Genomic DNA, 72089 nt, shown 5'->3' with positions numbered 1-72089 from the left:
GGTAGGTTAGGAAACCCTATACGCAAACCGTATTTTACTACACAAAATATAGATTGATATAAAATGATAACCTAAGCATAATGTTCACCTAAAATTTAGTTGATTATTTTTTAAATTGATAATAAGATAAACCTCTTTATTACTACCTCGCTTAGTAAACATATAAACATGAAGGAGTCATTTCAAGTGCAAAATTATCAAACTTCATACATGTCTCGCAAAACAAAGAAGACATGTTATTTCATGTTTATCCGCACCCAAGCAGATAGAAATAAGTATGGGAGGAGAAATTCTTTGCTAAGACTTAAACTAGGATTTATGAAACAAATATTTACTGTCATTATAGTTCTTTCTACAATCATTTTTCATGGTTTACTCCAGAGGCTTCACTTAGAAATACTATCTTCTCTCGATGCTGTTCTCTGTTTGATAGTTAACTATATTTGATCGATAATAATTTTAAAAAATACCCATTCCCCTAAAGACAAACAAACAAACACAAATGCACTTAAAAAGTATTTTTATCATTAATGTCTTTTGACTCTTTTTAATGGTAAGTTGTAAAAATACAAATTTTAGAACCAAAGTGTCGAAAACTTTCACTCCAATATGATGCAACATCTGTATGTTGCATTATTCATAGACTTACTTAGACTGGTCCTCTGTCTCTATCGTACGTGTATATCGCGCATATCAGACAGGCATTGCCAGTCTAAGACTTACTAGCATATCTGACTGACATTCACATGCGCGCTTGTTGTAATAACACCTTTGTTTTAGACTCAAAACTATGTGAAAAAATGTATAATTTCGTTATATCTTTTTCAAAAAAGACCTTTTTCTTTTCAAAAAACAACAAATGAAATCCTCCATTTACAAAAGTCGTTATATCATCTATCGACTATGGTCTATAAGAAACGCATGGGTATTTTATGGAACGTAAGTCTTAAGCGGATAACAATTTAAAGCCACCTTAGCACTGGCATTAATATTCATTTTGATGGTAATTACTGAAAAAATCTTTTGAGCTGTTACATCCTTTGCTTTCTGTACACGACTCTGATCCTTTTGAAATAACATTTTGTTAACTTCAGAACAAATATAACACTACGTGATTAAATATTCAACATCTGGTACGTTATTCCAATTGATGAAAACATTCATAAAGATTATGTTCTGTTAATATTACGGCAGGCTTATTACTTATAAAGACAGTATGAGTATGGCATCGAATTGCCAAAAAAGACTTGAAAAAAACAAGTTAGTTACAAATTCAAGGATATTGTGGTAAAATTTAAGTTACGTCAAAGATGGGAGATAATAATAAAAAATGACAGTCTTCTTTGGTGTACTATTAATTAATCAGAAGAAAAAAACCACAGAAATTCCATATTTATAAAACCAACCCATAAAATCATTAAAATAATTGAAAAGTTATTTTTATCTAGAACACTCGTTCAGGTTCCACATTAAGTTAGTCGATGTTTAACAGGCACACCTGGTCAGACAGTGCTCTGATTAAATAACAGTAACGCCAAATCTTTCGAAAAAGGAATTTGACCTTTGGTGTATTCAGTGAAAAGAAGATCACAGACATTTCATAAAAAAAACAAGACCCCCCACCAACCCCCTAACCCCCCCCCCCCCCCCCAAAAAAAAAAACAACAAAAAACAAAAACAAAATCAGTTTAGTGGTCTTTTTATTCTCAACTGGCGTCTCATGTCCGACATTATAGTTACTAAGTTGACTATCAACAAGCACAACCGGTCAGACGTACATTGTCGATAGCGATGTCTCCGGCCCAGCCGTTTCCTACAACACCTTCAACAAGGATCTGTTTAAAATTAAAATATGATGTCATTATTCAGAACTAAAAAATGTTCTTTATTGGTCATGTTGTTACTTTTCATTCAGCCTACCGTTCTATAATGGGATAAAATTGCTTTTCAGCCATAACGGACAAAGATTCACTTGATGTAGATAAAGTATTTGTATATCTTGGTTAAATTTTAACTTTTTACTTGTCATTGTTTAAGAGATCCTTGGGATATCTAAAAATATATTAAATCCTCCGTTTTTTGAAACTTGCATGGCGCCAACATATATTATTGTATAAATAGTTAACTAGAAATGAATAGTCTTTTGCCTATAAAACATGTTAAAAAACCAAAAGCTACAAAAATTTAGAGAATAAGATATAAGATAGAAAAAGATACCTTTGTTTTAGAGTCCAGCTTTAGACTGATTTGCATACTCCTCCAGAATAATCCTTGATTTCCGGAAACTTCCCATTGCGTCACTGGCCTTCTGGTTCCGGTCTTTGTCATGATACGCAAACTTCCCATATGATTGACATATCCAGAGTACATGTGATATTTCATTTTAAAGCAATAGACTTGATCTAAAACAGAAAATCAAAAATTCAAAATGTAAATATATTTAATGCTATCAATTATTCAAATTAGTCAATAATGCTCAAGAGTGGATATTAAAAAAAATGTACTAGTTAAAGAAGATATAAGGTAAAATCCAAGTTTTGATAATAGATAAGACCAGTCTCTCCAGATTACAAAATATGCTGAAAGCTTGCGTACAAAAAATCATTGTAAAAGTTTTTATAAAAGATTCCCTCTTTCAATATAACTTTTCCATAAAAACTGTCAGGTCCTTATATAAATTTACTTTAAACACTGTTACTCTTTCTTTTCGAAATAACCATATTGGGAGTATCTTTTTTCATAACATAGAGACATATGTTTTGCGTCAGTTAGACTAACCTTGGAATATCTGGTTGCTCCGCAGAATAGCCCTATCACCGGAAACACGTGGAGCAGACGCCTCAATGTACGCATAATACGATCCCTGATAGGCACCGTTTGGTCCAGTGTTGTATGAGCTTGTAATGCCCTAATAAGTAAAAATATAAAGTAAATATATTATAAAATGAAACTTTACCAAAGTTTGTTTGTTTTTTCAGGTAAAGGTGAAGAATAAGAGAGAACAATATAAGTGATGCTCTATCAGGGGAAAATAAACAGTCCTAATCGATATACTAAAAAATAAAATATTTAAATCTTTCTTAAATTCCAGTAAATCTGGTTGTCAACAAACATGAGTATTTTGATTTAATCAAGGAATATCTCTCATCTCCATCTCTTAAAGATATTTAGTGTTTCTACATGCATCTCTCTATCTTTCCTATAAATTTATTCCCAGTTAATACACCTATATCTGCCAACGATGCTAATAGCATAGTTTATATGCACGTATTTTTTAAAATCAATTATGTATCTTTTTAAAAGTGTAATATATATAATAAATACTTTTGTAACCATAGCGACATACTTGTTGAACTCTCCAATTAAATTCGTCATATCGTACGTCATCAAGAAAACAATTTGAATTTTCAAACGTACAGGAAAAAGCTAGATCTGCAAAAGAAATGTTTACATTGAATACACTACAATTATTATATTTTAAATTATAATGAATCAGTGAATGTCGAAATGTACAGTGTTAATCAGATAATGAGAAAATTGAATGAAATGAAAAGACAATTGAAGCAAAAACGTTGCAATAACTCTCAAATTGACATATACTTGCATATTGTGAAGGAAATAAATATACGTAAGGCACAGGGAAATTCACTATATTGGAGCTACATGTACACCTCCAACCCAGCCGTGGCTTGAACTCACGACCTCTGGAACCTATTCTCCTAGCAATGAGCGGTTACCACTAACCACTCTGCTATGTTTGTCAATTTGAGAGTTATTTCAATGTTTGTTGCAATGTGTTTATTATTTAAGAAATAAACAACGTTATTTAGTGAACATGGCGTTATGAATAGCAATCGCTCTGTTGGCATATTTCATGATGCGCGCTAGCGCATCGTGGGAAATATGCAAGCAGAGCAGTTGCTATTCATAAAGCCATGTCCACTAAATAATCGTTGTTTATTACTTATATTTGCATTTTACCACTTGCAAATACCCTGTATTAGCCTAACGTTAGACTTTCACTGTTAGCTATTGCATCAAAAATTAACATTCAGACTTTAATGTATCTTTTTAATTCATATAGATTTGTTAACAGAATCAATGATATGTTATAACAGTAATTCCTTTAAATGTTAGAGTAAGACATGTTTTAACATTAAATACATCAATTTTGTGGAGTTGGAGAAAACACATGATGTATCGTATAATGGTTTAAATCTATAACGTCATGGAAAAGTATATGACGTCACACCTTTATGACGTCATAGTATTACGTTTATAGAAAAATAATTGCAGTTCCTCCGTATGGACTTACAGTGGGAAAGAACAATGGATATGCAAATGTATGTATATATCTATGCAATGTGTATCGTTTAGATCATCTCAAATTGTCGTTTAACTGTATTCCACCTGTATCTCAAACGACCATGTAGTGAGCGACCACCGCGCTAGGTTCCGTTCGTCATCGAAAGCAAGATTCTTGTCTTACCGAAATGGCCGGATGGTTAGATATATGTCTGATATACAATCAATCCCTGTATGTTTTTGTTTTTGAAATGAACATTTTCTTATCTCTTTATTAGTTCATAAATATAAAACTCGTAAGCATATGAATTGTTCATTACTTTTTTCGTGATCAGATCATAAGTTTATGAATCGAATATTACCTATCTCACAATACATTCCTCCGAATCGACAGGAGTTACAGCTACACGTCGCTAATGACCCAGATGGTACACACTGGGCACCATTCTTACAGGGGTTAAAATCAACACAGGGGACTGACTCGCCTGTAAACAATAGAGAATTTGCATCATTTAAAAGTAGATGAATAATGAGGTAAATTTGAACAACGAAATTATAAATTTAACACTGAAATACGTTTAGACATTTAAAACCTTGTCTTATTAATCTCGCAATATTAATAAATAAGATATATTTTTAGAACAAAAATGATATTTGTGGTAAAAATTTACAAAAGGTCGTGACAACTTGATTATTTTGTCCCAGGACTAAAATATTTAAAAAAAAATGATTGCATTTACATCGACTAGAATGATTGCTCTTAAAGAGGTTGGATGATCTTCCAATCAACTTTAATAATGACTAAATCGTGTCAATCATTTCGTTATTGGTCAAATTGTATATACTCACCACAACCCCTTGGTTTGATGGCGATATCATCCAAAACAACCTTTTGTCTCCCAATCGTGCCCTCAATGGTCAACTATTGATATCAATACTAATTATAATCAAAGTACTGAAGTACTGTTGGGAGTTGATTTTATGATTATTATCAATTTTAAAATTAACGATATGTTATTTTGCCTGCGAGTAGTTTCTAATCTGTATTTGAATTTCGCACATTTTTATAATATGAATTCTCGAACTTTTCCGACAAGAATTTCGAGAAAACCCCGTATGAATCATGTTGTGTAATATTTAAAGATATAATTAATTCCATCTAACTGTTTATCAGTAATCGAAATGTTTCTAAAAATTGTACACGTCTGGATCCAAGCAATATTAAACTCTAGTCTCGTTCAACCAGACACTCGGCTGTCTCCGTTAATATCCGACAACCAAGAGAGACTCTTTGCTTGTCGGAGATTTACGGAGACAGCCGATCGAGCGTCTGGTTGAACGAGACTATATTTAACTCTGGCGTAGGAATACATGCAACTACAAAAAAACAATTAAATTGTTCGTACTATAAAAAATCTGACTATTTTCAAGGTATTTATAAATACGTTTCCTTTGAGGAACAATGGTACAGCATACAGTACACCGAATTTATCTATTATTTTCAAGATCTACGTCTTGTCAGCGGTGATGATTTGTGCTTAGGTCCAAACACTATTTCACTTTCGGTTTGCCAGAGTGACTGCATAGGAGAGTTGATTAAAATCAACTCCCAAAAAGCCGTATTTTTAAGCAAAGGCTCAGCTTAATACAAATTTTAACACATTGCTATTTTATCAGTTTTTTAAATTTTTTTATACATGTATGGTCATATTTTAGAAAAAAAAAAGTTTAGTACAAATCTTTTAACATCTTGTTACATCAATTTATTGATTTTTTTTAAATTTCGACTTAAGAAACCCCAACCTTGTATATGCAATAAGTTTTATAACAACAATAAAAAGTTTGCATACTTTAAGACAAATCTTTATGCACAATTATATATCCTTAAAGCAGTTCCCCATTCACTACAAACGATGCATGTATTTAATATTATTTCAGAAGCAAACTGGACAAGTAAGAAATCTTTTATTATGGAGTTCATTTTAGTTAGTACAAAACTAAATAGTCCTACGACGTTTCTATCTCATCTGCAAAATACTCAATCGTAAACATTGCTTTATATTGATTTTAAAGTCATTAATTGCTGGGTGAATTAAAAAAAAAAATACAAACTTAATTGATATCTGAAACAGAAAAAATTACAGGCAGTAAAATACTATTCAAAATTTATTAAAGACCAAAATCGCAATTTTAGAATAACGCATTGAGTCAATTTCTTACTTATTCGTTGCAAACGACATCTATGTTTACTACTTCACAACAATGTAGAAAAATGGCTTAGATAAATAATTAAATTTTAACGTAATGATATATGTATCAAATATATAGATAGAATGGTACGTATTCTAGTAGTTACATAACATACCTTCAGATTGTTGACAGATGGAATGGTTACTTCTTTGTCTACCCACGCTTCTGTAGCATTCTCCTTGGTAAGCATTAAGGCGTTTGTTTTAGCTAGCCCGTCCCCTTCGTAAAATATGGAGACCGACGAGGGAAAATTCCCCGTTATTGCATTGGTCGGAAAAATGTACCTGAATGACAGGCACCTCTTATTTGCTGTCAAAGAGAAAATAAAACTCTAGTAAGTGACCATGATTGGAGTTTATCTTTGTTTATTTAGTGGAGTTTAGTCGAACTCTTCAAACCAATATTCATGACCACTCATGTTTAAACTCAAACTATTTTCTCTTGAAGAGCGTTTAATAAACAAGTTTAAAATATTGTATTAGCGTATCTTATTTGCAGAAATGTCGGCGAGAGGTGGAATATTGCTGTTGGAGAATCACGAGGTGCCCTGATGGAGACCACGTGACCAGGCGGGCGACCACCATACCCTCTTGCAATCATACAGGAGGTAACTTGGGTCGAATCGTAAAAGACCAGCGTGTTAATTAACCAATTTTCTTGTAATTTCTTTTAGATTTACCTTCAAATGTAGCCGAAGTTGTTAGCATTGACTTCCATCCGTAGAAAAATGAACCATACTCCAGTGGGAATAGAATCAAAGCTTGGTTGTTATTAGTGCTGGCAGAAAATTTCTGAAAGAGATAGTTAATAGTGTTAGTATTTTAAAAGGAAATCCATGTTTTATTGATAACAAACTGTTTAAGAAGAGCCACCGGATTTTTAAAAACTTTAAAGCAGTTTTGATAAGTAAAATCTGTAGAATTTCCCTGTTATCTTACATCTATAGATATATAGAACAATAAAATCTAACTATTGCCTCCATTAATTATATTAATTTTCAAAAAAAAAATTCTTTAAATTGTTTTAGAATACTATTAATATACATAAACAGGATCTTACTGATGATATTGCCCACTGAAACTGGGATTCGGTTCTGTCCTGCTTAAAAGCACATGTGTACAAGTCGTTATCTAGTGTGCAAACGTTGGTTGAATCAGCTGAAAATATAGTTTGAACAAAACATGTTTTAATGAATGACATTTGTAACATTGTTTTTAAAACACATCTAAACCTTTCAAATACAAGGTAATTCTATGTGCTTAATGTGCCCTGAGGTAGAAGTATCGACAATATAATCACGAAGACAATATTGATTGTGATTTTTTTAATTTTACCTCCTAAAAATTCACACGTTGAACCAGACCAGCCTTCAGTGCATGTACAAACAAAACCAGCATTTTCAGTTTCTGTGCATTTTCCTCCGTTTTTGCAGGGAAACCCAATGCAACCTTCAATGAAATAAAATGAATATATAAGATAAACATAGGGTTCTACCAGAATGTCAGTTTATTCTAAAAACATATCAGGATAAGAATATATTGCATCGTTTTGTACTTTTGACATCATCAAATTTTGCTATTTTTCATTAAAAAAAACCAAATGTTCCAATTCAATTGAGGGAAACATAATGAGAAAAAAATCAAAATCATTGTTCAATATTTTGTATAAATTTTGTCATTTGGGATCATCACATGATTATTTCAGTCATTGTCATTCGCCCTGTCTTCAATTCGGTAGTTTACAGCGAAGAAGAAAGGGGCGAAAGTAAACTAGGCGAATATTGCCCTGTATACAGCAGTTCTTTGTGTATACCTGAGCGATATGCTTCCACTGTGACATAAAAGCCTAGTCCTGGTGTCTTGTCACTGTGCTTGGCACTATTGAATCGTATCATCATCATGGACGGGTCTCCATAAAGACTCTTCACAAACTCGGCGCCACCGACGTCCCCACATTTTCTTTAAAATCGAAAAATTTAGTGTGAACATTTATTTGTGATTGTTTTGGTATTTTATCAAATAGAAATGATAAGTTATTGGCTTCATCCTTTGTAAGTGTAAGTAGTTATTGGAGGTTCTACATATTATTATCTAAAAAAGAAATGCTTCGTAGTTTGTCAAATAGTACATTGTTGCAATGCAGTATTAAGATAAGCTTACTCCTTTCCGGATTGTCCAATCAGATTGTCTTTAAACTCGATCCAATGATAACAGTCAAACTGTGAACTGTAAGGCAGGCCCATTGTTAAAACTTTCGCTTTTATTCTTGTTCCAGGTGTACCCTATCAGAAATGGTGTAAAGCATATGATCAAGTTCGTGTACAATTTAATCAAGAATATTTTAATATATTGGCACCTAACATCGAAGCGCAAAGGGTTAGAGAGTTAACGCTGGGGCTTTTTTTAACCTAATCACCATTTTTTACTAACATATGTTTTATATATGATAGCAATGGAACTCACATAAAAAGGAAACTAGCATTTCTTTTAAAGGAATGATTGACATATATTAGATAGTAATATCATTTGTGAGCTGTTCATGTAAGGCGAAAACATTGCATATATACGGTATATGATATTAAACACCGTTCTGCTGATTTCCGGAATATCGAGGAATGAAAAAAACTTTACTCTTTGTTGGCAAAGTGTAATTCCGATTCAAATGAAAAAGCTTGTAAAGAAAAACGTAATATGAATCAATATGTATCTGTACAAATTTTATTGTAACGCACTGAAAATACGTTTGTTCGTAATCTACATGTTATTATGGATTCACATGAATTACATGAACCAGTCACTGCATAGTCAACACAGTAGAGCGAGGCTCAATGCGTGAGCAAATTATAAAATTTTCCAGATGCCTCATGCGGACACAGTTGGTATCAGCCTAAGTCGATTACAAAATTTCCATTTGCCATAGGAACAAAACAATTGAAAAAGGGACCCATTCTTTTACGAAATAAACAATTGTCACATAGCACTGTCGAATATATTAAGATAATGATTAATACAATCATACCTTCACCAACCACGTACAGGAAAGACCAGTGACGTAGTTAATTTGACTTAGTGCTGAAATTTGTCCCTCCGACAGATTAATAAATCCACCACAACCTGTAAACAGATGAATCATGGCGGTAAAATAAGCTATTATCTCTATTTTGAAAGAAAACATTGAGATAAATATATTTTAATCAGAGGTCTTCTTCTTTAGGAGATAAAAATAGCCTAAGCATGGACACAATCATTGAGCCCTCTTAAGGTGGGAAGTCGACCGCATTGATATCGATCCAAATCTAGTGTTTTGATTTATCATTCTTATTTTGTTTTTGTATAACTAACCTGGACTAGTGTCTAACTGGGAGCAGTCTGACCCTTTGAGCCCGGGGGGACAAGTGCAGCTACAGACTGAGTTGGACTTCTTAACAACACCACCATTTTTACAGACATTCGTGCAACTTGCTGAAATATTGAAAATTAATAATAAAACAATTTTTTTAAATCAGCACTTCTTTTAATTATAATAAAAATTCTAATACTTCAAATTTAGAATTTGAACACTTTTTCATATCTTTATACAAAGCTCTTCTTCTTAAAGAGATTAATTAAATTGCTTTCATACATTTCTGTCTTTTTATTTTAAAAAAATGTAGCTTAGTGTGGTAAAATGTCTTATCTTTCTTACCATTTTGCAATTATGAAATCTTTCGTCAATTATTTTTTTTTATTAAAAAATCCTAATATTATTAGTTCAAAATTTTAATATTTTTCCACATTTTTATGGAAAACAAAGCTCTTTTTCTTAAAAAGAATAATGAAATTGATCACGACTATTTAGCCTTCTGAACGATGTTTTATCAATTACAACTATATTACCTGTGCATTGATAGGCGTCGTTTATTTCTGCTATATCGTAAATAGTCAGGGTCTTTCCACTCTCTGTTAAAAGGTACTCCAGATCGGGTTTGATCAATTCCATGGTCTTTTTATTGTTTTTACTGAAGTCCTTCAAGATTCATGACAAAATGAAATAAAAAAGTACACACTCTATTACGGAAGCTTGTAATATCAAGAACAGCTCAAGTTCAGATACTTATTTATTTTAAACCAACAATATTTCTATAAAATAGACAAATGTCATATCGTGTGGTATGTAGGGTGAGTTAACCATGCATCAGACACATACCTTGGATCGGACAACTTTGGTTTTAAATATACAAATAAATGTGCATGCGCTAATGTGTTGTTTCGTATATATTCCTGGATTAAATCTAATGAACTTTATCATTATTAAGAATTTGACAGTCCCATTGTCAAAGAAATAGCAATATAGGCATCGTAACTTTTAAAACAAGTTTTATTTATATTTGGACGATATTTGATGCATGAAATTAGGAAAAAACCCAAAGGTGCCCGATTCATGGTGAAATCACCCTTATACGATTTTATTTTTCATTTAATCTTACAAATTTTTACTCTTAATAGAAATTAAAGTCTATGATTAATCTTTTTTTTTGTGTTGAAAGTTTTTGTATATAAAATTTAAAAAAATGATTATGCAATTTATGAACATCTGTTGATTGATTCTTAAAACATTACCCATAAAATTTACCTAAAGAATTTTTTTCAGCTATATACTGTACAATATGTATTTTTTCAAGAGAAGTGTTAGATTTATAGATTTTAATAGCGTTCTAATAAGTTATACAGAACTCTCGTCTCAAGGAAGTCGATATACACGCGGTCGCAAAATGGACACGTCTTAACAAAGGCATAAAAGAAATTAAATGAATCTAAACTTCAAATTACGTAAAAGAGAATCAAAACATTACCAGGGCTTCCACTTTGATGCGTTCAAGCAGTTAAAGAAAGACTTATACCTAACGTCAGTTTTAATTTTCTTTCTTTGCAATTGACACATTATGGCCTAAAAAATTACATGTAAGCCTTTCTGGAAACGTATCTACATAATTGAAGATTTGTCTACAGCAATTATCACTAATAATACGCATTTTTTCACCGACTACAGGGCATTAAAAATAAATCACTGTTGATGTTACCATTTTTCATAAACACATATTAATTTATCAATCTTAATTGATAATTAAGAACATATCCTCACCTTCAGTCCGTATTGCATAATCGATGAGAGGTCATAAGGGGCATCATTCTTTGTCGGCCTTAATATATTATTATGAACAGCATTTTCTTCTATATTTTCCCAGTTAAATTTCAAATGTCTATTCCTATCTCCTCTAGTCTGTTCATGCTCACCGCCCATAGCATGTAACATTTCGTGAATAACGGTCTCTAGCTGAAAATGTACGATGACTTATCCTTTATATCATGATAATAACAAAAAAAAAGAAAAAAAGCCATTTCCATAAAATCTAGATTCCAATGAGTTCACCAGAATGAACACAATGGCTATTCAGAACCTAAATGGTATGTTTTTATTTTTTATGCCTTAACTCGATGTCTTATTGTATTATGTAAATACAATAATCGACTGTTTAAAGACTACCCTATATTTTTGATATATTTTTTTCATATATTTTTACAGGAATATCACTTACAAACAAACAGTTTGCGCTGTTCAGAGACAACTTTTGCCCGGACGTAGATCCGCTTACTTTTCCAATTATTGAAGAACAGCTGAAAAAAGGTATCAAAACAACTTATGAATGGCTTTAAAATTTAAGCGGGGCATGGTATAGAATAATAAATTAGGGGCGAAAATATATATTAAGGACGACGAGGCTCTCAGGATACCCGTGAAAATATATCGCACGGGAATAAAAGTTGGTTTACAATCATGCTTTTATACAATATATTTAAGGTAAATTTCACACTGTACCAAAAAAGAAAAAAAAACTTTCAGAACTGATACAACATCCCCATTTGTTTGCATCTAAACAATTTTGTACGTGCCCGTTTTTATTAAAAACTTCAGTAGAGAGAGTGTCTAGCTTTTCCCAAACTTATTACGTGTATCTGAAAAATAAACTTTTGCTTGAATCATAAATAAATACTATTACTCTTCTCCATTGAAAATCCTGACATATTCTTGTTCGTTCTCTCTCAGCTTCCACGTGACACACGATGAATTGTGAATGATCTCTACAGCCCAGTTGATTAAATTAGACAGTCTGCTTGCATCAGAGGAATCTACAGGTATACAAATATTATGTTTTAAAACACGTTTTTAAACCCCTATATTTAAGACCGATATTGAAGTACTTGTGTGTACATATTACATACTAAACAACTTGTAAAACTTTATTTCTTTTGAGTTTTATGTTTTAACAGCATATTTGGTCGGACTTTGGCATAAGGAAGTCAGATTACAATGAATGTTAACAATATTTGGTCCACATATGCTTGAACATTCAATGGAACGTCTACCATTAAATTGTCATAAAAAACTGTCACCTTGTTTTACTGAATACGAACCGAAAGAAGCGTAGTCTACTACGTATGGAATAACACCGTTTGGCCACAAAAATGGAAAATCTTCCGCAAAATTCCTCTTAGAGATAGTGTTGTTATTCTTTTCTTCCGGGGGTGGCTGAATCGATAGAATACACGTAGAAGAGCTGCATATACATGCTATCAATAATCAAATTGTATTGTCTAATGTAGACTGTATACCCTTATACACTTGCAAACAGTTTGGCGCGTCTTAAATTCGCTCAGACATCAAATAATAAAATAAATAACTGTATACATTTAAGAAGTGATCGTAGAAATCTAAAAATGCTCTGAATTCACCTACTAGTCTTAAATTAGTGTATGGCAACGAGGGCAAAGGGACAAAGTAAAACGGGGGCATATATTTTACTTTGTAAACAGTAACTTTATCATTGAGGTTAATACGAGGTTATGACTATTACCCGGCCTTTTTGGAAGTTCCAAATATGGTTGTCGTATTTCTGATTCAGTAGATATTTCTTCAACTCAGGATGAATGTTCTTCGGCTGTTAGTAGAAGGCATATGATATTACTTAGAAAATAATTATGACCCACAGTATCTGTAAGAATGTTGATTTGTATTCATGAGTCTATATGTTCAACATAAATCTTTAAAAAAATGAAGATTCGTAATTGGCAACGTTACAAATATTGTAAACAATAGAATAATTCCATCAATTTTTTTTTATGATTGAGTTAAACAAATTACTATTTTTTTTAGTTTTGAATTTTAAGTTTGCTTTTAGTTTGCTTTGAATTTTTATTTCGTTTTATGGATTTTTCAGATGGTTCACGGTTTGTTATTGTCATTTTGTTCATTTTAAACTATTATCAGTGAAGAAAAATGTCTGGTATATAACTATAAAATTTGTAATTTGTCCTATATATTTATACAGAACCCTTTTTCTAAAAAAAAAATTAATTACTTAAGATGGGCACGACCTACATTCTGTTTCATTTTCGCAAAACCCAGCTTACTCTGAATGTTCCATTCCTTGTATCTACGCTCTGCTTCTCGGCATCGTTTTCAAAATCTGAATTGGGATCAAGGTCCTAAAAATATACATTTAATATTTCAAAAAAGATGTTCTTATATAAAAGCATATATTTTACAAAAACTCTAAAAATAAAGTAGCTTTACATAGAATCTGGAATTTATTTCATTTTGTCAATATGTTAATCATTTTTTTTATAATACTATTAATTTTACTTTGCAATATATCATGATATTCATTTTTTTTTTACATAATCAGCTGTTATCCCCTTTTTTTAAACAATAAAATAAAAAAAAGTGATATAATAAAAATAAGTAATAAAATACCTTTTCCAGAGGGTCATCATTGCTGGGGTTTTCGTTTGTTTGCAGAATACTTTCAAACAGATCTTCTTTTTATGATATAAACAACAAACAAATTTATTAATATATGAAATACAATAACAGCATTTCATAATCGTTGCCACTGGAAGCAACAGATATAAATATAAAAAGTTATTTACACTTAAAACATTTTATTCAACAATAAAGTCGCACACCTTTCTCGGCAGTCTATCTTTTTGCTTTTACTTTTTAGCCAGATTATGAAAATAATACTGTTGTACATGTATGTGAGAAGAAAAGCTAAGGCAGAAATTCATATTGACTTCTTTTCTTCACAAATTTACGTGGTTTATTTCATAGCACGGTCCATCTGAACGGTCATAACCAAGATATAAAAAACATTTACAATCATACGTTGTCAAAATTGATTGAACAACTATTAATCAATTTTGAATAATTCTGAATCCTTTTTTCATAAAGTTTTGATTTCGTAATTTATCATTATAGTATTCAATTATTTCGTTAATTTCGTTTTTTCTTCTTTTCAGACCAGTTTTAAGATTTAAATGAATATTAAATGCCCTAACTTAGAAAGGTACATGTACCAAGCTTAAGACCAAACTACATAAAAACTACATTTAAATGCATTAATGTTATACCTAAGTAAAAAGTTACATGTACCTACGCTGGCAAAATATTTCAATGCAACAAGAGCATGTTGTACTCAAATATCTACAGCTAAGTGTATTATGGCCGCCTTTTCTGATACATGTAAAAATAACATATTGTCATTCGAGTTTAGCATTGTATCTGTCGATATTTGTTCTGCTTGTATTGATATAATGCTACAAAACTGGCCACTCTTTCTGTGCATTTACGATTTTTCAAACTAATTTTTAAATACAGTATTCCAGTATAACAATTTTAATTGCATTTCAACAGCAACTGCATTAGACTCTAAGAAAATGACAGTCATTGCATAAAAATACGCTCATTTGATGAAGCAATTTTTTTCAGACAGACAAATTTTATGGGAAAATTAGAATCATAATTTAACAAATATATTTTAATAGATATATCTAATATATACCAATCATACATTAGAAAATTTAACAATATAAAAATATGAATCTAAATCAATAAACTGACGGTTAAAGTTTGAAATCGTATTTTAACAGCCATCGTCTAAACGTCTTACCTCTTTCATCAAATTTATGGAAGCTCTCACCGAGTCCTACCATTGTAGAGACAATGCAAAATAAGAGTACCAACTTCATTGTTGCAAGGTGTCAAAACACTGAGGATTAAGGAAAGGACTAGTGTTGATTATATACTTGTCTGTCAGTCCATCAAAAAAGTGGCAACCCCCTGGAGATTTCACGATTGTACTTTAATCAGAGTTTAATCTTTAGAATCTAAATGACAATACACGTAATAACTTTTTACGTATTTTCTTACATCCGTCTGCAGATATACATATTTTTCAAATTAAAAAAAATCAACAAAAACCTCATGACTTTTGAACTTTTGTCAAAAATGTAGCAGGATTGTCTTCTATTATGAAACAAATTTTTTTTGTACTTTAATCTAGTTTTCTGGAATGTTAAAAAATCAATTTAAATTTGTTCAATTCATTCTGTTGTACCCTGTCCTCTTCCGTATATCCTAAGAAATGAGGCAGTGTCTATAGAAATTTGTTTTTAGAAAATTTAATTGTTGCTCTGCTTTGAATTTGTATTTCGTTTATTGGATTTTTGGATTTTTTAACGGTTGACAGTTTGTTATTGTATTTTTTTCAATATCTAAAATTAGTAAATTAGTAATATATGTCATTTATCATAAATACCAAATTAAGATGAACGTTCATTTGAATAAAATATTTATCAACGATTATAATTCTATAAAGATTACCAAGACAAGTGTAAATTTGTGCTTATTTGAGTTTTTGTGAATTTTTAACATTTACTAGTTATCTGTACTTAGCAACTAAATATTATTTGACAGAAAATTTATTAGAAACAAATCATTTGAAGATGAACTCCTGGGTGATATTTATATATTATAAACTTTAAGAGATAGACAATACAAACTTGAGCTTATTTTTACTCTAGTTTATATATCAAATAATATTACTCAAGTTATCTGCAACGAGTAAATTAGTAATAGTTTACATTTATCAGGAAATTAAGCCAATTTAAGACTCGTTCGGATAAAAAAAATTCATACGTTTTTGATATAAAAAAAGGTTTTAATGCTTGAACAATTTGTGCTTATTTTCAAACATACTTGGTTTTTAGATTTATATTAATTATAACTTTTTCAAATACGCTACAATTGATTAATTACAAATTCCAATGTCATTTCTTTTAGAAATATTATTCATCAGGTGCCAAAAAATAAAGAAACATGTTATTCAGCATTTTGTTTTTTACATGTATCCACCATCGAGAGCAATGAATCTGATACGAGAGTTATTGACGTCACCGTAATGGTTATAAAATTTATACTACGTAAGATAAAAGTGCAATCATAATTATAATATTATTTACTATCATGTATCACACATTTTAATTTAATAAATGAATTTTGAAATTGTGTCAATTGCAACCATTTCAATTTTATTGACCAAACGGTTGGAATCGAGACACTTAAAAAAACATTTATTATATTTAAGTTCATGAATTTAATGTGTGGTTTTGAAATGCTACTATTGTGACTTTTTTTTAACTTTACACTTAAGTTTTTGAATTCTTTGAATTTTTTTTTGTTTTCTAATAACATGAACCACCCCCCCCCCCTCCCCCCACTTTTTAAATGTACAAGCTATACATGCAATTTTGTACTCTCTACTGCATCAGATTTTATATCCGTAAGACATTACTTTAAATTCAGATAGAGACAACCTTTACTATAAATAAGAAAACAATGTTTTCCTGGTCAATAAATAAGAACATGATAACATGTACGTTATCTACTTAAAATGCAAATTAATAATACCTTTTTTTATTTATTACAATGCGCTTTGGGTCACATTCTTCAAAAATTAAATGATCAAACTTTGCCAGAGTAAAATAAGATTTCATATTTTTTTTTCATATTTTGATGAAAGGAGACAATATAAAACAGCTGTCAACCATCTCAAAAATCCATAAAGCGAAATATAAATTCAAAGCGGAGCAACATGAACCTCTAAAAAGATAGAGGTTGGATTGTGTGCCTAGGAGAAGTAAGCATCCCATGTTGTCCGGACGCACCCGCAGTGTGTTCCTTGTCACAATTGGGCATGTCATGATGACTTAACTTAAAATGGTTGCAAAATTCCTGATTTGAAAAAATATTTTTTTTGATGTATGGTATACATGATGTTTTTAAAATGGAATGATTCAATAGATTACATGATATTCTTACCGTGATTTTTACTGAAAGTGTAAAACAATATTTTACTTTTAAGTACCTTGAACTTATTATACTTATAGTATTATAGAGTAATTTAACTTAACTAAAATTGAGTTTCATTTTTCTACTTTATTGTAAAAATAATTATCAGTCGGTAATAATATCTAGTTAAGACAAAACTCGTTAGGATACAATAGTTTATGCTTTGTTTTCGCTGATCAATATTATAGATTAATATTGATTATAACAGCACACTTTTAAACAGGTAATGTAAAAAATAAATTTGATTTCACCTAAAAATAATTTTGAGTTGGGACAAGAGGTTCAACATTTGCTTGTTAACTATAATGCCACAAATAAATTATCTGGTTAATTTTTGAAAGCACTTAATTTGTAAAACGCTAGCGCTTTGAAACATTTTCCTATCATCAAATGACCAGTACCTTTGCTTTCCTATAAATTATTAAAATTAAGATTTTGTATACGTCACCTCTTCAATACGTATAATTTGGAGAAAGTTTTACATGAGAAGATTTGAAAAAAATTAACAAACTATTTCCAAGATCTCTGTTATGAAAGAAAAACTTCTCCGTCTTTTAATGAATCCTTCTGGTATTCTTCTAAATCATTAATATAAAAAAAAACATTTAAAAAGGAAACCAGGCGGCTTCTTTTCATTTTGAGTATCATGTAAGTTCCATTTCTAAACTAAATATATTTTTTTAGAATAACCGTTTGAGAAAATTGTATCATGCAATTGAAATTGCGTTATTTGCTTGCACCTACTTTCGCTATGAATTTTCTAGCTTTTGATCAAAACTAACGAACTTTTGTAAAATAGATAACAAATTGTATTGCACTGTACTTTAACACCCTTCATAAGGCTTGGAAGAAAATGATTTTAGTATACGTTTCTTAATCTAATATTATTAACATTTAGTTGCTTTTTTATGCATTGATACACCAAGAGGCAGCTATTCCACTTAACACCATCTTTAAAATAGGTGACGTGGAACGAACCTCTTAAATGTTTATATTCACTCCATTAGTTTTTTGTAAAGGTACACGTGACTAAACATTAAAATATTCGCCATCCGTTAAATAGGTTGCGATTTCAATCCAGGATGTTATGATATCAGCACTTAACTGACGTACATGTAAAATAGCTACGACAATACTTTCGTTCATTAGCATAAGGTTAGTAAATAAAGGTGTCAATATCATTCAGGCATAATATATTTTGTGATTATAAGTTTGAAATTCGGTAATTGACATCATATATGACTAGGTTTGTTTTAATTGGGACTTGCATGTACTTCTAAGTTTCATGTACTTATTATCCCAACTTCTAGGGTGATAGATTCCTGATCCTAAGAAACATCGAATACCTTTCTTGAAGGATTGGTGATTTCGTCGAAAAGATTTATAATGATTTTATTTTCTATCATAAATTGACCAGACAACCTGATTAAGACCCCTTGTATGAATAAAACTTGAAAGAAACAGTTTTTGTCTTTACTTGAAGTGTTTCGCTTACAATATGTTTACTAATCGCAAATTTATCTTCGTCTTATTTTTTTTTCAAAAAAGTATTTAAAAGGCAAATAATAATAATAGCCTTCTTTTTAAATGTCAAAAATGAAATGATTATTTTTTTTTTTAAGGAATGAATTCAATATTTTTTTTATACGATATAAAATGGTTTGGGGCAGTTTACGCTTTATAAACCACGAAGCGGTTTTAAAAAAGCGTAAACTGTTTCAAACCATTTAATATCGTATTAAACTGATAAATATTCAATTTATTGCTTATAGTTAAATTTTTTTTACCCTTAATTGTAGATTAAAACGGTCATTTGACCTTTAAAATGACGTAATATTGTACAAAATTTAAATGTAACGTCAGGCGTATTGCTACGTTTTTGACGTTAGTCTTACTATGACTTAAGCAATATTCTTTATAAGATACAAAATAGTTTTTTAGCAAATCAGAAAGCGCGCTACAACCAGAATTAAATTATTAGATCTTATGTTTGTATCTTGGGAACAATAATTTAAGACATTCCCAGCAGCTTACTAAAATAGGAGTATCTTCAAAGTTCCTAATCAATGTACTAAAATTTCAAATTTCGTATTATAAAGAAGTAGAAGTGAAATGATGTGGGTGTGTAAAATGTATTAACTGTTCAAAAGAATGTGGGCGCTTAAGATGTAGATTCGGCAGGAATCTGGGCGCACAAGGAGAGTGAAAATTTCATCAATTAATTTTGAATATTTTTCGAATTATAACCGTTATTTGGTTTCTGTTGGATGTGGAATGAGTGGAAAAATATTTGAAATGCTAAAGGTTTTATTATAATATGGGTCTAAATATAGCAACACGATGCAATTCATGCAAAATCCTACTTATTTACAACTGTTTTTAAATGATGTTGTTGTCTCTGGGTCTTCTCTCCACAAATTTGAAACGTGTAAAGGTAACATATTTCAACATTAAAAATGTCACATTTTAAAAAAAGATGGAGAGATGACCCAGAGATGACTAATTATGTACTTTTCAAATTATTTTTTGAAGGATAAAAAACAAAGTCCATTGATATGACAGTGGTGTTTCAAACAGTACTTTATAGAGCATATATTGACAAGTCTCCGTGGCTCAGTGGTTTCGTCCTGGATTTAGTGAATACATACATTCAGTGTTTTGGGTTCAAATCCAACTGGTGGTCTTTTTAAAAAAATTAAACTTTTTTGTTTTAAATGTATGTTATTATAACATGATGTTGAATTATAATATACCGGTATATTTTAATTTGTTTTTATTGATTTCTAGATCTGCTGTATGAACACTATAAAAAAAATTCTTTTCTTATTACTAGTTTTTTAGGATAACACAATATAACTTCATTAAATAATGTTTTCATTAACATGTCCAACTAGTTATTGGTTTACCTCTCATTGCCATTTTTTGAAAGCTTTGTGAGTTTTTTAATAACCGGAATAGCCATGTACTTCGACTCTCACCATAATATATTTTTGTTGAAACCTGTACATAGCCTTTCGAGGTTATAGACATTTAAATCCCAATTGATTCGTGTCGAGGATTCCTGCAAACTTACAATCTTGTGCGCTCACTTTCTTTATATCATTATAATTAAAAATGACAATAACAAACCGCACACCATTTTAGTAATCCATAAAGCAAAATACAAATTCAAAGCAGAGCAACACGGACCTCTAAAAAGATAGAGATGCGATTAAGTGCAAAAAAGGAGTTGGCATCTCCAGCCGACCGGTCACACCCGCCGTGTGCTCATTTTCAAGGTCATGAAAACGGGGGGGGGGGGGTAACGTAGTCAGTCCGGTGTATAAATGGTCAAACAAGTAAAAACGTCAGTCAGCATGTCACTTTATGACACATTATACGTGCAGACAACGGCATTATATTGTTCATAGAGCTTACATTAAGATGATTTAAATCGAAGTTTTTGATTTTCTTGGTCAAACAACTTGTTTGTAAGTAGCATGTCTTGTTTAAGGAATTATTTGTATGTAAAGTACGCTCTCGCATAAGGATTGAATATAATTGAATTAATTCTGCTTCATATGGATATAAAAATAAGCCAGCCAATAGGGAAGCACAATTTCTGCCAATGGGAATTCCTTTCGATTTTTGGAAGACCTGGTCTTCAAAAACTACACAGGTGGATTATTCACGTCTACTCACGAGCAAAGTGATTTTGTTTAAAGGATAATAAACTGTTAAACCTTTTATTCTCAAAGAAAATGGAAGTTATGAGAAATAATACCCACACGTTTTCTTTCAACTACTAATTATTGTGCGCAAAAATATAATCATTTATAAAACAGATGGAAACACCATTTGTCTAAGTTGACAGCATTTTTATTTAAATGTACAATCAATTTTATGAAAAATATCATGCAATCTTTTACATGTTAATAAACAAAGAAAATTTGTTTAACGGAGTACAAAATTTACACAAAACAATCTACTCATTTGTAATTTTACATATTTGATTTTTACAACCTATTGCTTCTTTGTTTCAAATTCAGGTAATTTAAAAAAAAAACTTAATTGTGAAATAAAAGAATTACATATAAATACATGTATTTTAATTAAGTTATTGTCATTGTATAAAAAGGCAAAATAACATAATTTATAATCTGTTTTTCATATTGAGTGTGTACAATGCTCAAATAAGGAACTTCTAATAGTCACTCAAAATTTTTGGTGTCCGACGTCAAGTTATAAGCGAGGGCTCATTATGCCTTTTTATGTGATCAAATCTGAGATAATATTTTTATTTACATTTTTTACAGTCTTGACCTAAAATGAATGCGCAAGAAGCTGTTATCATATTAAAAACAAATCAGCAAATATCAAAATTGGCTTAAAAAGAATTTTGACTAATAATTAAACAAATGGAAACAAAAACATGGTACAAACCCTAATACATACCAAAGAATTGTGAGCTCTGTATCTTGCTTTTAGCTCAAGCATTAACACTCAAATTCTGGTTGATGATTAGAAATTCATTACTAAAGCATCGCGATTACGCCCCTTTAACAAATCTCTTATACATGAAGCTAGGGAAGATTTTTGACAAAATTCAAATTTTATCAAATAGATATTTTTTTTATTTAAAGCTTTATAATTAAAATGTAAGAAATTATTTTCATTACAATAATATATAGTGTATAATGTGACAGAAAGCTGATACGGATATGACTATTAGGCTGGTTATACTAAATGACACTTCGTGCAAGTGTCTGAAGAAAGTTCATTTAAAGTTCAAATTGAGGCAATCAAAACATATAATGGTGTATGTGGGATAAAAATGGGAAAATATCCGTCACGTGATACTGCAACATACACATGCATTTTGAACAGAACTTCTACCCGATTTCGGATTATGCAGCGAGGTTGACAAAAGTATAACATAACATTTTCAAAACAATATACAGATATCAATCTGCAATATGGCATTGCAACAACATAAATGTATTTTCAAAATATTTTCTCCTCTAATTTTCATAGCACATAAAAATGGAATGAAGGTACTAGAACGACATGTAACTGAGAGCAGAGAAAGTTCAATCTACAGGCTTCCGAAGCAACATTTCATATGGCAACAGAAACTAGCATGAAAACTGTTCTGTAGCATCTGAACTATGTTGATGTCAACGCGCAGGTAATTGTTCATCCAGGAAGTTGTCAATTGATGACGGTAAGGTAACAATGTTGTTCTCGTTTAGTTGATTCCTATATGCATATGAATATCGATGTTAATTAAACAAAGCTTTTGGTTACAAATTTACATCACCAATAAAGGAACATCGAGTCTTTGGTTTCTTTTACATCTCTTCAATGGTTTGTTAAAAGTGTTATTAAACCAGTCATTGTTGATATATGACTTAACATAGGAATCCTCGAAAAACTTACATATCATTTATTACTATTTGAAATATCATGTTGTAAATTGTTCGTCATCCATTTCATCAAATTTTTTGGTGAGTCTTTCCTCCTCAGGTACTCGGGAACGAACCGACCCGGTACCGGTTTTACCACTACGAACCGACGCCATTCGGCTTTTTCTCATGCTGTATCTACTCTTCCTTTTAAAATCTTCAACTTGTTTTCTCTTCTCTCGCTTAAAGAAGCCACACTGTTGGAAAAAAATATGAACCATTATATTCGCTTCACTGTTTTCCTATATTCCTTACAGATATTTTCGAAAGTATAATGGTAGAATGTTACGATACACAGGATCTTAGTAATAATTTTGTATATAGTTACCAATTGCACGACTTTATTCAGTCACTGATATGCATTATAAAATGCATTAATTTTTATGATTTATAACGAAAAATAGAAGTTCCACGCTAATTTCAAACATTTTTATTGTTTAAAGAAATGATAAATAATATGAATTTGATTAGATATATTGTAATGGAATTCCTTTGATACATTTTTGCCAGACCGTTATCTTCTGTAAAATCTTACCTTCCAGAGAATAACTCCCAACAACAAGAACAATAGCAATCCCCCAACGGATCCTAGAATAATTATCATCAAATCTACTTCTTCCACATCTTGTGTGAAAGAATCGGGGAGCAGAATGGATACATACGCCTGAAAAAATTAATCTCAGTTTAATTTCTAATGAAAAACTCTTTATGGCTTATAAGTTGTTTTCCGCTGCATATTCTTACTCAAAGTGACGTCATACTTAAACATGACATAGGTTTAGGCGATTAATTGACATAAAAAAACCAAAAAAGTTTTTAAAAAATATCAGTTGAAGTTTGTGAAGCTGTACACGTACATGTGAAGTATTTTATTTTGTTTGATTTTTTTCTCATGAATGGATGAAAATATGTTCGAAAAATGTAATTTTTGTTAGTTATTATTCAAGAAAGTTTTTCTATGCGTAAAGATGTTGATGTCTTGTCGTTAATGTGTTGTACGGCACATGGTTATGTTTTTCTACAGAAAAGATTGAATTTTAACAAAAGACTTGATTAAACATGTGATAAAAAGAATGTCTCGTAATTTGCGATGGTATATGCTTTTTATCCAACGAGTTGTGTATTTTCTATCCCCTCGCCAAGGCTCAATTGAGTTTTTTGATATTTTTTTTTACATTATACTAACAAATAAATATTACCTTATACATGTACTTGAATTTGTGATCTAAAAAATTCAATGTACAATGCATTTAGATTGTATAAAACAAAAACGTCAAATACTGCACATTCCCAATGAAATGCGATGAACTTATGTCCGTGTAAAGTGGCGAGAAGCACCTTTCGTAGGATTATAAATCTCGCTTTTATTTTATATTGAAATCTATAAGGGACTGGGATAAATGTTCCATATTCGCGAATTTATATCCTCTCGTTTTTATACAAAACAGTATGATCGCGGAATTAAGTACTCGCGTAAAATAATAAATCTACAGTATATAACACAATTTATGAATTTACCAATACATCTTCAGAGATTTTATGTGCTTGTAAATTTAACCAAAAACTAAAAAAAGGAGGGATTACCTCTTGTAACACATTGCTCTTCAAAACGAGGGGGACTTGGGACCTCTGAGAAGGCAAAACCTGACCACGTGTTACGAAGGTCAAAATAGATTTTCCCTGTAAAGAATATATAATTGATTAAACATTGAATCAATATGTGTTGCAATTTTCATGTTCGGAACTTTTTATCATAGAATTTAATCATTCACTGATACTACCAGCAAAATAATTGTTTACAAACTTCTGTAAATTTTTTTCGTGAAAAAGGCAATTTAAATGCTCATAGTTAGGCACATTAATATTAGTGTTAAATATGGTTTGTTAAATATTCTAACGTACAGAAATCTCTATTATTGATATTACATTTTAACGATTTGTTTTCATTTCATTTCGGGAGGGGGTAAGGCTGCAGTTTCAAACGGCTATTGATAATGCAGCACGTTTAAATATAAAATAAAATTATTACGGTTCATATTGCTTTGAATTTACATAACATTTAAAAAATTCTGATTTTAGAGTTCACAAATAAGAATGTTTTAAACAACAAATGCTGTTTATTTATCTTAGAATCTGCATTAACATGCATTATAATTAGAATACAAACTTTAAAAAACACCCATAATGCACATGGAGCACAAAAATGAAACACTCAAAATGAAAGTGCAAAACAAATTACCCGTTTGTCTGAAAGTATGTCTGACATATATATCTAGCTATTTAGCTAGAAGTTAAAAACTTTTATTAGTTTTTGGTAAGATTTTTTGGAGGGAATAAGCTGTCTTAATAACTTACCTTCTCTAATTTAGGTAAGTCATTAATTAACATGTCAAAAGAGAGAACAAATGCTCTGCTATCGATGTCCGTGGGCTTGACCATGTTAACAGAACACTCTACTGTTGCACACTTATATAAATCGGTTCCATCATCACAAAACTGAAATTAGATTATTAAACAAATGGTAAAAAAAACTAAAAACAAAAATCATGATAGAGAAACAAGCCACCCCCAACGAAAGAAAATATAAAAAAAAATAAAGAAGTTTGTAATAAATTTTTCAAAAATAAGGACACATGGTTAACAAATAACCAAAAATATCTTTAATTTTTGAATAATTGTATTTTTTAGCCGTACACTATTATATGAAAAGAAAATTCATATAATTGAGCTTTAATTTTCAATAATTGCAATATCTTAATAAATTCTTTAGCCCTTCTTCCCAGTCTCAAAATGCTTCCCCATCCCGCCCTTTCTTACGGTTTTTTATTCAATGTTTTACAATAGCCGACACATCACTTACAATATACTGTAAGCTTCCAGTATCATCACGTTGCGGTTGAAAGTAAGAATTTTCACTGTTCTGTCCATCCACTAGAATCACATTTGTGTCGGAATCGTTGTACTTCAAAGTAGTGCTACCCGGAAGTGGATTCGGTGTTGTAGACTTCAACTCGGCACTGGGATAGTAAGTCAGTTTACACGAATCCGTTTTGATTTTGCTCGATACCTTCAACAAAACATTACTGAAAGAGTTGCTGTTTGAACTAACTTTTCGAAAAAGCAAAAAAAAAAAATCGCATTAATTTTGAAACTTATTCACTAATCTGATAAAGATATTTCAACTGACTGGTAAGTTTCCATTTTTTTTTATATCCGTTACGTAATTCAAAATTATGAAAATCACTTTCAAATCCTAATTGAACATCATTTGTAATTGTGTGTAAAGAAAATCAGACAACCCGGCGATGATATGAACGTTTCAGTAAATTACCTTTAGATCTTCTTGTTTTAAGAAAACTTTGTCTTTAGACCTGACCGGTATGTAGAGGAGAAGATTTGCTGTCTCTATTCCACATGGACCTTCATTGATGAAACCGTATGTATTCGAGAACTGAATACTCTTGTTGGAAGCGGTGATTTGTTCGCTGGACGTAGTTCTACAGTTGAATTCATTTCAGTATTTAAAAACTTTAAGCATAAATGTAACTTGTTAAGGTTTGCTTATTTTCATAAGACATAATATAAGATGCCTTCATTCTGCAAATTACATAACTGAAAAATAATCATTGTGCAAAGATATGAAAATAATGACAAATACGTAAACACAATAAAAATACCCTTTTGTGAAACAATGTTTAACAATAGCAAAGTAATGAAATACATGGTACTATAACATGCCAATTATCAAAACCAATAAGCATTAGAAGGAGGCTTCCCACATGAAAAAATTTAAAAAAGTATGTGAACTATAGAAGAAGTAACTCCTTTTTTGCCTTTCCAAGAAAATTAATATATGTAACACACTCTTCTCGCACATAGAGTCAAACTTAACCACAGTAAACTTTTAAGTCATTTCATGGCAACTTATTATTTAAATGACATTAAATTTGAACAGAATCGATACATCAAGAGCAATATATATATATATATATATATATATATATATATATATATATATATATATATATATATATATATATATATATATATATATCCACCACAGATTTTTTTTCTGAATTAGTCTATATTCATTTAGAATTCTGTGGTGTTCTGCATAGTTTAAAAAAGCAGCAACTATATTAAATAATGAAGTTTTACAAGTATATTAAATAATGACGTTTACACTTTAGAACCTATGTTTACTCACACTTGCAGTGTAACACGAGAATATACAGCGACGTCCACCTTTTTTATCACTGTATTATCCACAGGGTATGTGTCATTTCGTGTCGTAGCGGTCACATTTATATCAATGCTCGACTTCGATACGAACCCGGATCCCTTTTCGAACGCGTCCTTGGACACTTCAAAAATAATATCCACTTCTCCTACCATGCGCTGGTAAAATGGATTCAAGACTTCGCAGAATCTAGTATTTAAACCTGATTCCTTGCAAATCATTCGTTCTGAAGTTGGCCCATACTTTAAGGTGTTAACTATTATCTCATCGGGGTAGTGTATAATTAGTGAAGTGTTGAACGAAGGCTCGCCGAGATTTCGTAAGGAAGTCTTCATTCGCAGAAAAGTATCATTTCCAACAAGTATTCTAGGCCTGTCGACCGTTACATTAAGATTCAGGTTTGAGAGACAAGTTCCATCTTCTGCTTTGCAGCCTGTGTCAAAACGAACCTGTTCAAAACGTCAAACAAGATGACATAAAGATATTTATAGAACAACAAAGTAATTAACTTGTCAATTTTTAGCTACTTGATATACAGTTAAAGCCTTTTCCTTTCGTATTCCAGCAAATTCAATGATTGAAATTAGCAGTGAAATTTGCTTTGTTACAAATTTTTTTCTCAGTAAAACATATGAACTCCATGGATATGAAAGAATGTTAAAAAGGCTACATTTATCTGACCCAAGTGTTGTTATTTTTGAATTTACTGTCATGTTGTAAATTGTGCATTTACACCCACCCAGTAAATTCAAAAGTTACAACATGACACAAGACTACCTTAACATATCATATATAAAATATATTTCAGGGTCTTTTTGGAAGTATTGTTTATAACACATATTTTTGGGGTCTCTGGAGGTACCGTATATCCGGTTTTTTGGCGTGTCAAAAACAAAGCGAAAATGGGGAAAATGTGTAGCATTTTTAATTTGCGCCAGTTATTTTTGCGATTTAACTTGTTTCTTATGGAATATAATACAGAATAAAATTTCTGCGTATTAAAAAATTTGCGATTTAAAAGACATCGCGAAAAAAGCGAAAATTAGATAATCGCGAAAATTACCGATTATACGTATATATAATACGGTATTGTCTTTATTTCTGTATTGATGATTGGATAAAATCAAATAAAACAAGGAAATAAAAGTTATTAAATACCTCTCCAGAAAATGTAGGAACTGTTTCTCTGTTGAGAATGGCCCGGACTTTCCCTGGCTCCGACATGTTGCTTATTTTGTAATCAACCAATAAGACAATGGGTATCTCCATTGTTTGGAAGAAGTTTCTATCGATTACCTGTTATAGAGATTAAGATTTTACTTTTTCGGGATAATATATAATTATATGGGTTTTTTTTTTTTTATATTAAATGAATTCAGTTTTCAGTTTTAAAAGTTAAATTTGAATGCTTGTAAATTTTTATGATGTATTATATGTTTAAATAAATTCTTTTCTCGTGCCTTTAATATTTCACCAAACTTAGTTTAAAAAATAATGAATTTTTAATCATAAAAATCAACAAAAGGACGACTCAACGATATTTATCGATCGCAGCTATTCAAGTTATTCCTACAGAACTAGAAATGCACTTAAATTGCATTTACACTATATGTTATAGCAGTACAATCTCAATGTCCAGACTAATTCATATGACATTCTTTTTTTCTGTTATACTTTATCGTTGGTTTACTGAAGTTTATGTTTATTATCAACAGAAAATTAATAATTTTATGCTTATCTAAATAAATATAGTTATATTGACAGTCAAGTCACATAAGTTACTTGTAAATATGAAATATACAAACCGGGACTCGGAGTTCCGCTATGTAGCAGTGATTAGTGTTTGGGAAGATGATGAATTCTTTGACCTCTATCATATCCCGTGATCCTTCAGTCCCGACAACCTCTACTCGCTGTTTTGTTTCGTTGGCATCAAGTGTTATCGTAAAATCAATATCTTTGAATAAAGATAAAGCCCAGTAAAACATAAATGAACAAGAAATGTTTGTGAAACACTTATGCCCCCTCCCTTGGAAACATCCACAAAGAAAATGAACGTAAAATGCAAATATTTGGAATTTTCCTAAGTCCAAGGGCCATAACTCTGTCGGAAATTGCTCTATCATATCCAAAATCGAACTTGACCTAAATATTAATTAGATAAACCTGCATACAAAATTCCATATTAATATGTGCACCCTTTGCGACGAAAATGGGCAGAAACTGCAAATAACTCAAATTTTTCTAAGTCCAAGGGCCATAACTCTGTCGAAAATTGCTCGATTGGACCCAATATCGAACTTGATCTAGATATTATCATGATAAACTTGTTTACCAAATTTCATTTCAATATGTTCATCCTCTGCGAAGAAAATGAGCAGAAACTGCAAAAAACTCGAATTTTTCTAAGTCCAATGGCCATAACTCTTTCGAAAATTGCTCGATTGTACCCAATATCCAACTTGATCTAGATATTATCATGATAAACCTGTATGCCAAATTTCATTTCAATATGTTTATTCTGTGCAAAGAAAATGAACGAAAACTGTTGGTGGACCGACCGAGTGACCGACAGATAGACAGACAGCAGCAAAGCAATATGCCCTCCCCTCTTCGAAGGGGGGCATAATAAAGATGATACATATTTATATTTTTAAATAATTACTTAAGCCTTTCTTGATAAAACTTGGTTTTGAATTGTCCCAACCTTCAATTATCCAAAAATGAAAACAGATCGAAACAAATCATGTATGAAAAAGCATAGTTGTGTGTGTTTTTCTCACTGAAGTTAGATGTCTTAAAATCAATAATCTTGAATAAATAATTACAAACGGCAAACTGAACCACAAAACAAATGGATGTTTTACAAATTATCTTACACAGGAAGGAACCATATTTTTTAATAATTAATTAGACCAAGTACTGTTACTCAAATTGTCATTTAAAAATGAATATTAAAATGTTACCTGTATTATTAATTCCCTCCCCTGTAAAATTGAAACAAAAAGAAACAGTGAAGCAAGGATTGGAATTTCGTCCATCACTACATGGCATTCCACTGGCATTTAATGGGATCGGGCTCGGGGATGAAGTTATTTCACAATGGATGTCGACGATATTCCTAGTCCTTAGAATCAGTGCTTTGTCGGATCTGTATGCACCAACAGCGAAATCTGGAATGTTAAACAACTCATTTTAAATGAACAGTACTGAAGATGCATATATTGAGACTGAATAATATCAACAATCACAAATAATTAACAAGGTTGGGACCCATCGGCCAAATTGGATGTATTAGCCCGTGTAAGATATAATACCCCTTGTGGTAAATACATTTGAATGGCCATGGAAAACAATTTGATTCAGTTATTTTATTGTATAAATCCACCAAAATGTATATCAAATAAAACAACGTTAACTTTTGCTTAGCAAGTTTTCTTTCTGTAAGCCTTTCGTTTGTAAGATTGATCCCCAAGAACTTTTAGATATACTGAGGAATCAATCTCAGTGTTAGTGGGATTAGAGAGTAAGTTGTTTACCAAAATTTGTTACATTTAATTTATTCAAACGCAGATTTACCATATTTTTACCAAGATAGAATTTTTCCAGATTTTGCACTTCAAATTTTTATCCCGACCCACTTGTGATATCCCAGACAGGCTAATATATTCCATTCAGGCGATTGGTCCGAACTTGTAAAATGCAAATATTTAGTCGTTGCTTTTGACTACATTTGTATTAAAAAGTTATAATATGAGCGAAGGATGCGGCAAAAACTAGACCTTGCTGTAGAAACCTTCATTGAATTTCTCTAAACACAGCGAAGCAACAGACTTTCATATACATGTAACTGTACAAAATAAATTTATTTAACCAACCGGATGCATCATCGTTTTATTGTTCGGCAAATGAACATGAACATTGAAATGTAAACAAGAAAGGAAGTCCTAATAAAACATTGAGAAAAATTTATAACGGTGAAGAAAAAACAAAAGGCTAAAAAGAAAATACAAGAACCTAGAATTATATACATTTACAGTCAGGTAACAATTGACTAATCCATAATCCCATTCCACCTATAAAGACAATCGCGAACATTAAAAAATCACGCAAATAAAGAGTATCTAGGTATTTACAGCAGGTATGCCTGAGGGTTATTCGTTGAATGAACATATAACGTATAAATGCTGAAACAGATAAATACCACTGAATGTGTTGTCATCCAAATCTTTTGCTGTCCTCGAAATATAGAAACCGAATCCTTGAAGACCATATTCTAACTGAGAACCTAGGATTTTCTGTGAGTACATGGACTCCATTCTCGTTTGTTTGCCATTGAATATGTAAACGGCTCCTTCGTTGTTTTCAAAGGGCGCACCAATTGCAACATCTATTATAAAACAATTTTAAAAATGTAAATATGTATCGTAAAATGCGAATATACCAATACAAACCAATATTCATAAAAAAAAAATCTATTTTTTTTGCAGAGAATTACTGAATACCAAAGCTTGCTGTATTGCAGAATATGTATATACAACTTGTTCTGCCAAATATAGTACATGGATTAGTTGAACATTATGTCTGAATCTAGGTAATGTGGTTAATGAGGTGTATTCAACCAATTTATTACACGAAGAAAACCTATTGGACACTCTCTTCTATTGTTCTATTCTATTCATAGCCTTTAGAAAAGAAAATATCCTAGATTCTAGAGCATCTGGTAAAACTTAAATCAGATGTATTTTAAAATCTCATATTAAACGACTGAGAGGCCAAAGGATAATCATCTAACCTTCTGTTTTCAATAAAGCATAAATGAGAAAAGAACTGCATGATCGGTATATACTGTTTTCTGCTGATAAGACAGGTAAGAACATTGTCTTTATTTGTTAGGCACATTATATCAATTGCATTTTTAAAGAACTAGGTTTCAATTCTACATATGACAGTCCTACTTACACCCATAGCATCTTTCCAAGGAGGAAGTAAGAATTTATGTGGATTCCAAAGCTTCACAAAAGTTCTTACAAAAGGAGATATATAGAAGGTTCCAGTAAATGTTCTACCAAACCTCTTTCTTTACTAAAATTCTTACAGTAGTGAAGGAGAAACTTCAAGAGTACTGTACAACAATATACTACAGAAGTGGTGTGAATCAGTCATGGATACTAAAAAAAGAATTATTAAAACCTTTTAGGTCAAAAAATCTTACCTAAATCAATAACAAACATACAATTTTTCAACGCTTTATACAACCATTACCCATGACAAAATAAAATCTAGGCTTTTTGATATCATTGACGGTTGTTTCTTCAATAAAATTGAAATTCGTAAAAATGCTAACCTTGTTATTGGAAATCTTAAAAATAATTTTGTTTAAATTTTTCTGACTGCACACACAATTTTTCTGTAGTTGACATTAAAATGATGCTTCAATTTCCGATGGACAACATCTATGTAGTTTTTGGAATCAAGTCTTCCAACAATCTGTTGGAATTCCAATAGGTACCATTTGTGCCCCATTGTTAGCAGACCTATTTTTGTATTCTTATGAAACAGAATTTATTCAAAAACTTGTACGTGAAATAATAAATCACTTAGTGAGGCCTTCAACTCAACATATCAACGAACGTATTATCAATTAACAAGTGTTATTTCCATACTTACGTCGTCTCGAAATATCCGGTAATATATATATGAAATAAAAGATACCATAGAGTCTGCGTCATCTGTTTCATATTTGGATAATTAACTGGAAATGGACATTGATGTTAACCTAACAACAAAACTTTATGATAAAAGTAATGACTTCAATTTTTCTATAGTCAACTTTCCTTACTTATGTAGCAATATACCTTTACCACCTGCATATGGTTTTTGTCTCTCAGTTATTTCGATACGCAAGGGCATGCTCTCGTATGAACAGTTTCTAAGGCGAGGCAAGCTACTGGCAAACAAGTTCATTAAACAGAACTACCAACAGTCTTGTTTGAAGTCATCTTTTCATAAGTTCTATGGTCGATACAACGACCTTGTCAGCAAATGCAATCTTGCACTGGGTCGCATGCTGACTGACTTTTTTCATACTAATTGTTAGATCATAATAAATCACCTATACTCTGTCCCGAGATTTTGCTTCCACCACTTTTTGCTTGATATTGCAATAATCATAAATACCTTTGTGTTCAAACTACGTTTATTTACTAATATGAAAAATGTCCAGATTATCTGTTTTGAAACGCCCTTCTACCGCTTCAGGTTTTAATACACATCCAAAAATAGAAAGTCTACGGGGATTTTGCATTGCATCAGCCATTAATGAGCCCGGATGATAACGTTGAAAAATTGCGCAAGGTTTCCCGAGTACTTTCGAATGGAGAAAAGATGTAAACATTTCCCATTATAAATCTCTGTGAGAAATTTGTTTTCGTTCCTGTGAACTTTTATGAGTGAAAAATGATAATTGTTCAATGAAGATTTCTTGGATATTTTCCCTTTCATCAATTTCAACTGTATTTCTTTCACAGGTATGTGTATTTTTCTTAAACATCATAAAAATTGATGGAAGCAATAACTTGGGACAGACTACGACAAAGATCACACGTTGGGTGTGACCGGTCAGCAGAGGATGCTTACTCCTCCTAGGCATCTGATCCTACCTCTATCTTTTTAAATGTCCGTGTTGCTCTGCTTTGAATTGGCGTTTCCTCGTATGGTTTTTTTTAGATGGTTGGCAGTTTGTTATTGTCATTTTTCATTACAGCACTAATTAAAGAGTGTAGTACTATGACTGTTTAATAATCCAAGCCAAGAAAATAATATTGTAAAAAATTGAAATAATTATTCTCGAACACTGCAAAATCAGATATTTACTGAATATAGATCACATAATTGCCACACCTAGTAAGTGACTTCATGACCAAAAGGTTCAGACCAAATGTGAAACATGCACCCTACTTGGCAGAACAAATCGTATTTCCTATTGAGAAATCCAGTAGGCTACTAGTATTGTAAACTTTGACAGTACACTGTAATTTGCTGTAAAATTTGAAGAAATAGTATATCTAGCACACCATTAAATCCGTCTTTGTTAATGTCCCCAATGCCAGCAATAGCCGTTCCAAATCGTGCAAATGAAACGAGAGTTCCTTTTAGTTCTTGTGGAGGTTCATCAATTATCTACGAAGAGAATAACTTTTGATTTAACGTCTTTAATTCTTAAAATTATATTTTGAGGATTAAATAATGTTAACATAGAGATAAAACTCTAGGCGATAGGCAATCTATATACTATTTAAATAGATTGTTTTAGTCCTTTTTCCGCCCTTCTTCACTTACAAACGGTTTCGCACAAAAGTTGCATTTAAAGAGATACATTTTCAGACATTGGATTTTGCCCAGTCTTGTATTTATCAGCTGACAACGAGGGAAAGAAGACGAAATAAAACGGAAGCAAATATTTCCCTGAATACAGTATTTAGTATAGTACATATACATTGTAACTTTAGATATTATTCATACAACAATCATAACATGATTAAAACATGCTGACCAAACACATTTAATTCAACTTTAAACATAGAACTTGTCCATTCAAAACAAAACAAAAATCTAGAAAAGTATATATTTTTTTTATATTGATATCTACACCTCGTGCAAAATTAACATTCATTTCACAATTACACTTGGGTTTAATTATTGTTATTGAGAAATTGCATTTAACTCAGTGAACGTTTACCTAAAGAAATAATGATATTCATAAAATCTTTTACTTATACTATATAACAAATGGATATACGTAAATATTGAAAAAAAACGCGAAAGACATGATACCGAAATGATTTTTAAAATGTATGACATTGGACCACCTTTTAGGCTATTTTCATATTCATTCTATCTAAGTTTCATATGTATAACCATATTCTGCAGATCTTTGATGAAACTTATCAAATATATGGTCAAAGGAGTTCCTACCTCTATTCCGAGTGCTTGGAAATCCAAAACCGTTTTATATTTTTTATGAGATAATTTATGACGTACGATACAATTTACTACAGAAAAAATATATATTTTAAAATATGTGTGATCTTCCATACCTTAGATGAATCAATATTTCCATAGTAAACATAAACTTTTCCAACATCATGTATCACTTGATTTCTTGAGATGTCGTCATAGAACCAGTTTGGTGCCGCGACCAGGATTTCATCAATTCCATCACCATTAACATCAACAAGACAAATTGTTTGACCAAATCCACCTCCCACCTGTAATGTAACACATAAAAATTGTATGTAAATAACCTATTGTCTCATCATTACATGTCTGTTTTTATTTTGAATTCCAAAATGTTAAAAACGTAGACCTGTTTCCCTTCAATTTGCTTGATTTGTGATAGTGCCCCAAATACGAACACTGAAAACTGAAAAAATAAAAAACAGAGAATCAATATGAAACCTAAATCAAAACAATTAAACTTCCACTAAGACCTAAAAAGATAAAAGATTATGCAAATGATTTTTTGATCTTTTTTACATATTTGGTATTTTTTTTTGTATCTTGGACACATTTTAACAAACGTTAATGCAACTGTTACACATTTTGTGGAAGTCTACAGTAAAAGTGTTCAAAATTTATAACATAATTAAATAAATTGTAAAAAGAACTCTACTGAGTCAGGATCAATCTTTATTTTGGGACTTACAGCTCCAATGTTTCCATTCTTATTGCTGAATCCCGGGGCTCCTAGCACAAAGAAGCTAGGCTGAGACATCTTTCCTGTTGCAACACTGAATCCTAAAATTAAAACGTGGTGATCAAAGGTTGGTTGAGAATAACTGTACTTCAAAAATACGATTTCACTACACCAAAAAAAAAAAAACGCCGTATGAGAAAAAAAATAAACAATTTTCAAAACCGGAGCTAAAATTAAGTTTAATTTGAAAGGTTGAGCAAGGGTATGGTTAATGCTTCACATTTGAGCACCACGCCCCTTTAATAAAATAGTAATAATTCAGGTTGCCAATGACCCCTAGCATTTTAGTCGCCCTGCACTTTATAATGACATTGATCCTTTTTTTTCCAAAGAAGGGTGTTTTTCTTCAAAACTGATCAGTCAATAAGCATGCAACATTACCTACCCAGTAAAGAAGCAGCCAAGTAAGTGTCTTTGATGGCGTCAGATTTTTCCACTACCAGTGGAAGTGCTTCTACCCCTTGAAGGGTACCATCATTCATAGATATCATCCCCCCTAAGAAATAAAAACAAAACCACATACATGTATAAACTGACATCTATCATCCATCCAATTTTTCATTCAACCATCCATCCATAATAATTGATCGTCCTTTCATTAAAAAAATGTAGTCATCGTTTTAAGGAGACTGAGCGCTTAACAAATCAGCCATCATAACTAACATAAATATCTTTATTTAGAGGTACAGATTAAGACAAGATGGATGTTGAGTATTAAGAGAGCTTGATGGTCGTCGCCATTTTTAGATTATATTTATCTCCTTTAGAAGAAGACCACTGCATAAAGATATCGGAAAGCATTCTAGTTCTAAAGCTTAACAAAGTGGAATATTTTCCTGTACTAAATGATCGTTTATTGCTAAAATAATCGTATCATAAAATTTAAGGTAGATCCGATGATTAATATGTTGACCACCCAGCGTTCTTATTTGAGTGTACAGTACAGAAGTAATCGAGAGAAGATGTACCTTAAATAGTTCTAAACATTACCTGTGGATGCTTTTCCGATGTTAGGGCCGCCATAAAAGGTGTCAAAAACAGGAACCTGAAAAATAAAGTTCGAATCTTATTACATGTTTTTTTTCTTTTTTGTTTTGCCTTCAAACAAGAATGACATTTTGTCAATGTATAATCGCTTAGAATTAAACTTTCTTTGAATTTCTTGTGCAATGTACATGTACTTCTAATGCCTTAATTACACATGGTTATGTTATACTTAAGTATCTTTGATATCATAGAAATACAAGCTGGGTTTTATTCCAATACGATGTTTTAGGTACTAGTACCCAAGAGGAAAAAAAATATTCACTGACCCCGAGGGGCAATTTGAATATCGTATTCTCTAGGGAAAGCTTAATCGTCATATGTATATGGATAAAAGAACCAACATTATTTTTTCTAAATATGATTAAATGACATACGGCTTGTATCATATTTTAAATTAATATACAGTTGTTGACTGGATACGAGGGCAACATATGCCTTATTGTTCCTCAGGGCATAAATATCGCCAAAGGCCGAAGGCAGGATTCTGAACACAAATATGTATCATAAGGGGTTATCATTTTATTATATGTTGCTACAGTACAGGTCACTTTGTGGTTACAATGCACTGCATTTTGTAGCGGAGTGCACAGGTTTCATAGTTGTGAATAAGCAGTAGACCTTAGGTCATAGTTGAGCGAACGTTTTATCCTTCCACCAACACTGTCTCATTAAGGCGGTTTATACCATCAGGTAATTTTTGCGATAATCTAATTTTCGCTTTTTTCGCGACCTCTTTTAAATCGCAAAGATTAGATACGCAGAAATGATATCCTGTACCATTTTCTATTAGAAACTTTTCAATTCGCAAAAAATGACTGACGCACATTAAAATTTTAACAGATTTCCCCCATTTTCGCAAATTTTATGACACGCGAAAAAACTTGGATGTACGGTATGTTGTCACTCAATGTGTAAATCTGTCACTTAGTAATGATAAGTTCAAAGAACTATCAATGATATTATTTACAATGTATTCTTTTTAGACCCTCCTTTTAACAATGAAACATTATTTCATTTTAAGATATACGTACATATAACTAATACAACTATACAAATAACAAAAGAGATTTAACGGTTTTCAGTTACATATACATGTATATAAATGGTAACAATATGTTTCACGTTATGCATGTCATTAACTGTCTTTCTTCAAAAAGTTAAAGGGGCATGGTCACGATTTTTGGTCAAAAATTATTTTTCCGATTATAATATTTATAATGCTTCAGTAATGCATTTTAAATAGGCAACCAAAATTTATGTGAGCGTTATTCGTTGAGTTATGAGCGAGTTACAAAGATTGCAATTCTGTGCTATGTAAACAAAGCATTTGTTTTCATTTTGAATGCTGAAGTGAAAATTCAAATTTTTAGACTTAATATGAATGTGTTTAATGTTAGGAACTATTTATTTATGCTTAAAATGATAAGAATAGAGACAAACTAGCTTGAAAATTTTTGTTACTGGTATATTAAACCTATGTAAACAAAAACAAGGCAGAGCCTTGTTTACATGGCAAGGAGTTGTAAGCTCTGTATCTTGCTTATAACTTAACGACTGACTCCAAAATTTCATTTGATCATTAGAATTGCTTTCCTGAAGCACTGTAATTAATAAAAACAGAAAAAAAGATTTTGACTAACTCGTGACCATGTCCCTTTAATGCAAAGTAATAGGCAGTTCGAATTCCATTATAAGTTCTCATTCAAATTGAACTTGAATATTAGAGTCTTTCATTTCTTCCTTGAAGATCGCATCAAATTTTTCATTCATAGCGACAGTAAAATGGTTCTTCCAATCCCCGATTTCACCTAAAACAAAAAAAAAGTTCTTAAATATTCAAGCAATACGCAACCAGAAATATTAGCTATATTATCATTAATTTTGTGTAATATGTCTGAACTGTGGTTTCCTGAAATTACTGTGAATGATAAACATAATTTTCAAATTTAAATCAGAATAATATACAGTTCTAAAATTAATATATTTGCTCTTGTTATTCGTGTCCAATTACTTTTTTTAATTTAAAGTAAGTGAAAAAATAGAGTAGAGAAAAACCCATTGAATCTTTAAACTCATGAATGCTTGGAAATTTACATAAAAAATAATTAGTATTTTTTTTGGTACAAATATACTTCTTCACACTAACATAATTCCAAAGAAGACTGTACCTTTCCTAGACATGTGTTGGTCCATTTTTTCTAGCAAGCACCTCGTCCGCCACAAGGGAATTGTCTTTGACGGTCCGACTCGCCAGCTTAAGTTTCTTGAAGCTGCATTTATAAGCTATATTCTCTATATTTTCGTCGCTTAGATCACCATTTCAAAAAATTTGGCCAGACGTTTGGTTTCTTGCAATGGATTCTAGAGTCATAAACATTGAAAAATAATCTTAAAAATCAATGAGTACTACTGTTTTTCAATGCGTTGTCTTTAGAAAATGTTTGTCCCATTAAGTAATACATGTATGCAAACTATTGACAACAATCATAAAGCAAGGTTTTATTATTCTGATTTTGTTTGAAATTCATGCGCTGATCTAGAGAGGGACCCCCCCCCCCTCCCCCCATGCAAACATAAATATCCCCCATATCAAAATTAAGCATAGTCGATATTGTATACAAAATTTAATAAAGAGTACTTTGACAAAACTTATCGTAGGATCTCATTCATTTACTGTAATTTCAATTACCTTTTTCAAGCTTTCATACTGAACAGTAAAAATGGCATCTAGTGTGTCGTTCTTTTCTGCTTGCTCAAATTCTTGTTCATACTTGAACCATCCGCCCATTATTTTCACTGTAAAAATGATGCCATGATCAAAGCATTGACATGTATAATACCTGGCAATGTCATTTTCGATCAATGAATGACAAACAATCCAAATTCATTAAGAAGATTTGACTTTTTTTTAATTTAAAAAGTTTTTTCTTATGAGGAAATTTTTATCCAAAGATCTCTTGAGGTCGTCAGTTTTCCTGTTCTTACATTGTATATTGTATGATAAAATTTGCACTTCTAAAAATAACCTATTAGTTTTCGGAATTCTAAACGTATCATGATATTTGCATTATATATTTTTTTATTTTCTCAAAGACGTCTTTTATAATATGATAATGCAAAATGTAAGACATTTTATCAGTACATAGACTAATGAAATTGAACTGCTGAATTTAGTAATGCAAGGCTAGCCCAGAGGTCGATCTATCACAATGCCATGCCTTTATCTATTTCAACATAATTTGTATTTTGCTTTAAGACCATATGAGATTATAAGATCTACTTTAAATTTTAGATAGAAATCTTTTAGCCTTAAACACGAAAATAATAATTATCTCCCCTTTAAAATTGGAATATTTTCCTACATATTTATACAAAGCTCTCCTTTGAAAGGAGATTAATACAGTCTAAAAATGAACACGACCATCCAGTCCTCATAAAGGAACATGGTCACGATTTTGGTCAAAAACCTTTTTTTCTCTGTTTTTATTGTTAACAATGCTTCAGTAAAGCATTTCTAATACTAGTAGTCAACCACAAATGTCAGTTGTGATAAAAGCGAGATAGAGAGCTCACAATACTTTGTCATGTAAACAAAGCATATATAATCATGTTTTCGTCTACGCTTTGAATACATCTTGAAGTAAAAAGTCCAGTTTCCTAACTAAAATGTGATTAACGCTAAGAACTGTTTAATTATGCTTAAACGAATTAGAAAAGAGAGAAATTAGCTTGGAAAAGAACGTTTACCAGTTCACTGAACCAATGTCAACAAAATTAGGGCACGATCCTTGTTTACATGACATAGAATTGTGAGCTTTGAATTCTGCTGCTAACTCTACGACTGACACCAAGATTTTCGTTGATCATTAGAAATGCGTTTCTAAATCATTGCAAACTATAAAAATAGAAAAATAAAATTTGACCAAAATGCCAAATGGATAACAAGAATGCTGAGACAAAGAGAGAAGCTGAAGAAAGTTGTCATTTAATTTGCTTTAAGACGAGCTTTTTGATAAAATTCAACATTTATCAATGACTAGCTGAACTTTAGGTTCACCATATCGAACATGAACCATTTTGCTTTCATACCAGTATACCAGACACGTAGTGTATATGTACATAGCTTACCTTTTGGATTCATGAACTTTGTTTCAAAGAAGTCTTCAAAGCTCCCGGATCACCAAATTCGCTCATATTTGTTAAATGGTGATACAATGATACAGCCACATCTTTTGGGTTTCTAACCACGTGGATTATTTTCCCGCCACTTTCAATGTGTTGTTTCGGAGGCCATCGGTAGGGGAAGTGAGTGTTTAATGTCCTTGGAGACCCCATGTCTTGTACCATGCTAAGGTTTGGCATCGCTTCCAAGAAGAAAAATTCCTTTGGTTCTTTTGAATATTCTGCCTTTTGCTTCAGTATCATGTGTAATATTTCCCATAACCAGTGAGTACCTTTACAAATTGTAAAATGATGTTTTATATCACAATAATTTCCTTCGAGGATACGTGTGCATGCAGACAATGATATATATATATATATATATATATATATATATATATATATATATATATATATATATATATATATATATATATATATATATATATATATATTTAATGACTCACATTCTTTTTAAGTAATTAAGAATTATCCTTTGAGTATTTTGGCAAAATCCAAACTAGCCCGTGTGATTTCATGTTAGAATTGATCACGCTAGTGCAATTATCACCACCTTATATTTAAAGAATGATTCCTTATTACTTATATTTAAAAAAATAATAACAGTTGTAGTATCAAATATTAGAATATTGACATATTGATGTTATTTTTATTTCTTTTAATTATGCAAACCCCTAGCTGCAATAATTTAGCCCTCTTTAATTTTTTTATTTCTGATGTTTACTGGAGAGGGCTACAATTCCACAGGATCTCCGTAATGGTTCAAAATTAATTTTTTCATGCGGCTGACTGCGGCCTGGAAAGATCGTTTTTATATTTTACTTCCTTTAGATAAAATTATTTTTTAATTCCGGTTGAGCAAACCAGTCGTATATTAATCAATGTGATTTTATGGGATCTATGCTTGGAGCTTTGATGAGCTTGAAAACGTGAATGTTAGTGTAGATAAGCGTACTTACCTCCCTCTATCACTAAAACATCATAAAGGAAAATTCATATTTACCGCGTTAATTATTTTGAAAATAGGGGAATTTCTATATTCAGTTCAATAGCCGCTCCTGAATTCTCATTGGCTGTCCCAAAATAAAACCGATCAAGGTCAGTAAAACATGGCGGCTAAATTCAACTTGTGTTGTTGACATACACGAAAAATAACAGATATATGTACTATACTTGATATTTTTGGTTTAATTTATGCGCTCACACAACTACAATGTTTAGGGTCAGGTATGAAATGCAAATGTTATTGTCATTTATATACGATTTGAACCGAAATCGTTGCGGAGTAAATCACTCACTTACTTGCAGCACCATAACGGAGAAAAAAAATCGAGAGAGGGCTACATTATTGCAGCTAGCAAACTCCGCTAGCGCCCAAACATTATGTCATTTGAATTCATTGGAGAGCACAATACAAAATCAATTCGCAGTTTAATTGCGGACATTTAGAATGTAAATATTTAGAATTTAACACTGCTCTCTTCAACTCATATACATATAAGCTTTCCCTTCACTGTGACAATTGCCCACAGATGACCTATGAAATACACATACCTGACTTTGGATAATTGACCAATAGTATGTCGTCTTTCCGGTATTGCAGGTTCTGTATCTCCTCAAACCGTTGCTTGGCATCTTGTATTAATGGAGGAAGAGGTGGTACGACCATTTCGTCGAAAATAACGGGTCCAGGTTGTTTCCATTCTTGTGAATTTTCAATATTCGATTTATTAAAACGCAACGCCTTTCCACGCAGTTGTTCAATTATTTTTTATGTTCTACTTTCGATCGACCTGTATCGTATGGTGTCCCGATAGGGCTATTTGCAAAAGTGTGACAGCGCGTAAGGAACAACGCACAAGCGCAAAGTGACAATGTGCTATAACGTGAAGTGACAACCCGCTAGCGCGACGTTAGGAACTATTCACCAGCGCGAAATGACAACGCGCTTGCGCAGAGTGACAACGCACTAGCAGCGCGACGTTAGAAACAACGCACCAGTGGGAAAAGACAACACACTAGTTAGCACAAAGTGACAACGCGCCAGTGCGTTATTTACATGTACAATACGCCGTCAAGCTAACATTGCAAATATTCAGAGTGAACTTTTTCGGGGGTTGTAAGAGGAAAAAATACATTGCGCATGCTCTGAGTGGAAAAAGTGATATGGAGTAAACTACCAGCCTATTTGATTTTTTATTACCAATGAATTGGTGATCAACTACGATTAGATTTTTTCGATAATAATTTATTAGAAGAAGACATCATCCGAGAATACTACAACAGGCTGAAGCTAGCAGCCAATAACAGCAGCCACTAAACCCGTAGAAGCAAGCAGCCGAACAGGAAAATCATCAAAGTATTGAGAGTACTCGAACAGAAACTTTATCATCGGCATACTTTAAATACGAGATATTACTGTCTCATTTTACGTTAACGAGAAAATGGAAACAAAAGACTAGCTACAATGTTGCCAAGGTCGGTTAAAAAGGTTGTACAGTTAACAAACTTTAAGCATCATTTTACACGCCTTATCCACCATCTTCTTTTAAGATATGATTTGCTTGCTTAGCTGTAAACTATTATTTGGTAAAAAAAAATCCATACATCTAACTTTTTAAATTTGACTACTTTTCCTTTATGTTTATAAAGTCAGATATTTTCTCCTGAAGGAGACCATTACAGTCTAAAAATGTCTAAAAATGTCCAAAACTATCGAGCTTTCTTAACAAAAACATGACCTTGTGAGTCCATACTTCACTCCGCGCACTTATGCGTATCAAAACCACATTTTAATTGCATTTCGATCGGCTGACGTCAGGATTATTTCTTAATCAAACACACAAGGCTATATATTAAATAATCAAATGTGCAGTGTGCGCGTCCTTAAGAAGGCTCGATGGTCGTGGCCATGTTTAGACTGTATTGGTCGCCTTCAAAAGAAGAGCTCCCTATCAAAATACAGGAAAATATAAACATTTTCAAAGGAAAATTATATGAATATTTTCTTTACTAATTCATAGTTTGTATCTTATCAATTGATATCTTAACATTTTAGGGAACTCTGTTAGTTTAATATTTCACCACCCAGCCTCCTTAAGGTTGAATAATACATTATCACAAAATGGCTGATCAAAACGATATTCCGTTTTTTCAAAATGATTTTATCAACGGCAACATGCATATGTAACTCTCTCCAAAGTCAAGCGGGTGAAGTGTCGGGCTTCTGATCCGTATATCATGAGTTCGAATACCGCATGAAATTTGTTGTTACTTTCTTAGTTGAATTTTTTAAAATAATATTATTCATTTTTTATTCCAAAGCTACATTTTTTCGCGTATTTGACAAATGTACAGTTTACTTACTTATCATTATATCTTTCAGAAACAAATAATTTACTGTTAATTTGAGTGACTTTTTCCAGTGTTATACTTTCCTAATACTGACACAACTGAGGCGTCACTTCATAACTAGATTTTACACTGTAATAAGGTAACGTAGCTATCTTCCTTCAGAAATTGAGCATCGTTAGATACGGAAAATAAATAAAAAACGAACTTTTGTATATATAAAACTTTCAGATTAACTTTTGGATATGAAAAGTATTTTAGTATTCTACCACCAAAACTTCGAAAAATACTTGTTAAATTTCGACCGTCGAACCACCGACTTCCTGTAGAAAGTGGTAAATGGTTAGGCATTCCTCTGAATGAAAGATGCTGTACATTGTGAAATGATAATTAAATAGCCGATGAAATGCACTTAATATTAGAATGTAATGCTCTTTCATGTGTTAAACAAAGGTACATGGAGCCTAGATTTTGTGAAAGACCAAAAGCCTTTAAATTTTGTGAATTATTGTCTACCGCCTTAAAACTTAAAAAACTCAAAAATCTCTGTTTATTTATACATGAAAGTTTTTAATCAGGCTGTCCTTCTTAAAAATTTGTACTTTTTTCCAATATTTATTTTTCTCTAATTTGTACTGTACATGTACCTCTGACTCTGAGTATATATATACATGTATATACATTTGTAAATATATAAATATATATACCTATGTACCGTCACGTTGACGGTTTGAGTGAAATAAATTGAATTGAATTGGGAAACATTCCTCTTGACATATTTTAAAACAACACTTTTTTTTACAATTAAGTAGCAAACCACACCAATTTAAGGCAAGATAGTCTGTTTACGTCAAATTTACACATGTGCTTGAAAACCAAGCTTGCAACGTTACACCCCCCCCCCCCCTCAATTCCGGAAACAACATGCAAATTGGCCTCACACTATTACAAAACTGGGATTATCATATACTACATTGTTTTTTAATCTCATAAAAATAAACCGAAAAAGCCCCAATGTTTAAGGGAAATTCGGGAATAAATTTGCTTTAACCATGTATTGACGTGAATCTTCGGAAAAAAAATAGTGTACTGTTGTGACACCATAAGCAGCATATGCCCCCCCAGGAAACACTAGCTGCAATAATGTATCTCTCTCCCAATTTTTTTTTTTTTGGGGGGGGGGGGGGGGGAGAGGGCTTCAACTCTATATGATCTCCGTAAAGGTGCAAGTGCGGGAGTGATTCACTCCCGCAACGATTTCGGCTCATATCGTAAATAGATGACAATAACATTAATTTGCATTTCTTACCTGAACTCAAACATTATAGTTGTGTATGACATACCCAAAAATATCAAGTATAGTCCATATGATATATCGGTTATTTTCTTGTATGTCAACAACGCAAATTGAATTTGTCCGCCATGTTTATTGACCTTGATCGGTTTTATTTTGGGACTGCCAATGAGAATTCAGGCGCGGATCTTGATCTGAATATAGGAATTCCCCTGTTTTAAACACAATTACTGCGGTAAATATGAATTTTTCATTATATAGCATTCCCTTAAATGATATTATAGAGATAGAACGAGGTAAGATCACTTATTTACACTGACATTCATGTTATCAAGCCATCAAAACTCCAAACGTAAATCCCATACAATCACGCGAGAACGGTCATGGCTGCTGAAAATGACGACTGGTAAATATGCTGATGTGTTTTAGCTGGTTTTGATTAATATACGGTTAGTTTGTTCAACCTGAATTAAAAAATCATTTTATTTAAAGGAAGTCAAATATAAAAACGATCTTTCAGACCGAAGTCAGCCGCATTAAAAAAATAATTTTGCACCATTACGGAGATCCTTTGGAATTGTAGCCCTCTCCAGTAAACATTAGATATGGAAAATCGGAGAGGGTTACATTATTTCAGCTAAGGAAACACCAGGGATAACAAAACAAATATTTAAAAATATTTTACAGGACTTTGAAATATAATATATATATATATATATATATATATATATATATATATATATATATATATATATAAAAGAATTTGAACATTTTCCTAAATGAGATCATAATAGTCTAAAATAAATAGACAGTTCTCGAAACTGTCAATTATACTTATATCCGTAACTAAATAATTACATACCGTAGAATCGGCTATTGAGAATCCTATTAATGGGTTGGCATAATAAATTAAATCGTCCTTCTTCACTCGGAAAGCATTGACTCTGGCGCTGTTAAGGTCCGACCTATTGTTCAGATGGAAACAATTCCCCACGGTCTGGAAATAACCTTCCTTGCTTAAAAACCGTAAATTCTTCCAGTTTGGGGCACAGATCTGAAAAAGGACATAAAATTTACTCAAGTCAAACAGACGCTCTAGGAGGATGCTTCCTTTGCTCTCTCTCTCTCTCTCTCTCTCTCTCTCTCTCTCTCTCTCTCTCTCTCTCTTAATCAATCTCTCTCTCACACACTAACTTTCTCTCTTAATCCCTCTCTCTCTCTCTTTCCTCTCTCACTAACTTTCTTTCTTAGTCTCTCTTTCTCTTTCACTAACTTTCTTAATCTCTCTCTTAATCTCTCTCTCTCTCTCTCTCTCTCTCTCTCTAACTTATTCTCTCTCACACTAACTTTCTCTCTTAATCTCTCTCTCTCTCTCTCTTTCTCTCTCTTTCTCACTAACTTTCTTTCTTAGTCTCTCTCTCTTTCTCTCTCTCTCTCTCTCTCTCTCTCTCTCTCTCTCTCTCTCTCTCTCTCTCTCTCTCTCTCTCTCTCTCTCTCTCTCTCTCTCTCTCTCTCTCTCTCTCTCATTTTCACCTCCCCAGTACTCAATGTTTCAAGTTTCAAACTAAAACAAACTTGTACCTTGATTGGTTTTTTCGTATCCTCTGGAACTAGTATGGTTGCTCCAAGCTGCTGATTTCCCTCTTCATATGCTTCCATCGATATGTTAGCATTCGTCTCTACAACATTATTTGTGGGGGAAAAAATTAGTTCCTCTTTAAAATCGTTTGAAAATAATTAGAGGAAATTCGAGAGGATAGTTAAGGTAGATGTTGAAATTCATGAATTTTGCAATACAGTGATATTATATGCGTTTTTTGGTTTTTTTTTTTTTTTTTCTCTTTTCTTTTTGCAAGCCGCCAAATTTAAATGAACATAATAGTAACTTTGAATTCCCCCGACACACCCCTTCCTAAGGCCCCTTTCGCAATTGGCGCACGAGCAGAAGCGATTGAATACTCGTGCGACCGATAAAATTAGATATGAATCGTAAAATGTACTTGTAAAAAAGTATTCGTACGAAATTCGCATGATCTAAGCGAGCGTTGAGCGATGTAAACGCATTAAATCTTGCAATATATCTTGCGTCTAATTGCGACTGTTGTACAATTAAAGCGGCTGTTGAAAGATAATGCGATATGATCGCGCGAGAGACCAGGTGATCGGACCATTTAACGTGCGCCAATGCGATTGGACGTGCGATCATGCGTTCCATGGTACGAATGTTCGTGCGAGTCAGAGGGGGTATATATACCGCCCATTTCCGATGCTCTTCAGTAGACATAGTTGAAAGCGAGAGAACATGCCGCCCACGAGGAAACAGAGATGCAGTAGCATTGATTATTATACCTCCATATGATTATTCTATTCTATTGATTGGTCTAGAAAGTCACGTGACATGGCCATTTCATAGATATGAGCATATGATGTTGACAAGTATGATTAAATCAAAAATATTAAATCATTAGGTTCTCTATATATCACAAAACCAACTTAACTAGCTATGATTCGAAATTATGAAACAAAAGTGAGAGTAACAGAGGAAATCAAACAATTTTTAGAAATCAACGTATTTTGTATAATCATATGTTGTTTGTTTATTGCATTAATGTTCAGGGTATATGAAGATCTATTCCTCCAGAAAAACAAATTTTCCGCGGGTGATGCCCTGGGGAAATATGATTTTTCTTGGAGAAATAAATCTTCATATTTCCCTCACCATCATGCAATGAATATATATTGTTGAATTGTTGTCTGAAACAGAGATGCTTATACAGGTTATATATACTAGCGTTAAAGCATGACATATTACTGATAAGTCATGCAATGATAGTAAAACGTTGCAAGATAACATGACACATGTTGAGCAACAGTCTCACGGTCGCACAATACGCGCATTAACAACTGCGATTCATCTTACGACCTTTATAAATCGTGCATCACTCTTGCAGTATACAAAACGTTGTAAAACGTCCGTACTAATGTTCGTGCGTTGCACTGCGATGATTTGGATCGCATTCGGTCGTGTCTGAATAGTGTGCATGTCCACTATTTTGAGGAGACTTGATGCGAGCACTAAAACGCATGCAACGAATGCGAGAGCTCGTGCAACTTATGAGAGAGCTCGTGCAAATTTAAAAAAAAATCCGGTCGCAAAGTGTTGTAAAGTGCTCGTGCGCCAATTGTGAAAGGGGCTTTAATCCGTGCATACTTATGTACATGTATCATATACGATATATGATGACAATGTACATGTATGTGTAATGTATACGCCAATAAACTACTACTATTGTATCTAAAGGCTTTACCTGAGGTACGTAATGACGACAACACCGAGCACTCCGTCTCTGAACTGAAATCCACGGGACAGGCGTAGACATTTCCGGGAGAGGGAATGTCGGGATTATCCGTAAAGTTGTCCTTAGTGGCGCCAACCAAAACCCTGCATGTACAATTTGTAAATACATGTATGCAATGCATTTGCGTAAAAAACAAATTTGAAGCTCCAGTTTTATAAGCTGAGTTGTTAAGGAGGCGGGGGGGGGGGGGGGCAAAATATAATATAATATAAAACCATCAGATTTAGCTGAATATTTTATATGTGATTTCTAAAGCTGTCAGCTTCTATTTGGTAAAGAAAAATGTCATATATTTTAATAGAAAATTTTATCATTTTCCATTATCTTTATATGGAGCTCTTCTTTTGAAGGAGATCAATTGTCTAAAATGGCAGTCATACCCTAGCCCCCTTAATGTTGACAGCTAATGATAATCAGAGAAAATAAAGTTAAATCTGATAGTGCATATGCTTTATATATACTTATATAAACTCAACTTTTAAAGTTTGACATCAAAATAAAGAGAGAGAGAAAAAAAAAACAGTTTAGCAAGTTTGCTTCACGACCCCGCCTCTATTCAACACCTTGAGTTAACAATTTCAACTTTTTTTCTGCTAATTACGACTGCGTTGCAAAAGGGCAGTTGCTTCTTTAATGAAAGTAATAAATCAGTTTTATCATATACTAGTAACTTATATCTCTATGACTTTTTTTTCAAAATCGATTTGACCTTCATAATGCAATGGGTCAATTGCAAATGAGTACAAAATTCCTTGCATCAAAATTCTCCCCTATTTACCATGTTACTACAAATGTCCACCCTATGAAAACCAAGAGTGAATTATCTATATTACTTGGTATACATAAAAATCTTTCTGAAAATGGCAACAAAAAAAACAGAGAGAGAAAAGATTATGAAACATTATCAATGAAATGTTTTGCATATCAACACATAAGCAAGATAAAAGTGTGAGCCCGCACGAGATTTTTAATTTAAACATTATTGAAAAGGAGTGTAAAGCTATTCGTCTCCTCAGTGCCCGAGGCTATGAATTTTCGTGGTGAATCTTTAATATTTTCCGCGGTACGGAGATTTGTCTTGTTGATTCGAGTAGAAAATTGGATCCAATGAAAATCATAGTTACGAGTCACGTGGTGACGAGTGTTTGGTGTTCAATTAGCACGTAATCAGTTCTAGGTTGTCTTCTGACAAAGACGCATCAAATTTTCATCAATAAAAAAGTTCAGTTTTTATTATACTACGATTTAGAAGTTTTGAAATTTCATATTTTTGTCGCAAAGTCCCTGCACTCTCCTGGAGACGGCGCGCATTTGCGACTTTGACATGGTTTGGGACACAGGTTTCCAGAAATTTTTATATTAAATATGTTTTATTATGTCTGGTTTTTCTGGCCGGTCCCGTCGTCGATGAAAGGATCAGATATTTTGTTTTAAAAAAGGGCGAGGCAGTGATTTTTTTTTATATTATATAATATGTACATGTACATGATAACATTTTTGTATTGCTCAGCTTAAAATAAACTGCCGGTTCCCCCGTATGCATGCAGCTTGTAACAATAGATAACTCCAATAGCCAATAACGGAACTATATAAAAACTCAATTTATACAGAGATGTGTAAGGTAAAATAAACAATGTAGTACAATATTACGTAATGTTTGCATTATTTAGTGTCTTTGTCTACGATAACACTACATATTGGTTTTGTAATCATTATGTATAGTCAAATGCATTTCATAAATGACTATTTTAATTTTTAATCGTAACATTGATGAAAACTATATGCATGTAAAAAAAAATAAATGATAAGAAATCATTCTTTCATGAGGTTCTAATTATATAGGATCTCAATACTTTAGCAGAAAAAAAATCTGAAGCAAAAATGAAATATGCCAAAACCCTATAAGGTCCGTTAAAATTAAAAGAAAACGGAAGGGATGATTAAGAAATAAACAAAAGTATATGAATCTCCCGTATACAGTAGACCTGATTTGAGATTAAATTTAAACCTAAACACGTGTGTCTCAGAAATAAGTAGGGAATGTACATAATTGGAAAATATACAATTTCGAGCACGCGTGCATATCAAGGATAGAATAGGGACTACATATAGTTAGAAATTGTACAATAACGCGTTTGTGAATCAGAGGCATATTTACTTTAAAAATTAGTATTTCAAAATTACACGTGTGTGTATCATGCAGGGATACATGCATAGTTCAATTTTATTTCTACCCTTTCCATTGATGGGTCGCATGGTAGGTTAATTAGATACTAGTCTTGTATTTATTTCTGACACACCTTCAGCTTATTTAACTTTCACTAATAGGCGCCGTTTTTACATACACTCGTACATGTAGATTACTTACTGAGAAGTTTTGAAGTATCGTCGTAGGGCCATTATTAAGTGCTTCCTGTGGCCACGCTAATAACATGGCGATAGCATGCTTTTGAAAAAAAGGGCCCGATGTTCTTAAGAAACATGGAAGCCCTTCCGATGACCATGTAAAGACCAAGGAAAAAACAGCATCCGTCTTTATCGAAAGAGGAAACCCCTGATTAATACGAGAAATACCGAGAAATGCCAAATACTTAAAACCCACTTATAGTATGATATGGCAACATTGAAGTACATGTACCGGTATGTGGAAGTACTCAGCATTGCAAGGTTGAATTGAAGGATTAATTATTAAATACAAGAATTTAAATCTTCAGAAGTATAATATATAAGTTCTATGGAGGAAACTTATAACATTTTTTTGTGTCGTATTCCTATCTTGGTCTGATTTTTTTTTTCATTTAAACATTTTCGTATCTTTTAAATAGCATTTATGTAGATAATATGTTTTTTTTACGTGTGCTTTGATGATTATATTGTTTCTAGTGTCCAGAACTCGATGAAGAAATAAGTTCTGTAAAGGAGCAATAAATTCATAGGCTGGCGTTTAACGAATAATTAATTTATTGATTTGATTAAACAAAAGAAAATCTATGACAGGAATTGATTTCGAAAATATCAAGAATGATAATAGAGCCGAAAACTGTGAGTATATTGCGCGTGTGTATATATCTGAGAGAGAGAGAGAGAGAGAGAGAGAGAGAGAGAGAGAGAGAGAGCAGACGGGCAGAGACAAAGAGAGAGAGAGGATAACTCAAATGGTCTAGTGTATCATTGAAATCATTTACATAATTATGTCATTCACGTCATGTACTCTATAATAGCTCTTTGACAAGATAAGGATGCCTTTGATGTCCCTGTACGATATAGTATTACACGCAAGTAGGCGATTTTGTTCACAACAGTGGCTTTTTTTGTTTCAGCATACTCGTGCATACAATATCAAACAGTTGAACTTCATATTGTAAACGTATTTAGCAACACTGATGCAGTATTTTAACAATATATGGAAGGAATTTCAGATGTCATAAAATTATTAAACGGTGGCCCGGCTCTACCTCACTAAATGATTATAACCACCATATGTAATATATGCGTCCTTGAGCGGGTTTTTTTATCCTTGAAGAATTTTATCAGTAGCTGCATGCCTCTTTACGCGTTGGGGGATCTGATAGCATTGTAGATAAGAAACGCACTAAGTCTGAATGAAGTGTCAGATTCTGTCGAGAACAATAATGATTCAAATAAAATAAAACCCATGTAGTCAAAGATGATTTCCCTTTTCTCTTTAATCCGGAAGCTTTTATACTCTCTCTCTCTCTCTCTCTCTCTCTCTCTCTCTCTCTCTCTCTCTGAGATTTGGGATATAATGAGGTATGAGTTATGAAATTCAGTTATGATATAAAGTATTCTCTCTCTCTCTCTCTCTCTCTCTCTCTCTCTCTCTCTCTCTCTCTCTCTCTCTCTCTTTCTCTCTCTCTCAGATATGGGTTATAATGAGGTATGAGTTATGATATTAAGTAATGATATAAAGTATTCTCTCTCTCTCTCTCTCTCTCTCTCTCTCTCTCTTTCTCTCTCTTCGTCTTTCGCACATCCTTATCTTGGCACGACAGAGCCATATTAACAGTTATGATATAATTGTGTTTCCCCTGCCGCTTCCTGAAAAAATAACAGATAAACCCGGCCTTACCGGGGATAAGGAAGGAATTGTGTCAGTTTGTCGCAGAATTGGACTTATCTATAGACAAACAAAGTATATACTTGGACAAACACAAAGTCTGAAATGAACTTCGATTATATTCCACGGTTTAAAATTGTCATTTGCTCATGCATGTGTTGTAACATCATCTTTTAATATGACGGGAAGGGCGGGGTAGAAAAAAATGTAGAGTGGGTTAAATTAATTTTTTTTCAATTATTTGATTTTTATTTGTTCATTTTTTTTATAGAGTGTTGTGAGAAATGTGGTTTTTTTTTATTTAGATGGGGGGGGGGGGGGTCCTAAATTCTACCTACCCCTGTCGCAACGCACCCCTCTTTCAACCATCTATTGCTACGTGCCTGTTGCTAATTCACAATTTTCAATTGTCATTTAAGTCCATGCTAATTAAATCATTGACAAAAATTTTCGCATGCAAAAATAGCATATTGTAAAAACCCAGAATTTAGATGTTTTTATTGAATACGTTAATTGCCGTTTAATGATTTCAAAAAAGCACTTCAAAACATTAGTTTAACGAGGGTGCTTGAAGTTCAAAGATTTTCCTAGCCTTCTGACTTTGCTTTGAAAGATTTTTTTATTACGTATCAAGTTTATTAGCAATGTAGCGTACGGATGCAGATGAATTGAATTTCATTTTTTATGGATAATGTGCCGCTAGCATCAGTAAGGATATAGCTAACGTTGAGCATATGAATTTACAGAGAGAAATCGTCGATTGTGGCATATTTATTCATAAAGACAAATTATGATCTTCAAAAAGGAAAAGTTATAATTTAAAAGCATTACTCCTCTACATGCACGATAGAGGCAATATACAATATGGTAATAATTCACTGAAAATTCCATCATTTATATTGTAACCCTATTCTTTAAGGTTACTAATAGCAGACCGGTGGGGTGGGTATATATAGATTGCGGGTGAGGGGCATATAAACAATATTTAAAAAGCTCATATAGTTTGGAACATGAAAGTGATTAGCCCCCCCCCCCCCCTCCACTTTTCAGTATAAATCTTCACGCATCATCTAACACAGTTCTGGCATAAACTCGTGGCGTGTTATACGAGATTTAGATTGCAAACGACGCGTTTTCTTCACACATTTTATCTGATAAGTTATCGTAGTACTTGTACATGTACCTAGAATTCTTTGTACATGCATACAACAAGAGAAACAAAAATAGAATAAACATGCTTGAAATAAATAATTAGGTAGCAATTTGTAGGAGGGGGGGGGGGGGGGAGGGGCACAAAAAAAAAAAAGGAAAAACCAATTGGCTTGTACGTTTATTTTTTCTTTTAAAAATAAAAGAACAATGGTAGCATTTAAACACCTTAAAAACGTGAAAGGGCCAGGGCCAGCAACCCCCTCATTTCCTATGTTGTTACGTGCCAGACAATTACAGGTTAATGTATCTTTTGTGTTCTTCTTACCATTTTGATTTATCCACAACTAATTCCGTAGCGGCCCCAAAATACGATCCCTGGGGACCAGTAAATATCAATGGGTGTTCAACGTCCACATTAAAACAGATGGCTCCTGGAACACTCACTGACCATAACAAACTCCAGCCCCCAAATAAAACGGAATACGCGAATCTCGCTGGCAGCTGACAAGATTCCATTAAGTCCATGCTGAAAATTCCTTTCTTTCTTTTTTTTCTTCTCTCTATCCTTGCTATCACGAGAATCTTTTGGCTCGTGGATTTCGGCTTCCAAGATAACAACACACAGGGGGAGATATATACACTGAATATTTCAGGCTATATCCTTTCGATGATATGCACTTAACATGCTTGCTTGAGGATCGGGCTCACTTTCATACTAAACAAACTATATACTGTATGTACACAATAATTGTATGAGGTCATTGCGGTGAAAGCGACACTGTTAACTTCCCATACCGGAAAAATGTTTTTAAGTAAACCAGAATTTTGGTTGAGGTGTGTTTGTAAATATACGGGGATTTAAAATTAAAATTTTCACGGGGGAGGGGGGGGGTGGGGTGTCGAAGGATAATTTTGTTCGTCGGAGGGTGTCCTGATATTACTTTATGTGAATTCAGTAAGTTTAAATTTTCCGCAGGGGGTCCAGTCCTACATGTACAGACCCCCCCCCTCCCCCCCCCGCCTTCTAGATCCGCGCGCATTGCGTATATAAGTCATTTTTTAAAAAACAAAATCATCTGGAAAATTGTAAGCTAGTTGATTTGCCCATCCAGTAAAAACCCGTAGCCGTACTACAAAGTGTATCAATAGTGTATTGTTAATGACTCTCTCGCTCGGATGATCAAAAATCACCGGAGACCCGCAAACTTCCGGTTTTCCGACAGGATGTTAAGTAGATATATTTTGTACTTGATCATTCAGGATTTCAGTGGACTTTCTATGTAACATAGAAAAAAAACCACGCCCTTGAAATCTTATTTGAGAACACTATCTATCAACTTGTCTTTCGATTGCTATGTGGACTCATATTTGTGTCAGATGTTAATTGCATGAAGTGGAGTGGAAAATTACAATATACTAACTCCATTACAATCTGTTGATCAAATACATGGAACAGTTGGTCCTAAGGCCAAATGTTTTAAATTGATTTACATTAATTTTGTACATGGGTTGCTCATTTATCATCGGTCAGAATAAAATAAATTTTAAAAAACCCATTACCATTAAGAATGTTGAGTGGTCAGCAAAATGTCCTTTCAGACATACATTTTTTTTCAAATAATATCTGCAAAATGATTACTTTGAACAAGGGACGTTATTTGCCGAAATATTTTCGCATATATGACTTACATGTTTATGCTTCAGATGCATTACTGTGTAATCATTAAAATTCGTGGTTGCCAATTTTCGTGGATTGCTTAAAATTTACAGGTTTGTGGGGACGTTATTTTGTCCGTCATATTTTTACCTACAATAGGAAATAGACTTTATAACCCTAATTTATTAATTCGTGGAGGATGTTAATTCGTGGATGAGTGGTACACACGAATTCCACGAAAATTGAGCCACCACGAAATCTGATGATTCTACATTGCATCTTTTCTAATCAAGTAAATTTCTGCTGATTTGAGACACTATTCCAAAATGTAGTGAGTTAATTAAATACAAGTACCCTACGGCTTCCATTGGTTATTCACTAACGCACAGGAAGCAAAAAAAAATTCTTAAGCTTTATTTGTCAACATATTTCTTTTTTCTTTGGAGGAATTGAAAAACTTTATCATGGAAAGATCACGTGGTGCAACTCGCGGGCTGATATGATTGACAGGTGTAGTACGTGGACTTTGAAACTGCTTTTTTGTTTTTGGATTCTGTCACAATGTGCATTACTTTAAACGATAACATATCAGTGAATTACAAATGAAATCTCTCTCTCTCTCTCTCTCTCTCTCTCTCTCTCTCTCTCTCTCTCTCTCTCTCTCTCTCTCTCTCTCTCTCTCTCAGTTTCTTCAAACAAATGATGTCTAAACAAAATGCTTAAAGTATCCGATAAAGATGAAGTCAAAAATTTTAAGACAGGATCACGGAAGAAAATCTATCTAAATGTTTAAAATGTCTGATAAAGACAGAGTCAAAGACAAGATCTAGATCATGGAAGGAACTTTAGCTAAACGTTTAAAGTGTCTTATAGGTGTCTTATAAGGATAAAGTCAAAAACTTTAAAGAGGTTTGTTCCTCTGTTTTTGGGTAGCCATTTTTGGTCACCTCTACTCTAGAAATCATGCATCATATATTGATTCTACTCATTAATTCAAATTTTATAATGCCAATTAAACTATCTTAAATAGAATAATAAAGGAAAAATTGCATATTTACAGATTTTAGTATGGGTTTATATTTTGTGGCGGAAGGTTTTTAAGAAGAAAATGAACATTTTTCATAACTCAGTTGTTTTATAGTACCGTCACTTAAGCTTCCTTTTTTCAGTGCAAACAAAATTTCCAGATATTTTGTGCAATATGATATCTTCATTTTGCTAAGAAAAACAAATTTTTACAATTTTTCAATATTTCTATCGACAAATAATGACAAATTTAACTTATATTTCATAATACTCAAGAAAAAATGATTCCCTAATTTTTGCCTACAAGCAGCTTATTTCATGAAATATCTCAAATTGTACATAGTAGACCCATACTTTTTGTTTTATTTTCTGAAACTTTAAGATTTTTCTGACAAGTTTATCATAATTTGAGAAAAAGTTTGAGACTTTTGAATAATTTCATTATATGTTGAATTAGTAATGGATAAAAAATGCGTTTTATCAGTGCAAAAAGGTCAAAATATTAATTTGGTGAAGAAATTGTAACATTTTTCTTTATAATAATTTTAACTTTATTTATTTTTATTAGTATACATTTGTATTTGATGCCATGGTTCATTCCGATAATAAAATATAGTTTGAAAAGCGATTTATGTACAATCTGCACTTTCAGTGCAGAAAGGTCATATCAAACACACCATAGCGCCAAATGAAGCATATAGACCCCAACATTTTGTTTAGAATTTTGGTTAAGCTATGTTTGTAGATTTTTAAAAAATACTTTAGAAAAAAAAAAAACTTTAAAACTTTTGATCGCAGGATCCAACATCCTTAAGACAAGACGGAAGGAACTTTATATACCGATCCACTGATTCTTCGATAAAAATGAATATTCCACATGCACAGTGTAGGAACGGAAGTGTACAGTTTTGGGTAGTGCTGTTTGTCGAAGCGAATAAACAAACAGGAGAGATAACTCTGCGAACAGTCGAAGATTTTATTCTAATGAATTGATAAATGGATGTAAAACAAACTTCCCTAACAATTTTAATTCAATACGTTATGGTAATAAACTGGCACAAGTATAAAAAGTTGTATTCCTTTTGCAACACGATTTTTAATGACCATTTTGACAATCAATATCCAAGGTCACATTCCATGATTATGTACGGAATACAATCATTACGATCGACTGAATAGGGGACATGTAGAGGTAGATATATACCTCAAGAGAGTAATCTGACCTTGAGTTTGATATCATTGCAAAAAAAAAAAAAAACAAAGAAAATTTCCTCAGAATATCATGAGTTGTAATTATTTCAAACTGTACGCGTAGCGCAATTTTAAGCATATATTTAGAATTTTACTGTACGCGTAGTTCTATGATTAAGTATTGGTTTCGAATGGTGAGTTAACTCAATAGAATGACCATTGTATGAATGGATTTATTAATTCAAAAAAATTTAATCAGGAAAAAGAAATTTTTTGCTGCAATTTTTCGTAATTAGTAGTTTTTTCCTTTTACATAGCTGTCATATACACATGAGTGCTGAAAAGAAAACAACTATATAGGTTTTAAATTAATGAGATTAAAAAGCGGAGTTCTAGTACAAATATTTGGATTCAAGTATTTATATTGACGAGTAGACTAGAAACTTTCTATAGAATAAACTTGAAGCATACGCAATTAATATCAAAACCCTTAATATAAAAATAACTAGATGACATCCCGCACAAACGCGGAAAATAACACTTTACAAATTAATGGGCTTTGTTTATTGTATACATTTATTTGTGTCCGATTTTTTCCCTAATTGGTTTTCTTAACCCTTTAAAAAAAGAATCTTACAAACGTAATTTCAGTCAACAGAAATAGTTTTAACTCATTGTAATGTTCGAAGCTACGCATACAGATGTTTATCTGCAAATCAGACCTACCCGTACATAATTATAAGAACTAAGCGTATACAGTAAACAATATCGAGGTATAGTAAAAAAAAAAAAAAAAAAAACCTTCAAATTCAAAGAGTGCATTGTTTCCTTCGTATATGTAGTTTTTTTGTCTGAAAGATATTGTATTGGGGAAATATTTTTAAGGTATTCCATGTATAACGACCACATTTTGTACCTAATAAATGAATGGTCTGATTTTCTTAATCATGATATCATTTTGACAGTGTTATCAAATAAAAATACTCCACCAAAGGAATTTCAAAATTTTGATTATGGTCCAACTAATTACATTTTGAATTTTGCATTAAAGTCTATGCGCAACATATGTTTTATTAAGATATTGTAAAAAGTAACTTAATATTCATAGAACTCTCTTGGTTAATACATGCATAAACTTTCTCTTTATTAATCTATGAAAGAAAATGAATCACTTACCTCAGATATTTTGACGAAATTAAAATTTTCTTTTTTTGTCAAGGGGGAGATAACTCTTTAAAAAATTTTGAAGTGCAAAATGACCGGCTTCTTATATGTTGTCAGTCATGTGAATTTGGTTCATTTCGCTTTCATTGTTATCTCGCAATACATATTTAACTAGTTTAAAATGATTAAAAATTGTTCAATATCCCTTCATTATACATTGAATACCTTAAAACATGAAACGAAAGAACTAAAGCCAAATATGTATGATTTTGGCCCTGTATATCCGTAAAAATCAAACTTCATTACTTTGAAGCCAATTTGTTGTCAGTTACTCATGACACATTTGTCTTTACATTTCCGCCTCGAAAATTTTTCGGGAAACACCACGGACGCTTTTATATGAGCTAAAACCGGACACGGTATGGTAAAATCGGCCAATTTTTACAGATACGCTCAGTTATTTTTATTGATTTCATATAGGCGCCAACCTTAAACCAAAATAAAATTTTACATAGAGATACATTGATGAAAATCGAATAATAATTAATCGGTTTTGTGTTGGTTTAAGTGTGGCGCCATACTTTATTTAACTATTTTTGAATACATTGACGCAATCCGGATTTGCGTTTTATACTTGTTAAGACAATATTAATTGAATTTATCCCCCATTTCAAATAGTTAAACTCTTGGATATCGTAAAATTCTTGTGTTTTAACGTAAAAATAAAAATTCGAATCTCTTATTCGCATTGATTCCGACGAACGAGTTACCACATTAAAAAGGGATTTTCCAGTATGCTAAAAATAGATATTCACTGTCAACACAACGATGGATCTGTCAAACCAACAACCTATTACCCCCTGAAAACAAGATGTGAAATTATGAGATATTGGCGTGGTAAGTATTTGTTTCTTTTTATTAAACGTAGAGGAAAACTATTGACAGCGATATTTAAGGTGAAATGAATACTGCTGCTGTCGTCTGCGGCGCGGTTTCTTCTGCATGTCGCCATTTTCGGCTTGTGTCTGAACTATATCACGAAGCGTCAAATGCAATACACAATTTAGAAGATCGAATCAAACTAGTACCTAGTTAATATTGACTTATTTAATCAAAGTTATTGCTTTTGTTTTTTACTGAGCCCATCAGCACCCGGATTTGCTATTGTATGGGCAGGTCTATTCGCCGGAATGGCGACGGAATAGACGTAGTGACATGAATAAAAAGGTCGATAACTTGTGTTAGGTATAAGCTATCACCATTCGGTTTTTAGTTTTTTGATCTGTGGATAGAGGGCTATCGAAATATGTAAAAACTTTTTTGATAAGTACATGTTTAATACATAAAACCTTGACCGGAATGAGCTATGGTCGCAAAAATCAGCTGCCGGAATGACGATGTCGACTTCATAAAACACCTAATATCTCAAAAAGTTTACAATATTTTTTCATTCGGAAACGATTTTTTTAATCACAACGACCAGGCCTATAAAATGTGAAAAAAATTAAATCGATATCTTTAGATTTAGTATGCAAAACCTTGACCGGAATGGAAATTTTTCGTTAAAAAAGAATGCTGTAATCGTGGAGTCATCTCTAAATAATCACCTGTATCATAAAAACCATTGATCATATTTCCATTCGGTCAAGATTTTTTTCATCCTTAGTTATACACCTTTCAGATAATATATAGTTTTATATATCAAACTGGATTTAAATGCTCAAAACCTTGACCGGAATGGAAATTTTACACTCAAAATTAACAAATTTTATTAATGCGCTCAGGTATCGCTCAGGTAAAGAAGCCGTACTACAGAAGGTGTGAACAACACCTGTAATAAAAACAAATATGTACTACATGAACTCGTATACGTAGATAATCTTACATCTGCTTTTTTAAACATCATTTTAAAAAGAAACAATATATACGCGAAATTAAGATAAGGAAATTGTTATTGGTTATTCAACATTTTCAATTTGTTTAGGCTATGACACAACATTTAATCTAGGTGATTTTTATGTAACTCCATTGATTTTTAGACACATTCTTTTTGAGAACAGACCAACTATACCTCTAGCTTTTTTAATCCATGAGCGTAAATATCAAAAATGTCACGAACGTTTATTTGATTATTTGATTGAAAAAATACCAAAACTTTTTTCTAAAAAAATTGCAATTGTTACAGATAGGGAAAAGGCTGTTTCCAATGCTATTAGTAAGTTGTTGCCAAATAGTGTGAATTTATTCTGTTGGAATCATTTAAAGCGGGATTTTAATTTTTGGTTACAAAAAAATGGTGTTCAGGGTAACGAAATTTCAGTGTATGTACAAGGTTTAGTTAGTATTTTACAGAGTGATAAAGACAATGTAGAGAATGTCATCAAAGATGTAACTGATAAATGGTCACAATCAGCTGTCGATTATTTTAATGTTTATCTAAAGTCTGATATTATCAATCATGCAGCAAAATGGGTTGTTCAACAGTTTCCAGGTCTCTATAATCCTTTTTCTGGTATTACAAACAATGCTTCTGAGAGTATCAATAATGTTTTGAAATTACATGTTAACGGTTTTTATTTTTTGTTTCTTCTTTGTTTATTATTAAATAAATAAGAGAGAGTTGAATTTCAAGAGATGGAGTGTTTACTGTTTGGTTCTTGCTCTTGCTAAGACTATCTAAAATACAAATTTCGTTATTGTTATTTTGAAAAGATGTTACCCAATGACTTCTACCCGTATGATGTATCTGAACTGAAGGTGGTTGAGTATGTTCAAATTTTTTATCGCATTTCCATGATTTAGTTTGTTCGTCAAATAGTGGTGCAAAATTTGTTAACTGTAACCCATGTATATGTTCAAACAGCTTTTTGATTATATCTAATGAATAATTCACAATATCGGAACACAACCACCCTTTTGGATCTAAAATATTTACATTCTAATTTGATTTTTTTAACGGGAATGTCGTCGCCAACATCCTCTTGTTCTAACGCGGCGGCGGCGGAATCCGGAGCTGGTATAACTTCCTTGTCGCAATCATTCGGTCGCGGTTTTTTCCTACCGGATTTTTTATCGTTACGTTTCAAACTATTCTTAGACAACTGCTTAAGATTAATTGTTTTCTTTGTTTCCGAAATATTGTCCCCCATTGTGATTCGCGCTGCCAAAATATGATAACAAGTACCCGTGGCTGGGCATTGACACGATTCTTTAGGAAATAATGTTTCTGCGTATTTTTTTGTTATTATTACCGTTAACAATGAAAGCCTTCTGATTTTCGACAAAAGTTACACCATTATTCGCGACTGTCAATTTGGCTAAACACGTCTGTGATAAATTTGAATTATCAATATACCTTTTAAATTTGTTTCGCTAATTTCGGGAACGGTTTCCGCGGTAATACTATAACCGCCGGTTTTGTACCTTATGGGGTATTTTCCGTCCCGGGCGATTACTAGGGAATTAGCTCAACACTCGCTGTATTTTCCACATTTATTCCAGTTAATAACACAATCATATAAACAGTTACTCTCATTACTTTCATATGCATACAAACATTTTAATAATATAATTCAAAGCCATTTTTTACTCATCTACTCACACATTCGTGCTCACATTCATCCAGATTTGGCAGTGGTTGCTTATTTAACAAAGGCAAACGGTTAATATTAATAATAAACAAAGAAGAAACAAAAAATAAAAACCGTTAACATGTAATTTCAAAACATTATTGATACTCTCAGAAGCATTGTTTGTTTCATCCTTAGTTATACACCTTTCAGATAATATATAGTTTTATAAATCAAACTGGATTTAAATGCTCAAAACCTTGACCGGAATGGAAATTTTACACTCAAAATTTACAGATTTGAAAAAAATCTTGACCGAATGGAAATAAAATCAATGGTTTTTATGATACAGGTGATTATTTAGAGATGACTCCACGATTTCAGCATTCTTTTTTAACAAAAAATTTTCATTCCGGTCAAGGTTTTGCATACTAAATCTAAAGATATCGATTTAATTTTTTCACATTTTATAGACCTGGTCGTTGTGATTAAAAAAATCGTTTCCGAATGAAAAAATATTAACTTTTTGAGATATTAGGTGTTTTATGAAGTCGACTTCGTCATTCCGGCAGCTGATTTTTGCGACCATAGCTCATTCCGGTCAAGGTTTTATGTATTAAACATGTATCTATCAAAAAAGTTTTTACATATTTCGATAGCCCTCTATCCACAGATTAAAAAACCGAAAACCGAATGATGATAGCTTATACCTAACACAAGTTATCGGCCTTTTTATTCATGTCACTACGTCTATTCCGTCGCCATTCCGGCGATTAGTCCTCACCCTATTGTATGAAGCCTTTCTCACAAGGACAGTATCATGGATAGCATGTAACATATTTTAAAAGTTCAGATAATATGAATCTGCATAATAAGTGCCTTCAAGGCTAACAAATTAATTGTTTTATAGATATGGGAAATTACATAATATTATTGTTGTGGAATGTTGACAGCCCCTAATTTTGAGAGTTACCTTTCTTGGAAATAAACTTTTTTTGCGATGATTTTTTGTATATATTTTCAGCATTTCTTATCACCTTCCAAAAAATGATAATCAATAAAACAAATTAACACAATAATTTGTTATTTATATACATTATAACATAATTAAGAATGGGGAAATCTGAATAAGGTTTATATCTAAATTGCATATTATAATATTTTCAAGTTAGTATTTTTCTAATCAAACAAATTATAAATATCCAGAGGTGGATCCAAAGTGGTGTTATAAAGCAAAATTAAGCAGTGATATCAAAATCGAAATGTCCTGCTTGTAAACAATTCAAAGTTCATTCAGATGAAGATCCTGGTTTAAAGCTAATGTATTTTATTCACACAAGGTATATATATGTATATTACATGTACATTTAACTATTACACTAGAGAACAATAACAGATTAGATATATAAGAGGAAATGTAAGTCATCAACTGATAAGTAAATAATGCTTTGTGAGATCATCACAAATAAATGTTTAAGATTGAATATGAATTAATGATTGAATTCAGATTTCCCCAATGAATATGTGCAATTCGCATTGCACTTACTGTAACGTTAACTGAAATTATAAAAGATAATTTTTTTTAGTTCAGTTTGATGTGATTTAAATGGTCTATACGACATACTGAAGAACAATTATAACTATTTAGCTCCAGAATAATTCTAATGTTAAATGCACATGATCTAAAGCCAATTTATAAACGCAACATTACTGTAGAAAATATTATGAAATATATTAACTTATAAATGAGTTACTGGTACCCATTTTGTTATTATTTTACAGATAATGCCAGGACACAAAACGGAGTACTTCAATTGTGTTTTGTGTTCAAAACGAACAAAACCTAAGGAAAGACGCCACATCGACAAAAGCATAAGAAAATATCTGATGAAAAAATTTCTGTTGGAAGGAAAGGAAAATTCAGTCATCTGCAGTAAGTGTAGGAACATATATTACAGAGAAAAGTCATGCCATAAACCCACTGAAACTCAACAATCTGTGAGTTCATCTTCTCAAACAAGTGACAGCAGACAGTTATCTAGTCCACCTTCAGTATCCTTGCAACTTCTTTCCACAGCAAAGACTCATGCATATTGCATCGTTTGTAAAAAGCCTGGACCAAAACTTGTTGTTATATCCCCAGAGTGTCGCACAGCCGTGTTTATTCAACACAATGTTTTGATTCCATCTGGAAATAGATGCTGTCCCGCACATGTGAAAGATGGACTTTTAACAAGTGCAGCCATAGAACAACTTCCAACAACAGATCATGCATTTGTCAACAGAACCGCCATCCTTAGTTTACTGCAGCACATGCGCGTTCTATGCCAAAGAAATGAACAAACCCATCTTGACTTTGATGATCTACAAACTCTTACAGATTCTGATTGTCTATCTCTGCTTGGACTTAGTATGGACAATTTCCAAACTCTTTGTGACTGTTTGAAAGATCATGTTAAACAGACACCATCTAGAAGTTTACGAAAATCTACAGCCATATTTTTATGCAAGTTGAAATCTGGATTATCAAATCAAATACTGTCAACTTTATTTCGTACTTCAAAATCCAGTTTAAGAAGAGCAATCAGTGCTGTTAGAAATGCGATGATGACTTGTTTTGTCCCATATAATCTTGGATTTGAACACATCACAAGAGAAGATGTAATCAACGACCACACTCGCCATCTAGCCCAAACATTGTTCGGCGACATAGACAAGAGTCAGGCCATACTGGTTTTAGATGGAACCTATATATACACCGCCAAGAGCAACAACTTCAGATACCAACGCCGCTCTTACAGCATCCACAAAGGAAGGTCGCTCATCAAACCCATGGTAATCGTGACAACCACAGGCTATTTTGTCTCGATTCAAGGACCATACCTAGCAGACCATAAAAACAACGATGCGTCAATCCTTGAACATATCATGAAAACAAATGCAGAGGACATCAAGAATTGGCTAAGTGAAGACGACATTTTCATCGTTGACAGAGGATTTAGAGATGCTTTGCCCCTGCTTGAAGATTTAGGCATTCAAGCAGAAATGCCTCGATTTTTAGAGAAGGGACAAAAACAGATGAGCACTAGTGATGCCAATAAGAGCAGACTTGTTACAAAGGTAAGAAATCTGAAAAAAAAGAAATATTATCAATGCACTATGTTTTATATACAACTACTGACAAAAATTGTATCTCTGATTTTATCCTTGAACAGATAAGATGGGTAGTTGAGTCATCCAATGCCAGAATCAAAAGGTGGCGATATTTGGACCGTACCCTCCCTACAAATCAGATCCCTTTCGTTGGAGATTATGTCAGAATTGTATGCGCCCTGTCAAATAAGTTCTTCCCACCTCTGAGCAAAAGTCACAGTATAGAGGAAAACGAGGCAGACGCAGCAAAAATGCTTTATCTGTCTAAACAGGTACGACTAATCCGGGTACTTAATCAACACTGAAAAAGGAGACATATTTTATAAATCATTTAACATTTTACCGAGCTTATCCCACATTAGTAAATAAAATAAGATATGTGAATTTAATATGAAATGTAAAATTTAATGGATTGCTTAATTGTGTTTTTAACAGGTAAATAATCTCCAACGATTGGTTGAAGATAATGGTCTAAACAGAAGGCCAACTCAGTGGCAGCCAGTCCCCGAGTGTGGAATAGAGAACTTCCCCACCCTGGACGAGGAGCAGTTACGGAACTTGACTTGCGGGACCTATCAACTGAAGCTTTCTCGCAGCTATATCAAAGAGCATATTGATGGGGACTGTGACATTTGGTTCCATAAGGATAATGACAGGCTACTGCGGGTAAAGATTCAGAGTCGCCACACATCATCAAAACAGTACTTGGTCTGTATTGAGTTCTCTGACTGTTCGGTAGATGCATGGTACTGTACATGCAGGGCAGGTGCCAGAGTAGTGGGTATGTGCTCCCATATAGCGGCCATCATTTGGTACCTGTCAAAAGGAAGACATGAGGGAGGGAAGTACGGTGTGCGTGATTGGGGTGAGCATGTTCTTGATGCAGCAGACATTCCACCTCCCGTTGATGAGTCTGACAGTGATGCGAGCAGTTGTGACAGTGTACCCGAGGAATGAACAGTTACTGGTTGTGGTAGTTAATATCATAATTGTCTTAGCCATATTACCATTGCTCTGTATATATAAGATGAAACTGTTAAGTTACCGACAGTTCGTATTTTGATCTTTTAATTACTTGTTCTTGTTTGTGTGAGTTTTTGTTGTTGTTGTTGTTTTGAGGATATTAATTATATAATGTTTAGAATTCCATTGTATTGAAATGCTGTACATGTAGTAGTGTGATGAATTTGAGAGAGAGAGAGAGAGAGAGAGAGAGAGAGAGAGAGAGAGAGAGAGGCAATGAACTGAATCCAATGATAAATATAAAGTACTGTATTTTTTGTCTAGATGTATGTATTTATTATTAATTGAAGTTGTTCCTGCTCTCTTTTTCATTAGATTTAAGAGTTTTAAATTTTTATCAAGTACATAACTTTTAAATACATAACTTATTTACTTAGAATTACATTTATCTGACTGTTTTACTACTCATATGTCGTTTCTTTAGAAAAATTATTCTTGATATATTTATTAATTGAATCGAAAATATTTATCTTATGATAATTGGATTTAGATTTGTTTTCTTGTGTATTTCATTTTTTTTAAAATTGTAATTAACTTATATAATGATAATAATGGGTGTATATGCTGTACAAGAATCTGTAAATAATCGTCATTTATAATACATCCAATGACACACAAGATAAAATTATTGATATGTACATAAATATTATTTTTCAATGTTATTGTTGTATTTATGAATAAAATCAAATCTAATTTCAACAAAATTATTTTGAAAGATTTTTCTAATTTAATCAACCTTTTATGTTTTTATCCACTTCCAAACCAAGTTAATATTCATGACAGTCGCCATGACGTCACGACGTCAGAGCGCAGAATTTCATGGTATGTTTAGAGGCTTGTAATTATGAAACGAATAGAGATATCGACAAAAAGTAAATTATTCTAGGAAGCAAATATTGTGACCATTAATCTCACAAAATATGACTAAGTTTGGGAACAGGGCCGATTTTCATAGTTTCTGGCTTTAGTCCTTTTTTGGAAAAGTTCACACGCAATACGAATCTATACCACTATATTAAAATAATAGACTCGAATTTTTTTGGCTTTAATACCGAGAAATCGGAAGAGTACTGTCTTTTGTTTTATATATTTTAAACATCATTGATACATGAAGATTACCAATTTGTTTTTATTTTTTCTCAATCAAGCTTCGTCAATTAATAATCAACGAACATTCCTTTAAAAAATCCGGAAAATATCTGGATTTTTTGGATTTTACAATCTTGCACATGTGCATTACATTCAAGCTAAATCACGGGAGGCTCTATAGTTTATGTTTTCACAATATCACATTTGCATGGATAAACTCAGAAACGTGTAAATTTCCATCGAAAATGTCTTTATATGCTGTTCCACAAAGGAATACGGGAGATAACTCTAACTCGGTGCATTTAATATGAAATATCCCGAGAGTTCCGAACGTCAACAGGGTGTGTAAATTCGAAGTGAGTAAAAAACGTTGGTGAAAAAGTGTTGAATTCTTCATAAAAATGAATTAAATTTTTAGATGAAAATTTGACTGTTATTTTCAATGCAGCCTCATTAATTTTCTCCAAAAATCGTCTCGAAGCGATTCTGAATTTTTTTTTGTGCTACATTACGGGTATATGGGAGGCGTCTTAACTGTGGTGAAGGAGACAGTTAGATTATTCTAACTAAGCAGAGTGTGTTAATTAATAGCATTATTGTAGTCTTAAAGCTTGGTTATGTAAATGTCAACAATGCCGGTGTCGATGTATCTATTTCGTAAATGTCCGATATCATATGCAATGTCAACCTGTGCACGCACGGGTCAAAGTCTAGTATTTGAATATTTTTTAATGAAAAAAAAATGTTAAGATGGGGGAATAAGATGGCACAACTGCCCATTTGTTTTAGTCGTATTTTACGACTAAACCAAATGGGCAGTTGTGCCATTTATCCCCCATCTTCTTTGTTTTAAAGTCAATACCCTCTTGATTAAACCTGAATCTTGCCTGTAATTCTGCGGCCGACATGGATCTTAATGTTGTCTTCCTTCTTTCAGCCATTTTGGATTTACTTAAGTATATTGACAAGTAAATACCATGCTTAACTTTAAGAATATACTAAGCATATACTTAAGAGTTGAGAAGTTTTATGCAACATACTAAGCAATATGCTAAGTCAAAATTCAATTTGCTAAGTACAAAATAATTCTATACGTACATGTAAGAATATGCTTAAGCACTTTTTTATGCATACGACCTGATCTTGTTTAGAGATTTAGATGTGATTTCTTAAGCTATAATCTATTATTTAGTACAAAAAGATTCCGTATGCATTTGGCTTTTTAAATTTCGAATATTTTCCTATATTTTCATATAGAGCTCTACTTTTAAAGGAGATCAATCCACTCTAAAAATGGTCCCGACAACCCATCCCCGGTCATTTGTAGACTACGTTTATTAATTCCTTTCATAAAGTGAGGGAGTGGGGAATTTAAGGTCGCCCCCGGTCCCATTCCATAAACAAAGTGCATTTCTAAATAATATTTTTTATCAAAAAAAAACCAACACACACCAATTGGCCCCTCCACTTTAAATTTGGCTCCTTCGATTTTAATTTGGCGCTTGCTACTTTTGTTTGATTCCTCCGATTTTTGTTTGGATCCTTAATGTTTTGTTTTGATTCTTCGTTTTTTGTTTGGCCCATCCATCTTTTGTTTGGCTCCTCTGCTTTTTGTTTTGATCCTTAATTTTTTGTTTGTATCCTTATTTTTGGTGTGGCCCCTCCGCTTTTTGTTTGAATTCTCAACTTTTTGTTTGGCTCCCCCACTTTTTGTTTGGATCTTTCATTTTTTTTTTTTGGTGCCTCAACTTTTTGTTTGGCTCCCCCACTTTTTGTTTGGATCCTTAATTTCTTGTTTGGATCCTTCGTTTTTTGTTTCGTCCATCTTTGTGTGCCTCTCCACTTTGAAAAAAAACGAAGCTACATGCCTGGTAAGCTTACCGTAAAAAGACATTCCTTGATCATTTTTACATTATGAAAATTTTTACGACTTGGCTTGAACACATCTATAAATCTTAATGATTAAGTTAAAAATAATACAGAAGATATACCCCCCCCCCCGTGAGTTATCAATTTAGCATTTCGACGTACATGTAACTGATGTTTTGATTAAAAGTTACTTGGGTTCGATTTGAGATTTAAATTCTCGTTACTGTATAAAAGAAAAACTTAAACGGTGTTGCCTATAGTACTAGTACTGTACCAATTATCGGCTAAACTGAGAGTTCGGGTTTATAGCATGCGACAGTCGAAGATTTTTTTAAATTAGTCGTCTGTTTCGAATTAAAAAAAGTTTTATACATGTTTTATACATGAGCTTAAACGATCATTGATTACCGTTAATTTACATCTTTGCACTTTCAGCAGTGGGGAAGTGATGTATTTTCAAAGATGTTCTCTATATATTCTCATGTAAAAATTTATCCCCCTCCCATTGTGGCCCCACCCTATCCATAAGGACCATGATTTAAACAAACTTAAATCTACACTACCTGAGGATGCTTCCAATCCAATTTGAGCTTTTCTGGCCTTAAAGTTTTTGAGAAGAAGATTTTTAAAGATTTCTCAATACCCCCGGGGACCATTATTTAAACAAACTTGAATCTACATTATCTGAGAATGTCTCCACACAAGTTTATGCTTTTCTGGCCTAATAGTATTTCATAAGATTTTTAAAGATTTTCTCTATACATTCTTTTGTAAAGTTCATCCCCATTGTGGCCTCACCCTACCCCCGGGGACCATGATTTAAACAAACTTAAATCTACACTACCTAAGGATGCCTCCAAACAATTTTAAGCTTTTCTGGCCTAATAGTTTTTGAGAAGATTTTTGAAAAATACCAACAAATTTTCAATAATTCTAAATAATCACCCCTTAAAAGAGGGTGTAGCCCTTCATTTAAACAAACTTGAATCCCCTTCACCCAGTGATGCTTTGTGCCAAATTTGGTTGAAATCTACCCAGTGGTTCTGGATAAGAAGATGAAAATGTGAAAAGTTTACAACGACAACGCCAATGACAGACAAAGGACAAATTTCGATCAGAAAAGCTCACTTAATTAAGCTTTCAGCTCAGGTGAGCTAAAAACTCGGCAAATTCGGGGCGTGCTTACAAGCACAGAAGAAGATGTTTTGGGTTCTAAATAATGATATAATCAAACTAATGATATAATCCAACAGATTGATAAATAAGGACTTTACCATTTCAAGTATGTCAAGTTTTATCCAAAAGTATCAAGAGATAAGGAAATAAGAAAAGAAAAAGTTAAATTTTAGCCGATAACTTGAACAATGCCAGTATTGTTTAAGATGAAAAGATTTATTTATTATAGACCACCTCAACCCTCAACAGGATGTAGCTACAATGGCAGTCTTATTTAGAAAATCAAATAGGAAAAAACAAATCAGTTACCAGTAATCCGGAAATACTCATGCATGAAGGAACAATATCCCTCGTGGGTCTCTTGTTAAAAAACGTTTAGTCACAAAAAATGGTTTCTTTAAAAAAAAATCATAATGAGTGTTTTCAATCGTGTTGGTTTCAGATACACTGCAGTAAAAAGACATAAGGCCAAAATATACAATTATT

General features: G+C 32.4%; 4 protein-coding genes across 7 annotated transcripts in view; 1 reads left to right on the top strand and 3 right to left on the bottom strand.

The window, feature by feature from the left end:
- Positions 1–15874, bottom strand: part of LOC105348909 (uncharacterized) — a 39395-nt gene extending 23521 nt beyond the window's left edge. The window contains exons 1-23 of one of the 3 annotated variants that reach the window (XM_066072843.1): positions 15542–15873; positions 14347–14411; positions 14004–14078; positions 13448–13531; positions 13008–13122; positions 12593–12722; positions 12131–12209; positions 11677–11868; positions 10431–10560; positions 9897–10016; positions 9574–9668; positions 8715–8836; positions 8368–8513; positions 7890–8003; positions 7615–7712; positions 7235–7346; positions 6671–6864; positions 5155–5227; positions 4668–4790; positions 3347–3432; positions 2779–2908; positions 2218–2402; positions 1684–1835 (exon numbers count right to left, since the gene is read on the bottom strand). In XM_066072843.1, the coding sequence (XP_065928915.1) occupies positions 1752–1835; positions 2218–2402; positions 2779–2908; positions 3347–3432; positions 4668–4790; positions 5155–5227; positions 6671–6864; positions 7235–7346; positions 7615–7712; positions 7890–8003; positions 8368–8513; positions 8715–8836; positions 9574–9668; positions 9897–10016; positions 10431–10560; positions 11677–11868; positions 12131–12209; positions 12593–12722; positions 13008–13122; positions 13448–13531; positions 14004–14078; positions 14347–14411; positions 15542–15620 (2631 nt within the window). In that variant the 5' untranslated portion in view covers positions 15621–15873 and the 3' untranslated portion in view covers positions 1684–1751. Of the gene's footprint in view, positions 1–1683; positions 1836–2217; positions 2403–2778; positions 2909–3346; positions 3433–4667; positions 4791–5154; positions 5228–6670; positions 6865–7234; positions 7347–7614; positions 7713–7889; positions 8004–8367; positions 8514–8714; positions 8837–9573; positions 9669–9896; positions 10017–10430; positions 10561–11676; positions 11869–12130; positions 12210–12592; positions 12723–13007; positions 13123–13447; positions 13532–14003; positions 14079–14346; positions 14412–15541 lie in introns of those variants that run through there. The other 2 variants (XM_066072845.1, XM_066072844.1) reach the window with 2 other exon arrangements.
- A 5736-nt stretch (positions 15875–21610) lies between these two features.
- On the bottom strand, positions 21611–55420 carry LOC105348912 (integrin alpha-8). 2 transcript variants are annotated; one of them, XM_034454975.2, is made up of 22 exons: positions 55012–55420; positions 49406–49539; positions 47679–47776; positions 46960–47151; positions 37214–37268; positions 36609–36719; positions 36173–36264; positions 35834–35890; positions 35565–35735; positions 34542–34647; positions 31670–31855; positions 30432–30638; positions 29271–29422; positions 28624–28761; positions 27433–27914; positions 26557–26722; positions 26086–26292; positions 25581–25721; positions 24810–24905; positions 23761–23889; positions 23200–23422; positions 21611–23019 (listed from the first exon to the last, which is right to left on the bottom strand). In XM_034454975.2, exons 1-21 carry the CDS (start codon positions 55209–55211, stop codon positions 23225–23227), a joined length of 3318 nt encoding a protein of 1105 aa, XP_034310866.2. In that variant the 5' UTR covers positions 55212–55420; the 3' UTR covers positions 21611–23019; positions 23200–23224. The 2 variants fall into 2 exon arrangements, with proteins under 2 accessions (XP_034310866.2, XP_034310864.2); XM_034454973.2 differs by lacking the exon at positions 21611–23019 and having other exon boundaries at positions 23199–23422.
- Positions 38225–43854, bottom strand: LOC105348911 (sulfotransferase 1C4). Its single transcript, XM_066073436.1, is given in 4 exon segments — positions 38225–39078; positions 41399–41470; positions 41473–41724; positions 43007–43854. Coding segments are annotated over 4 exon segments (549 nt in total). The 5' UTR covers positions 43122–43854; the 3' UTR covers positions 38225–38968.
- A 4537-nt stretch (positions 55421–59957) lies between the features above and the next one.
- Positions 59958–68437, top strand: LOC117685197 (uncharacterized). The gene is made up of 4 exons (XM_066073341.1): positions 59958–60621; positions 65076–66413; positions 66509–66718; positions 66882–68437. Exons 2-4 carry the CDS (start codon positions 65079–65081, stop codon positions 67401–67403), a joined length of 2067 nt encoding a protein of 688 aa, XP_065929413.1. The 5' UTR covers positions 59958–60621; positions 65076–65078; the 3' UTR covers positions 67404–68437.
- Positions 68438–72089: the final 3652 nt, after the last annotated feature.

This window comes from Magallana gigas, chromosome 10, assembly GCF_963853765.1.
Source record: "Magallana gigas chromosome 10, xbMagGiga1.1, whole genome shotgun sequence".
In the NCBI taxonomy this organism is placed as follows: Eukaryota; Metazoa; Mollusca; class Bivalvia; order Ostreida; family Ostreidae; genus Magallana; species Magallana gigas.
Note: the sequence above shows the minus strand (reverse complement) of the source record. Positions and strands in the feature narration are given on the sequence as shown.

Bases quoted from the DNA above. Each gene is read 5' to 3' on its own strand.
- LOC105348912 (XM_034454975.2), bottom strand. From the start codon at position 55,211: ATGGACTTAATGGAATCTTGTCAGCTGCCAGCGAGATTCGCGTATTCC. The intron at 49,540-55,011 runs GTAAGAAGAACA...TTGTACATGCAG, and splicing joins GTTGTGGATAAATCAAAATG to GGTTTTGGTTGGCGCCACTA. The intron at 37,269-46,959 runs GTATGTAATTAT...TTTATTTTTCAG, and splicing joins TCTCAATAGCCGATTCTACG to GTTCCTGTTTTTGACACCTT.
- LOC117685197 (XM_066073341.1), top strand. From the start codon at position 65,079: ATGCCAGGACACAAAACGGAGTACTTCAATTGTGTTTTGTGTTCAAAA. The intron at 66,414-66,508 runs GTAAGAAATCTG...ATCCTTGAACAG, and splicing joins AGAGCAGACTTGTTACAAAG to ATAAGATGGGTAGTTGAGTC. The intron at 66,719-66,881 runs GTACGACTAATC...TGTTTTTAACAG, and splicing joins TGCTTTATCTGTCTAAACAG to GTAAATAATCTCCAACGATT.